The 72089-nt window shown below is 37.8% G+C and overlaps 1 non-coding gene across 1 annotated transcript; it reads right to left on the bottom strand.

Moving 5' to 3' along the window:
* Positions 1-41559: 41559 nt before the first annotated feature.
* On the bottom strand, positions 41560-41666 carry LOC127124597 (small nucleolar RNA R71). The gene has a single exon (XR_007804069.1). It is a non-coding gene; the product is annotated as a small nucleolar RNA R71 (small nucleolar RNA).
* Positions 41667-72089: the final 30423 nt, after the last annotated feature.

The raw sequence follows: 72089 nt of genomic DNA, 5'->3' as shown, positions 1-72089 counted from the left end.
TGATTATTTGATTGTTTTGTTGATTTGGTTACTGTTTTGTTGGACTTCCCCCCCCCCCCCCCCCCCCCCCCCCCCCCCGAGGTTTTCAACGACTCTGTTAAGGTCGTTTGATTCCCCAAATTTTTTATTTCAGGTTTTTCCTACTTTTCAGGCATTTTTGGTGTTGTCCAAGTTTTGGAGTATTCCTTGGAATTTTCGGAGTTCGGGAGCCTTCGTTGGCATTTGGGGGCATCTTTTGGCATTGGAGTCCCTTTGGTGACCTTAGGGATATTTCTAAGCAAATTGAGTAAAGTACTTGTCATTACCCTGTTGGTGGTCTGGCACAAATAATAATAACAAATTTTAAGAGTTTTTAAGAAAATGCGCATTTTGAGAGTTTTTGAGAAAATAATGAAATTTTGATAAATTATGGGTTCTTGAGACTTTTTGAGTATTTTGAGCAGTGTGATGAATTCAGGACAGTTGGTAATAACATAACTTTACCTTTTGTGATAAATAATTAATTTGTTTTTGAAAACACGTTTTGAGTATAGTAATCAAGAGATGAGTGATGGCCTTGAATGGCGTTTTGAGTTGGTAATCTAGATAAGGATTATAGTGATGGCAGAGTATGGAGAATTATAGGTTCAAGAGTGGAACCTTGTGTGAATGGTTGAGACTTGTGTGTTGATTTTGAGATTATGTTGATGTTGTATGTTGTGTTGTTTTGTGATCATGCATTCATGTATTTCGAAGATAGGTAGGGCTTCGGTCCAATGATGGTCTGGTTCATAGAGGGAATATGAAGATCTCACGTCTAGAGAGAGACACGAATCAGACAGGAACCAAAGACATGGGAAGATCAGTAACATACCTCTGATCCCAATGATTTTGGTACCACATGCATATGAGATGGATATAGTGGCATTGCATTGCATTTGCATTATGATCAGTTTGGTTGTGTTTGAAGTGTCTATTGCCAATATATGGTAGGGACTTTGGTGTCAACTTATTTTTCTTACTGTTGAGTCAACTTGATGTTATCTTGGGTATGAACTGGTTAGAGTTCAACCTTATGTATATCAGCTGCTATAACAAGACAATACCGTTTCTTGAGTTTGTAGAAGAAAAAGGTCTGTAGTTTATTTATGCGAGACAGGTTGAAGAATCGATGAAAGATGAAGCTCGGGTGTTTTCGATGTTTTCCTCCTTGCAATTTGAGGGAAAAGAGATGTTGTAAGATCTTCCTATAGTACGTGAATTTCTATATGTATTCCCTGATGATATTACCAATTTACCTCCAAAGAGAGAAGTTGAGTTTTCCATAGATTTAGTACCTGATACTAGACCTGTGTCTATGGTACCTTATGTAATGTCTCCAACAGAACTGAGTGATTTGAAGAGTTAACTTGAAGATATACTTGATAAGAAATTTGTCAGACCAAGTGTATTGCCTTGGGGAGCTCATGTGTTGCTAGTAAAGAAGAAGTGCGACAATATGAGATTATGTGTTTATTACCGTCAACTGAATAAGGTCACCATCAAGAATAAGTATCCTCTTCCCAGGATTGACGACCTTATGGATCAATTAGTGGTTGCCCATGGTTTCAGTAAAATTGACTTGAGGTCGGGCTATCATTAGATTCAGATGAAGGATGAAGATATTCCAAAGACTGCATTTAGGACACAATACAATCACTATGAGTACTTGGTAATGTCACTCGGTGTTTCTAATGCTCTTGGTGTGTTTATGGAGTACATGAATCAGATCTTCCATCCCTATTTGGATTAGTTAGTGTTGATGTTTATTAATGACATTCTTGTATATTCTAAGTCGGATGAAGATCATATTTAACATCTTCGTACTGTACTGCATGTGTTGAAAGAGAAGAAGTTGTATGCCAAGTTATCGGAGTGTGAGTTATGGTTATGAGAAGTTAGTTTTCTGAGCCATGTGATTTCCAATGGCGGTATAGCAGTAGGCCTGACTAAAGTAGATGCAATGCTACAATGGGAGGAGCCAAAGTCATTTATAAGAAGTTTCCTAGGGTTGGCTGATTATTATAGAAGGTTCATTGAAAGTTTTTCCAAGTTAGCGCTTCCTTTGACTTATTTGACTCGAAAGGGTCAAGCCTTTGTGTGGGATATGATGTGTGAGGAGACTTTCTGATAATTGAAGAAGTTGACAATGGTGCTAGTGTTGATATTCCCATATCTGAAGGAACCTTTTGTTGCATATTGTGATGCACCCAAGATGGGATTGGGTTGTGTGACTATGAAAAATGGGTAGGTTGTGGCTTATGTTTCACGGAAGCTGAAGGTTCATGAGAGGAATTACCATACTCATGATTTAGAGTTGCCATCTTTAGTCTTTGTGATGAAGTTATGGAGACATTACTTGTATGGTTCTCGATTTGAGGTATTTAGCGACCACAAGAGTTTGAAATATTTATTTGATCAGAATGAGTTGAATATGAGACAAAGATTATGTTTAGAACTTTTGAAGGATTACAACTTTGGTTTGAACTACCATCCCGATAAAGCCAACGTTGTAGCAGATGCGTTGAGTTTGAAGTCCTTACACATGTCAACTTTAATGGTTAGAGAGTTGGATTTAATCGAACAACTCTGAGATTTGAGTTTGGTATACAAGGTGACTGTGGATAGTGTGAAGTTGAGCATGTTGAAGCTAACTAGTGGTTTCCCTAGAGAGAGTCAGGAGTTAGATGTGGCCTTAGTCGATCGTTTGTCATCAGCTAATAAAGACAAAGATTTTACGGTTGATGAGAATGACATCTTTAAGTTTCAGGATAGAGTTTGTGTACATGATGTACCGAAACTTAAGAAGAATATTTTGGAGGAGAGTCACCGAAGCGGTTTGAGTATTCATCCTACAACTACCAAAGTGCACCAAGACTGTAAGAGAATGTTTTGGTGGCTAGGAATAAAAAGGGACGTTGCATAACTTGTATATGCATGTTTGAATTGTCAAAAGTCAAAGATTGAGCACCAGAAACTGTCTGGACTAATGCAGCCATTGGAAATTCCTGAATGTAAGTGGGATAGTATATCAATGGATTTTATGAATGGGTGTCATACCCCAACTGTAGAGCCTACCCATGGGGTTCCATTGATCAGCGATACCTGTCATTTACCCGTTATTCTGATCCATCTGAGAACACCTTGAACCTATGATCCTGAACCTGACATTACATTCATACACATATCATTACATCTGCATTCATCGTGCGTTGCATATCATCTTTCACAGAAAATATATACCAAAAAAACTCATCCATCCTTTATCCAAAACCCGTAGTTAAATTCCCGACACTCATATCAGACTTGAAATAGCTCTCGAAAGACCATGGATCCATTGGAGCAAAGTCACATTGCATTCAGAGGAGATGTTGACTCGATGAAAAACTAGGTAGACCAACTTCTGGAGGCTATGATAGCTTTAGAAAAGAGGGAGGGCAACATTCAGCAGACTGCAGTCGTAGAGAATGTTATTCTAGCTCCAGTAAATGGTCCTACCCAACCTCAGCTTGTGCGAACCCTAGTTGATAACTCTATTATACAAGAACATCATGTTGTTCAAGATTTCTCACGTTAGGATGTTGTTGAGTATCACAGTTTTGCATTCTCCGTGCCAGATTCCCATGGAACAAGCCTAGTGGTTAATGTTGAACAACCACAAGATGATGAGATTGCTAAAAGATGTTACGTGTTACAGAAAAGACTCAAGGCCATAGAAGGACAAGATACTCTTGAACTGAATGCTTTAGACATGTGTTTGGTACCTGGCCTGGTTATACCCGCAAAATTCAAAGCACCAGAATTTGAGAAGTACAAAGGGGGTGGCTGTCCAAAGCACCATTTGGTGATGTTTTGTCGAAAAATGACCTCTCATGCCCATGATGATAAGTTGATGATTCACTATTTCCAGGACAGTTTGACTGGGGCATCATTAAGTTGGTACATGAAGTTAGAAAGGAATCATGTTCAATCATGGTTGGACCTAGCTAACGACTTCTTGAAGCACTACAAATATAATTTGGACATAGCTCCTAATCGCATGTAGCTGAGAGCCTTATCTAAAGAGAGAAATGAATCCTTCAGAGGGTATGCCCAAAGATGGAGAGAGTTAGCGGCTTGCATTGAGCCACCTCTCTTAGACAAAGAATTGATGGAATTATTCAGGGACACCCTGCAAAGTCCATACTTCGAAAGGATAATTAGCAGTGCAGCATCAGACTTCGCTAACTTAGTGACAATTGGAGAACGCATCGAGAGTGCCCTAAGAAGTGGAAGAATCCAAGGCGCCTCGAGCAACCAAGCTAGCAAGACAGAATCCCTCAGCGATTCCCAAAAGGAAGAAGAGGATGAAACAAATGCAGTCATAGCAGATGTTAGGTATTCTCACGATGCACCAGTCATGCCTTATGGTTCTTCACCTTCTCAGCAATCACCATTTCCAACACCATGTTATCCTTATAGGCAACCGGTAAGGCCTAGAGCACCATTCAAGCAACCATGGACTGTTCCTCATACAAATCAAAGATCTCGTGGTCAAGGATATCAGAATCAACATCTGAACCAACATAGGCCTCGAAACAATCTGGAAAGAAGGAATGCTCCTCTCGATCCAATTCCTATGTCATACAGTCAACTTCTGCCATATCTGATTCAAAGCTCGCTGGTGGAGCCCAAGTCTCTCAGGACATTGTCAGAACCATACCCACCTAGATATGATCCTGATGTGCAATGTGGATATCATGCCGGAACAATAGGGCATTCAACTGAAGACTGCAATGCTTTCAAGGCTAAGGTGCAACAATTGATCGACAAAAGGTACATATCCTTTTCAGAAGGAAGCCTGTTGGTGCACGTTAACCTCTCGTCAGAATGAGTTTAAAGATTTCATAGAGTATCTCCTATTGCCAGTAGTTCAGACAGGAAGACATCCTCAACACTGGCAATCGTTGGATTGATTTGTTTCTATTTTTGCATTTGTAGTTTCTTTGTTGTTAAAAGTTACTTGTGTTTAAACATTGTTGTTTTTAATGGTAATATTGATGAAGTAATGATGCATGTTTTGAATTAATTATCTCGCATTCGCTCATTTTTCTTCTCTTATATCAAAAACAAAAATACATCAGTGTTCCTCCCATTCACTTTTCTTTACCATAAATTTTGTTTTAGCAAAGATTTGAGGGAGGATGACGAAAACAAGATACCCATAATTGCTGACTATATGCTTTCGGATAAAATCCTGTTGATGATGTACATGCATTATTTCAAATTCCCAAACACTGGAGAAATAAGGAGTTAATCCCTAGTCAACCACTTTGAGCCTAGAAGTAGGTGTTTCTTTCGGATGAACAAACCCTTATGTTTAACATGGGGAAGGGTAGTGTTAAGTTAATTTGGCTATGCATTCAAATTTCAAGATGAAACATCCCGTCTAAGGATCAACCACATGATATTCTTCGCACACATCCTAAAGTGTAAAAGGAACCATGCAAAATCTGAAAGTTATGGCATTTGTTCTTCAATGACCATTGACTTGGCAGTCACAACCTATCAAAAATAAAATCAAAGAAAAGCCCGCTAAGTCGAACACCCAAGAGGCGACTTAGGCAAAAATTAGGGCAATCCCGATGGACTAAAAGCTTCAAAAGTAGTTCAGACAAAAGTTAGGGATCAAGAAAAAAAATTAAAGGAGGTCACGAAAAACCCTCAACAAAACAAAACGAGATTCAGTGACTACCATATCCAAATCAAAAGATCACCAACATGCATAAATAGCGAAATAAGTGACTGTCATTTCAAAAAGATCTTACACTGCTGAAATCTCGTAAGAGGAAGTGTGTGTCGAATTAATTGAACGTAGGATTGGAGATCATCATGAAGAATGGGTGGGTTAAAATAAACTTCGAGCCTTATATCCTTTTGTTTCAATAACCATGCACCAAGCCACGTTACAACCCTCAAAAGACCTAATTGAGGTAGGGTTATTTCCGAAAGCATATTACAGCAAAATGGCGTAAACTGACTCCTAAAGATTTGCTAATATTCAACATCAATGTCAGTATTCTCGCTGTGTCTTTCACACTTTAAATTGCTAAATCAGCATTACATTTGGACTCATGGTCCACTCGCCACACACTATCACATCATTTCAATAATAATTCTTTTCAAAACCTGCATGAGTATCGCATTAAAATTACCATTTCTGAATAAACAATTTTAACTGCAAGTCAGTACTTGACGTCAGGGAAATTTCAACAAAGAGCAATCAGAGAAGCTTTACCATTTATCAGAATCAAGACTACCTCTGAAGCTATGAATATGGGGCATGCCACCTAAGCATCAGTTGATCATAGGAAGATTACTCAAAGAATTGGCCAGTCTTAAACAATCTCCAAACATCTGTTAATCAGGGGCAAGTCATTTCAAGAATCATTTGATCTAGAGTAAATCATCTTAGAATTCTATTAAATGGGGAAGATCACCTAAAGGTTAGGTTGGCCAGGGGAAAACCCCTCCAACGTTCAGTCAGGGTGAGTTAAGTCGCTTCAACGCTCATAATGGGGCAAGCTACCTCAAAGGTATAGAAAAGTAAACCACTCTGAGAGTCGGTTAACCAAGGATAAATCCTTTCATGGATCAAAATTCTGGGGCAATCCATCTCCAAATTGTGGTACAATTGCTTTCAAAATCCTTTCGAGGTAAACATTTTGCATAGACCCAACAAACAGGGGCAAGATGAGCCACATAGGAGCAAGTCCTCTCCATGTTTTCAAGCTGGTCAATCAAAAAGTTTGGTCGCACGTCAACAACCATAGAGTTCGAGACAAGTGTCGGGGAATCATGATATCATCCCATAAAACAACCATCTGGCAGACAAAAGCCTTTCTGCAAAGAACCTTCTCTTCCAATACCCACACAGGGGCATTTTGAAAACCTGCAAATCATTACATAAATCATCCTCATGCATTAGTCATGTCACTTTGCTCTAAGATAAAGCCATGCATATCATAAAATTCAACGGGTCTTACCCCATAACATGAACCTGGCATCAAAATGCCTTGAAACACAAAATCTGATACCAAAGCCCAACATCGCTTGACCATTTCAAAGTCCAGTTCTCGTCTGGCAATTTATTTCAAAGTCCAGTTCCCGTCTGGAAACTTATTTCAAAAGCCCAGTTCCTGTCTGGCAACTTATTTCAAAAGCCCAGTTCCCGTCTTGAAAACCTTTTTCAAAAACCAGTTCCCGTCTGACAATTTATTTCAAAGCCCAGTTCCCGTCTGACAATTTATTTCGAAGTCCAGTTCTCGTCTGACAACTTATTCCAAAGTCCATTTCCCGTCTGACAAACTATATCAAAAATCAGTTCTTGTACGACAAATCATTTGCCAAATACCAGTTCTCGTCTGGTAAATTATCTCTTAGTACCAGTTCTCGTCTGGTAAATTATCTCTTAATACCAGTTCTCGTCTGGTAAATTATCTATTAATACCAGTTCTCGTCTGGTAAATTATCCCTTAATACCAGTTCTTGTCTGGTAGGTCACCTATTTCGATACCAGTTCTCGTCTGGTATTCAATTATTTTCACCAGTTCTCGTCTGGTAGCCTAATTTAAAAATCAGTTCCTGTCTGACAAACAAAAACAAATTCAGTCCCGTCTGACATTTCAATTATTTTCACCAGTTCGCGTCTGGTAACATATCCTTCAAGTGTTGTCCTCATTTGGCAGTCCAATCTCCTTCACCAGTTCTCATCTGGCAGTTCCCACTTAAAGTCCAACCTCATTGGCAGTCAAGAATTAAACCCTACAAAAATATCCAATTACGCAGTTGCATTCCCACATGCATCACATGCATCATTTCATGCATCATTTCATGCATCATTTCCTACTAAACAGGAAGATTCATCAAACACAGTCATATCAGTCATCAACATACTCATGCATAATACTCCCACAAAATGGGAATTTCAATAAGATAAAAATCATTCGCATTCCTACATGCACAGCCAAATATCCCAAGCAAAATTGCATACTTGCATGCATCTTATGCATCATCCCATGCATGGAATTCCCACTTAAAGTGGGACATCATACAAAAATCAAATATAAAATATCAGGATCCAAGGTCATTCATGTATATCTTGGACATTCCTCATTCCAAATGAAGTTATTACCCTGCATATGCTCTTGGGATTATATCTCAGTAAATCATTTTTTTTACGATTAATAATGATATTCCCAGCAATTTTCTTTACAATCATTGCTCCCCAAGCAGAGGTTACCCTAAAAAGTCTCTTATGAGCTTTTCCCCTGCAGAGCATTTCTAGTAAATCTCCCTCGAAAAGAGTCTTTTCTTAAAAGTTCCCCCAACAGACGAATATTCGAGATACTGCTTCATTTATCTGAAGAATCTCATCTCTCTGTTTGAGATACTGATTCATCAATATGAAGAGTCTCATTTCAGAGTTTTTAGAGATACTGCTCTAAGTATCCTCGGAGAGTCTTAGATTCAATTAAGGTATCATTCCCTTGTTCGGAATATCTTAATTCTATCATATAAGATGCTGCTTCGACTCGATACAGAGAATCTCATTTTTACTGTTTGAGATACTGCTTCGTCAATATGAAGAGTCTCATTTCAGATTCTTTTAGAGACATTGATCTAAGTATCCTCGGAGAGTCTTAGATTCAATTAAGGTATCATTCCCTTGTTCGGAATATCTTAATTCTATCATATAAGATGCTGCTTCGACTCGATACAGAGAATCTCATTTTTACTATTTGAGATACTGCTTCATCAATATGAAGAGTCTCATTTCAGATTCTTTTAGAGATACTGCTCTAAGTATCCTCGAAGAGTCTTAGATTCAATTAAGGTATCATTCCCTTGTTCGGAATATCCTAATTCTATCATATAAGATGCTGCTTTGGCTCGATACAGAGAATCTCATTTTTACTGTTTGAGATACTACTTCATCAATATGAAGAGTCTCATTTCAGAGTTTTTAGAGATATTGCTCTAAGTATCCTCGGAGAGTCTTAGATTCAATTAAGGTATCATTCCCTTGTTCGGAATATCTTAATTTTATCATATAAGATGCTGCTTCGACTCGATACAGAGAATCTCATTTTTATTGTTTGAGATGCTGCTTCATCAATATGAAGAGTCTCATTTCAGATTCTTTTAGAGATACTGCTCTAATATCCTCGGAGAGTCTTAGATTCGGTTAAGGTATTTTTTCCCATGCTGGAATATCTTAATTCCATCATGTAAGATGCTGCTTCGACTCGATACAGAGAATCTCATTTTTACTGTTGGAGATACTGCTTCATTTATCTGAAGAATCTCATTTATCTGTTTGAGATACTGCTTCATTTGTCCGAAGAATCTCATTTGCCTGTTTGAGATACTACTTCATTTATCTGAAGAATCTCATTTGTCTGTTTGAGATATTGCTTCATTTATCTGAAGAATCTCATTTGCCTGTTTGAAACACTGTTTCATTCATCTGAAGAATCTCATTTGTCTGTTTGAAACACTGTTTCATTCATTTGAAGAATCTCATTTGTTTTCAGGATACTGCTCTAGTATCCTCGGAGAATCTTAGATACGATTGAGGTATCATTCCCTTGTTGGAATATCTCGATTATATCATGTAAGAAACTGCTCTGTTTGATCCCTAGAGAATATCATGTTTTGTGTTCAAGACAATGTTCTGCTAATTTTCAAAAGTCTTAAATACCATTAAGGTATCGTTCTATTGTTGGAATATCTCGATCATGGCATCCAAGATATTGTTCCGATAATTCCCAGAGAGTCTTGCTTGTTTTATTTTACCTTCCGATAACCTTTTCTTACTATATTTCTCACTGCCTTTTGTTTCGGCTTTTTTTTTCTCAAAGGACAAAATTTGGGTATTTTAAGTATTTAATTATCTTCCACCGTGAATGTACGAAGACTGTTGTCATTCGTACTTTCTGATTCAAGGTAATTAAATAGGGGCAGCTGTCATACCCCAAATTTGTCCCTACTCCGATACAATTTTAATTTGATCCATGACCCTACTGCACATGCATACATTCACTATTTCTATAAAAAAAAAGTTGGGTAACCGGTTACCCTAATCAGCGTAACCGGATACACAGACCCAAAATTGAGTTTTTGGCCATTTTTGACTGGGTAACCGGTTACACTAATTAGGGTAACCGATTACACCTGCGCAGGCAGCTGTAATAGGTCTGTTTTTTACACAATGTGTTTTTTTATCACCCCCTCTTTCCACCAACTTTCCCTATAAATAGAGGTATTATTTCCCCTCATTTTTCATGCTTCCTAGCCCCCCAAAGTTATGTCCAAGTACCACTTACTCACCTCTCTAAACCTAAGCCAAAACAAAAAATCTTTCTCTCTTAGAAAAGTCACCCTACCAACTTTTTTGCCCACTTTCATATTTTTTTTTCAAAACTTCTTACTCTATAACACTCATAACTCAGCCCCTTCACTATACTTCCACCATCAACACTTTCATCCCAAACTCCTTGCTCTATATCCAAGCTCAACACCACTTCAACCTACCATCTTTCAACATTTTTGGGTAATGATTTTAGCTTAATCTTTGTTAACTTTTTGGTTCTGTTTTTATGTTGAAAATGCTTGTTGATTCTTGGTTAATCTTTTGAGAGGTTTTAGACTCAAGATTGTAAAAATGATTAACTTTGGTTTACACTCATTTTTGGGATTTCTTGGTCTTGCTACTTTTATCCACTATCTTTAATCAAACTTAGTATTTTGTTTCATTTGCTATTTATTGTTGACTTGTTATTCACATTTATTTGGTTGATGAGATCTATTAGATCATGGCTATGGTTGTTTAGGGTTGATAAAACCTTCAATGTTTCAAACCTATTAATGATTGATCAATAGATCCTTCATGATACTTTGAGGCATTGATAGGTTGCCTCTATTTCAAACATGTTTAGGTCATTTGATACATAGATGAAAACATTTCCTAAACCTTGTTTCTTGTTATCATTTAATGTTTATTGTTGACTTTTTGTTACATTTATTTGGTTCATGAGTTCTATTAGATCATGACCATGGTTGTTTAGAGTTGATTAAATCTTCAATACTTCAAATCTATTAATGGTTGATCAATAGATCATTCATGATACTTTGAGGCATTGATAGATTGCCTCTATTTCAACCATAGTTGGGTCATTTGATACATAGATGAAACCATTCTCTTTACATTAACTTGTTATTCTATTTGCTTATTTTTATTCTACTAACCACTAACCATTAACTACTAACTTCTAACATTTATATTATTGCACTTTACTTCCTTGCAATTTATTTTATTGTCATTTACATTCACTAACCATTATTATAGTGATATTATCTTTCTTTATCTTGTGATTTACTTTTATGTCATTACTTTGTAATTTATATTCAAGTACTCATTATCATCATCATTGTACAAACTCATAATACATGTTTATTTGTTTGTTATTTACTTTATTGTCATCATATATTAAAAATAACCAAAACATGATAAAATGATAAAACCAAAAATATTCACTCAACTCTTAAGCAACTTGGACTTAGAGAATCTCATCTTAGGACCTTTGCTTGGAAACCTTCCTTCACTCTTTGTGATACTTTGTAAACAATTGGATTCTCACCCGTAACTTACATGCATGTTTGTAAGACCATTATCCTTTGTTTAGCTTAGGTCACTTTAGCACACAAAAGGCTTTCTCTTGGGCTATCTTACAATGAGACTCTTTATTTTCTTGTTGGTTATTTTTGCATTCACGTTGCATAAGCTAAAATTTATAAGCAATCTCATTTTGAGACCATTGTCATAATTCGATTCATATGCACATGTAAATACAAACCTCGGTCAATATCGAGTGCGCCTTTCCCAGATCAATTCAAAACACCCTTGTAAGTCGATCGCTTTTAAAGCATCGCCATCAACCTCATATCGCTTACTCTTGGGCTTTCTTACAATGAGACCTATTCGATTTTTATCGAGTAGAAGAGCAATACACTAAATAAATTCATTTCATTCAAAACACAAATCTAAAACCTCGATCCAACGTCGAGTATTTTCTCTCAAACTCAATCGAAATACCCCAATTAAATCAAAACATTTTTTACAATAAATTGAATGAAAAAGGAGTTGACTTTGAGTTTTCAACTTCACTCCTCAATTGGATGAATACGAGTTATCTTACTCGGTCAGTCGAACAATTGTCATTTTCCGTCAAACATACAACTTAATCAAATCATTTCCTTAAGAAAACTATACGAAAAGGGAGATGGTCTTGAGCTTTCAATTCCTCTTCTCAAATTCTTGGATATGAGTTGTTTTACTCAGTCATTCGAGTATTTATCGTTCATGCTAAAATACATCAACCATACGCAAACTTATTTTCGTAATCACTCATATAAAAAAGAAAGCGGTCTAGAGTCTTCTACTCCCTTTCCCGATTATTAGAATACGAGTTGTCTTACTCAATTATCCAAGTATTCTTCTTCCATTTAAAACACCTTAATTATTATCAAATCCTTTCTGCAATTAAGGATGAAAAAGGAGATGGTCTAGAGCATTCGATTCCTCTCCCCGACTATTAGGATACGAGTTGTCTTACTCAAATATCCGAGTAATCATCATCTGACCAAAATATCTCAACACAACCAGTCAAACAAAAAATCCAACATATTAATCCAACTTGTCGCCCCCGTGTGACCAAAAACTCTTTTCAGAAAGAACATTGCTAATCCTTTCTAATACGCACGACAAACTAGCGCTTAAGCCTCCGCCGAGAGTAGACAAGCCAACGGTTAGCCTTTAGGATGCGATCTAAACAATTGTTCATTAAAAAACACCAACCAACCATAGTTCCCCGAACTACGAATGCTCTGATTTCCTTTTTACCATAAGGATACGTAGGCAGTAGATTGTTGTATCTTCGCGAGCACACTAATAAAAAAACTTCCCCTTTCCCTTTCTAAGGTTCTCATCCATTTCTATTTTTAATAACCTAAATATAACAAACAAACATAAATTAACACTCGAAATGCGCATTAGAATTAAAAGGTTCCCGTTGAGTACAACGGACGTCAGGGGTGCTAATACCTTCCCCTTACGTAATCCACTCCCGAACCCGAATATGGTTGCGATGACCATTATTCTATTTCCTAAAGGTTTTATCGATATTATCCTATCCCTTCATTGGGATAAATAAAGTTCGGTGGCGACTCTGTTCGAACATAAATTTTTTCTGTGACCATCGCGAGGAATCGTATTTTTCGAGATGCGACAATGGGTTACCAAGTATTTGAGGGAGTTTGATTCGATTTGGGTGATCGTGGATAGGCTAACTAAATCGGCATACTTCATTCCGATTAAGACCAGTTTTCCATTATAGAAGTTGGCTAAGATTTATATTGTCGTGATTGTGAAGCCTCATGGTATTCCATCTAAAAATCATGTTGGAAAGAGATCTAAGGTTCACCTCCAGATTCTGGGTGAGCTTACAGGGAGCATTGGGTCTGAAGATGAAGTTGAGTTATGCTTATCATCCATAGATTGATGGTCAGATAAGAGGACTATTCAGTCTTTGGAAGATCTTTTAATGGCTTGTGTATTAGAAAAGGAAGGTTTTTGGGATGATTTTCTGCCACTAATTGAGTTTACTTATAATAATAGTTATCATTCGACTATTAGAATGGTATCCTTCGAAGAGTTGTATAGGAGTAGGTGGAGGAATCCTCTTTGTTGGTATGAATCTGGAGAGAGTGTTGTTCTTGGACCAGAGATTGTTCAACAGACTATAGAAAAAATGAAGATGATCCAAGAGAAGATGAAGGCATCTCATAGTAGGAAGAAGAGATATCATGATAAGCGGAGGAAGGCTCACGGATTTTAGGAGGGAGATCATGTGTTTATGAGAGTCATTCATGTGACTGGTGTTAAGAGATCTTTAAAGTCCAAGAAGTTCAACCCTCATTTTATTGGTCCCTACCATATTTCACAAAGGATATGAGTTGTTGCTTATAGGGTGGCCCTACCACGATCACTTTCTATTTACATGACATTTTCCACGTGTCTCAGCTTCGAAAGTATATTGTCGATCTGTCGCATATTATCCAAATGAATGATGTTCAGGTGAGAGAGAACCTGATTGTGGAGGCATTACCTATCGGGATTCAGAATTGAGAAGTGAAGCAACTTAGAGGGAATGAGACCGATTTGATGAAGGTATTCTGGGGATGGGATATCTTCTGCCATTGTGTGAGGTTTTGTTTTGTTTTTGTTGGAGTTGTTGTTGAGACCTTATTTTAGACTTTGTCTAATTTCCGCTGCTTATTTTGTATCACTATTTGGTTTTTGAAGTTTTATGTTTTGGTGACACTCTAATATTTGATATTTGACACTCTAATATTTGATATTTATTCAAACTATTTCATTTAAAAGTCGAGTTAGGGATTATGGTGTTACATAGTGGGATTTGAGGATGACTTGCTGGAGGAAGTTTTACTTGGGAGCTGGAGAGCCGGATGAGGGAATCATATCGGATTTGTTACATACAGGTAATTTTCGAGGACAGAAATTCTTTGAAGTAGGGGAGAATTGTAACGCCCCGACTTATTATTTTAATCATTTTATTTAATTGTGTGATTTAGTGATTATATGAGAATTTTGGTATTTTTGGAATGTAGGGGTAATTTACTAATTTACTAATTACCTAGGTTAAGAGTTGTGAGAGCATACAAATAGTATTATTTTAATTATTATTTAATTTTTCGTAATAAAATAAAATAATAGAAAGTGGAGAATTGTGATTAAATAATTATTTAATTGAATATTTATTTAATTTTAATATTTATTCAATTTAAATAATTATTTAATTGATTAAATAAAAGAAAATGTCAATTTTATGATTAATGGAAATTATAAAAAAGAAAGAGAGAGAATTAGATTTATTTGGGCAAAAACCATAATTTTGTAAAATAAACCCATATAAATACCAAAAGTTGTGACAAAATTATGTTAGAATCCAATTTTGTCAGAACGTGAAAGAGGCAAAGAGTTTTCTGGGAGATTTGGGAGATTTGGGAGAATGTGAAGGTTTGTGAGGAAGGAATTTTTAAGAAATCAACCTTACGGCATATTCGAGGTAATGGGGGAATTATATACACTTAGGTGGTTTCTGTCTTGTAGGATAATGAGAGTTCCTTACCCTAATATCAACGTCGTTATGAATTATTATGGGTTTCCCTAATTTTACTTCCTATGAGTTATGAGCTATAATATTTTCTTGCATATTGAATTATGTTGTGTTGGATTGTTGTTGTTCTGCGTTTGATCATAGACCCGAGTGAGGGGATTTGGGGTAAATCCCCTCAAGGCTCTACACCTTATTCTTGGTGGGGATAACCTTATGATATGGCATGATTACATGATTATTTGGATGTTTTGTTGATTTGGTTACTATTGTGTTGGACTTTGCACCCCAGGGATTCGAACGACTTTATTAAGGTCGTTTACTTCCCAAAATTTGTGATTTTTGGATCTGAATTGTTTTCCCATTTGTTTTCTTCTAAGTCGACTAATTCTTTTGGAATTTTCCCTAAACTAAAAGAATTATTTTTTTAAGCTGTTTTACAAAAAAAAATACTTTTTGCTAGATATTTCAAACTGGAAAATATTTTTTTTTAAATCGGTTTTTTGAAAAAAAATGATAAAAAAAACCAAGTTTTTGATAGAAAATCAAAAAATCGGCCAGGGGGTCAACCATTCGGAGGAGTTGCGGCGGCCGACCGATAAAAAATGACGTGCAACAGAGCCGCTAGAGGCAGACCGCGACAGTGACAGCGACTGGTATTTAAAAATAATTGTCGCGACGGTGGCAAACGGTCGGTAGTGGCCAATCCTGACTTTTCGAGCGATTTTGGGTTTTTCCCGATTTTTCGGGCAATTTTGGGTTTTTCGGGCATTTTTGGTGTTTCCAACATTCCCTAGAATCTTTGGAGTTCGGGAGCCTTCGGTGGCATTTTAGGGCGTCTTATGGCATTGGAGTCCCTTTGGTGACCTTAGGAACATTTTTGAGTAAAATACTTGTCATTACCCTGTTGGTGGTCTGAACGAAATGATAATAGTGAATTTTAAGAGTTTTTTGAAAATGCGGATTTTATGAGTTTTTGATAAAATAATGAACTTTTGAGAAACTATGGATCCTTGGGACTTTTTGAGTATTTTGAGCAGTGTGATGAGTTACGGACAATTGGTAATAACATAACTTTAACGTTTGTGATAAATAACTATTTTTTAAACACATTTAGAGTATCGTAATCAAGAGAGGGATTGCAGTGATGTCCTTGAATGGTGTTTTAAGTTAGTAATCCAGATAAGGATTACAGTGATGGCCAAGTATGGCGAATTATAGGTTCAAGAGTGGAACCTAGTATGAAGATTGAGACTTGTCTATTGTTATGATTTTGAGATTATGTTGATGTTGCATGTTGTGTTGTTATGTGATCATGCATTCATGTATTTTGGAGATAGGTAGGACTTTGGTCTAGTGATGGCCTAGTTCAGAGAGGGACTATGACAGTCTCACGTCTAGAGAGGAATACAATTCCGAGAGGAACTAGAGACATGGAAATATCAATAACATACCTCTGATCCCAATGATTTCGGTACCACATGCATATGATATGGAGATGGTAGCATTGCATTTCATTTGCATTATGATCTATTTGGTTGTGTTTCGAGTGTGATTGAGAATATTGTTATATCTGTTATTACTATTCTATCTTGTTTTTATTCACCTTTAATAAATATTAGATGTACTCTTACCCATGTTTGTCGTTATGGCTTCTGTGCTCCTTAAGATGAAATATATGCCCCCTTTAACTTTTATCATTGGGTCTTAGAGGAGTCGCTCTGATATGTAGCACTGGGGATGGGATGCCTTCCATCTCTGTGTGATGGTTTGTTTTGTTTTTGTTGGAGTTGTTGTTGAAACCTTATTTCAAACTTTGTCTAATTTTCGCTGCTTATTTTGCATGACTAATTGGCTTTTAAAGCTTTATGTTCTGGTGACACTCTGATATTTGATTTTTATTCAAACTGTTTCATTTAAATGTTGAGTCGGGAATTAGGGTGTTACCCGATGCACCACAAATCTATTAGCTATGGAGAAACTCGTGTTTCATGCAAAAATAACTAGAAATAAGTGTAACAGATTACTACACTCAATTCAAAAGTCTTGCTGATGAATTAAGTGAATTGCAAACCCTATGTGAATGCAATTGTGGAGCTGCTAAAATATTGACACAAAGGAAAGAAGAAAAGTGACTCCATCTTTTTCTTAGAGGCTTTGATAGTGAATAATACTCTCATATCAAGGCAACCATACTTAATACCGATCCCCTACCCTCTCTTAGGCGTGTCTTTAATCAAATGCAAAAAGTAGAATATCCTTTTGCAGCAGATAAGGAAAGAGATTCCAATGTGAAAAATGCATCTGCGTTTTATTCAGGTGAAGATAGGAAAAAAGGAAAGGAATATCACTCAATATTAAAGTGTGATCACTGTGAGAAAACTGGACATGTCAAGACAAAATGCTTTGAGATTGTTGGATATCCAGCAAAGTTGGGAACTGTGAAGAACTCAAAGACGAGAAACTAACAAATAGGGAGGGCAACAAGTAGCAAATTTTTCTCAGGCCGCTGAGAGAAAGAATATCCAAAAGAAGCAACATTAGGACACGCCCTGCATGGAGTTTGTGCCAAAAATCATGCAAACGCACATGAAAACATGTCTGGCAAATCGGAATATTGTTTCAATTGAATACTTGATAGTGGTGATTCACATCACATGACTCCTTTGACCTTAATATTGAAGAAACTTAGAAAATTAGATAAACCTTTCTACATAACTACACCAATAGGGATTTCAACCTTAGCTGATAATATGGGACATGTGAATTTATCAAGTTCCCTTACATTAAAAGATGTGTTATTGGTTCCTGACTTTAAATGAAATTTGATTTTAATTCATAAACTAACATATAATTTAAATTGTTATGTGACTTATGATCAAAATTATTGTACAATAGAGGACCAAGCCTCGAAGAGGAAGATTGGATCAGGTGACCTGCATGAAGGGGTTAATGTGTTCACAAAGCAACATCAACAAGGTTTCATAGGTGCAACTAAGAAGGACATGACAACCTTATGGCACATCAGAATGGGACATTCCTCAAATCAAGTCCTTCAACATATTTCACATTTAATCAAATATAATTTTGATAAAGCAAAACATTGTGATGTATACCACAAGGCAAAATAATGTAGAAACCTTTTCCCTTTAAGTATTAATAAAGTTGAATCACCTTTTGAATTGATCCATTGTTTCTTATGGGGGAAATACCATATTCACATAAACATTGGATCACATTACTTTCTAACCATTGTATATGACTACACTCATGGCACACATGTATATTTAATGAAACACAAGATAAAGACTTTACAACATTTTATTAGTTTTACCAATCTAATCAAAAGGAAGTTTAATATGCACATAAATAGGATTATGAGTGACAATGAGACAGAGTTTACTAACTCTGATTTCAAGTGCTTCACTCAAAAAGAAAGGATCATGCATGAAACTTCTTGTGTTTCCACACCACAACATAATGGACGTGTGAAACGCAAGCATATACAAATTTTGAACATAGCATGGGCCTTTCATTTTCAAGAAAATATCCCATTTCATTTTTGGGAGATTGTGTATTAACAACAACATATCTAATCAATGGAACCCTTACAATGGAAAATAAGGGAATCACTCCATACAAGTTACTTTTTAAGAGAGCACCAAACTATGAGAACTTTTGGCTGCTTGTGCTACAAGAAAAATGGCTCAAAGGGAATTAGTAAATTTGATCCCAGAGTTGAAAGATATATTTTTACTGGTTATCCACAAGGAAAAAAAGGATGTAAAGTTTACAATCCAAAGACTCGTGAATGCTGCATATCGAGAGATGTAATGTTTTATGAGCATGTCTTTCCTTACCACGTGTAAGACAATAATGGGTCTACTAATTTTAGAAATAACTCATAAAGTGATGACCTCAATGATGAGTCTTTACTCTATAATGATGCAGAATTGAAAGTACCATGCCTTGGAGAAATTCCTCATAATGACCAAACATTGGGTCCTATATAAAGTTTACCCATTAAGGAGCGTGAATGCACAAGTCAAACTGAGAGTGAGCATATAGAGTAAGAACATGTATCAATAGATGACGTTAATGAGGAATTCATCAATGACGCTAAAAAAGAATCATCGAGTGAAAGTGAATGAGAAGTCTCAAATGAGGGGGAGCCTCAGAATATTCTACATATAAGACGACCTCAAAATTATCTAAAAGACTATGATTGTGGCAAATTAAATATAACCCTTAGTATATGGCATCAATTCCAAAGTCCTCTTCAAGTATCACATACCCCATCTCAAAATTTTAAAATACGATAAGTTTTCACAAAAACATAGAGCTTACCTTGCAACCATCATTAATGAATATGAACCTCAATCATATATCCAAGCAGTCAAGCACACATTTTGGAGGGAGGCCATGACTCAAGAAATCAATGCCTTAGAAGACAATGAGACATGAGAACTATATCATTTACCGTAAGGAAGAAATTGATAGGATGTATATGGGTTTACAAAATCAAATATAAAGTAACAAGTGAGATTGCAAAGTACAGGGCCAGATTAGTTGCTAAAGGTTACACACAAATAGAAAGTGATTACTTCAATGAAACTTTTGCACCAGTGACCCAAATGACCATAGTCAGATGCTTGTTAACAGTTACAATGGGAAAATGATGGAAATTACATCAAATGGATGTTAGCAATGCCTTCTTGCATGGATAATTGACATAAGAAGTATATATTAGTTCTCCACAAGGATATAAAGTTCCAAACAAAGATTTGTTATGCAGATTAAAGAATTCATTCTATGGCTTGAAACAAGCATATAGAAATTGGTATAGAAACCTATCTCAATCTTTGATAAAATATGATTTCTAAGACAATCAGACTAATCGTAAAGTCCATATCAGGTTATGTAATGAAACTTGGCAATGCTCCAATATCATGGGAAACAAAGAAACAAGCCACAATCTCTCGATCCTCATGTCAGGTTAAATATCGTGCAATGGCACATGCCATAAGTGAAATACTATGGCTACGTAATTTATTGGAGACTCTGCAAGTTTCGTGCATGAAAACCACACTTTTGCATTGTGACAATCAAGCATCTCTTCATTTAGTTGAAAACATGATCCTCCATGAAAGAACAAAGCACATTGAAATTGACTGTCATTTTATCAGGGAACACATACAGTCAGGTGGCATAAGCACAACTTACCTGCCCACCAAACAACAAAATGCTGACATTTTTACTAAGTACTTAGGCGTGAAAGTTTTTCAATATCTCATGTTCAAGTTGTGTGTTCATAATCCTCATCCTCCAACTTTATGGGGGAGAATTAGAGATAAATTTAATAGTTTGTTAGGATTTGTTAGGATTGTTATTAGTTTGTTAGGTTTTGTTAGGGTTGATCCTATTTTCAAGCTCTGAAAGATAGGTCATTGGCCTATATATGAAGGTATGTCACATGTCATAAAAAAACAATAATAATAAAACATATTTTTCAAGTTAACTTTCTATTAGTAACCATGTTGGCAAGGCAGTAAAATGCTTTGCTTGTTGACAAATTAAGAATTTTAAAATGAGCTCTTTGATGTCCTTTTCCATAGTAGGCCAAAATAATTGAGAGGCTATGCGAGCTTTGATTTGTGTGACTCCAGCATGATGCCCAACATCAGAAGAGTGAAATTTCAGTCACAATGATGTGAATCAATTCATGCCTCCCAGGTATAACTAATCTATTTTTCCAAAATAGCATGTCATGCTTCACTTGATAATATGCTGTAGAATTGGTTCCCGACAAGAATTGATTTTGAATATCAACTAAAGAAGGATCATCGTTCACAACTACATGTATCATTGAGATGAATTTAGGAGTTTGTATAGACAAAGCCAATTCGAAGGAACGGGATAGACTATCAAATGTTATGTTATCAACACAAGGTTTGTACTCAATAGTAAAATAATAGCCAAGAAATTTGTGATGCCAATGTTGTTGCTATGGGGTTATAGTTGATTGATCGGTGAGGGATTTGAGGTTGTGTTGTTTAGTTTTTATAACAAACTTATGGCTAATGAGATAGTGACAAAATTTCTCCAAAGCTTCGCCGATGGCATACAAGTCTCTCATATAAGCAGATTGTTTATGCATTCGAGGGCACAATTTCTTCGAGAAATAAGCAATAGAATGACAAGCTTGACTGAACATAACTCTAATGCCAGAACTTGATATGTCTGTTTCCAAGGTGAAGGGTAATCAAAAGTCTGGCAATTCCAAAATTAGAGCTTGTGTGGTGACTTGCTTAAGCTTATTAAAAGAATTAGTAGTAGTCAGTGTACAAATAAAAGCATCTTTCTTTAACAATTATGTCAGTGGGGAAACAATAGTACCATAACTGTGAATAAAGCGGTCATAGTAGCCATATAACCCTAAAAATCCACGAAGTTGTTTGAGTGAAGTATGGACTTTCCACTCGAATACAACTTAACTTTTAGATTTATCCATCTTAACATGTTGACTATAGATGGTATGGCATAGATAATTCATTCAGGTGAGACAAAAACAACATTTGGATAAGTTGGAAAATAACTTTTGTTGTTGCAACCGTCTTAATACAACTTCCAAATGTTCAAGGTGGGAAGACCAAGAAGGGATGTACACAAGTAAATCATTAAAAAAACCAGCACAAACTTGCATATTTGGTCACAAAAATAGAGTCCATAAGACTTTGAAACGAAGTTAGGGCATTGTTTCATCCAAAAGGCATGACAAGTCATTCATACAAACCTTGATGCATTCTAAAAGAAATCTTATAGCGAACCGCGAGATGGACTAGGATTTGGTGATACCTAGAGCACAAATCCAACTTAGAAAAATAAGTTGCTCCAACAAAAAACGTCTTTTTGAAATTATCCTTGATTGTAATCGCGTTTAATCACTACAACAAAAAACGTCTTTTACTTCGGTTGAAAAAGAGGTCTTGCCTTGGTTTCACAGGCGAGGCAACGAAGGGCGACATGAAAAGTGCATCACTTTACCTCTCGATTTTAACACAACTAACGAGTCATGTATAAAGGTCATGGGTTCGATTCCCAAGGGGATTCTTTTTGAAATTCTTAAATGGAGAAAACACCTTTCACCTCAGTTTTGCATAAAATCGACGAGTAAAACATGATTGAGTTTATTCAATCTAACAAGAATTGCTTATTTAACTAAACTCTAATTTAACATATAACTTCTCAAAATTTGTTAGGAAAATAATTATATGAACAATTATGTTATATTTGAAGAACAACTTACACTAATCAATAATTTTCGAGCATCCTGTAACTCCTCATTCATATCATGCTCTTTTATAGTTAAAATCTCTTCAATATTTCAAATTATTTATTCAACACTTTATTTTCTACTAATTCATTATTGAAAGAATAATATTTGATACTTTTAAAAATTAAAAAATATGGAAGAAGTTTGAACAAAAACTAGAAGTATTGGAGAGATTTTAACGATAAAAAAGTATGAGATAAATGATGAGTTTCAGAATGCTAGAAAACCATTAATCCGTGTAAGATAAGTTTCAGATACAACATAATTTTTCATATGATTATTTCTAAAATAAATTTAATAGGTTATATATTCAAAGAGGGGTTAGTGAAATAAAAAATCAAAATTAGATATAATAAACTCAACTTGATGGAACAAGATGAGAGTTGCACACAAAATCATAAAAAACATAAACTCAATACCAATATCAATCTAAAACTAAAACTAAATAACAACAACTAAACTACAACATATATTTTTTCATAACTTTGGGTAGTAGAACAACTAAACAACAACAACAACATCAACAACATCAACAACTTACATTAAACAACAACTAAAAAAACAATATATTGACAAGACTACAACAACATCATCAAACCTATAACAATAATATATTTAAACAATAACAAGATTAAATCTATAAGGTTTAGAGTCTTAACAACGAGTCTCAATAATAATGATAACAACAATAGCATCAACAACACTAACGTAAATAAACCTATAACATAAATATGTTTAAACAACAACAATACCAACAATATTAAACCTCTAAGGTTTAAGGTCTCAATAATGAGTCTCAACAACAAAAACATTAATAAACTTATAATATAAATATGTTTAAACATCAACAATAACAAGATATAACCTCTAGGGTTTCAAATCTCAACAACAACAACAATATGAGTAGTGATGTTTGACGTACTAAATCTTCGAAGAAGAAGTGAAAGAAAATGATTTTGATCTCTGAAGAAGAAATGAGAGCCCTAAACACATATCATCTTCGTATTGAATATGATATGTGTTTATGGCTCTCGTTGTTTATGGCTCATTGTCAGGGCTTTGTTTATGTTGTTTAGACAAGTGAAACTGAATGCTACAAGCTAAAACTATATACAAGAGAAACAAATTTACCTCGATTGGAAAAAAAACAGAGGTGAAAAGTGACATATTTTTTAGATTAAAAAATAAAATATTCAGGGAGGCGCCACTTTTAATGAAATAAAGACATAATATGAAGTTGTTGGGATTCAAAGAATGTAGACTTAATAAATTTACCCCTCGAATTAAAAAAAACTAACTAAATAGATTGTACATTTTTTTAAGAAAAAAAACATGGCGTGACCAAGAATTATACCTCAGTTTTTCGATATGCGAGGTGAAATCGTTGACATGAAAATTTGTTTTTCTAGTGGTGAATACATAATAGTCACTGCAAAAGTGTCAGGACCTGTCCTTCTTTTTTACTAACAAATTGTGAGGAAAATGGACTCGTGTTGGGTTGAATAATGCCATGCTTCAACATCTCAGACACCATCTTTTCAATCTCAACCTTATGAATATGTTTATAGAATAGGGTTTGACCATCATGGGGTTACTTCCATTACTAAGAGGAATCAAATGATCCCGATCTTTAGGTGGGTGTAAGCGTGTGGGTTCATCAAGCACAGTTCAATAGTTGTGTAACAGAATGGCCAAGTCAACATGGAGATCATCAAGAATAGTTGTTGATGATGGTTGTGCTATGGAATGTAATTGGAACGTGTATGATAAATCAATATAACGAGTATTCTGAAGATGAGGAATATGATTAAATTGGGATTGTCTTGGTTCTGTGACTTAAGCAGAGTGCGCCTAAGAGGGGATTGGGGGGGGGGGGTGAATTAGGTGTTTAGAAAGTTTAGAGACATGGTGACATATTTTTTATATTGGAAATTTTACTGTTTGCTTTTATTGGTTTTAAAACAACGAGGTGTGTTGAGATTAATCATGCTAACCACTATAGTTTAAGCTAATACAGTTGGTTATTAGTTTGTTAAGCTTACTCAATTGTGATTGGTAGTTATGAGATAAGGTTGCAATATATAAAGCAATACATTGCCACATGTAAAGCTCTCAATCGAATATAACAGTACTTTTCATCTCATCTTCTTTCTTCTTCTTTCTTCTTCTTTCTTCTTCTTCTGTTATTTCCATACCAGTCAACGACGTTGCTCTGTTATGCTTCACCATTGATGAAGCTTGATTAATCATAATATGGTATCATTCGCCAATCAGATCCTCTTTCTGCTGCTATCCAACTGAATTTTTTTCCAACACCATTTCATCTCTCTTTTTCAATTCTTTCGATTTTCATGGCTCCCTCTCGAGCTTCATCCTCATCAACTGACCCTGCTTTGGATCAAACCTCGCCTTATTTCGTTCATCCCAGCGATGGTCCTGGTTCTGTAACAGTTCTTCCCAAACTCACCAGCTCCAATTATCATTCATGGGCTCGCAGCATGAAGAGAGCTCTTGGTGGCAAAATGAAGATTGAATTCATTGTTGGATCTCTCCCTGTTCCATCAGATTCTTTCGATCCATCTCTGCATGCTTGGAACCGCTGCAACATGCTTGTACATTCTTGGATCATGAATTCTGTTTCAGATTCAATCTCGAAGCCCATCGTTTTCATGGAAAATGCGCTTGATGTGTGGAACGATTTGAAAGAAAGGTTTTCCCAGGGCGATCTCATACGAATCTCTGAGCTGCAACAAGAAATTTACAACTTGAAGCAAGAAACCAAATCAGTTAATGATTTTTTCTCTGACCTTAAAATTCTTTGGGAAGAGCTGGATCTTTATCTACCTTTACCAACCTGTACCTGTCGCATAAAGTGTACATGTGAGGCTATGCACAGTGCAAGATCCCATCACCAGCTACTGCAGATCATCAGGTTTTTGACTGGTTTAAATGAACAGTTTGCTGTAGTGAAGTCCCAAATCTTGTTAATAGATCCTTTACCAACTATGAACAAGATATTTTCCATGGTGATTCAACATGAGCGCCAACTCCAGCTTCCTATTCCACATGATGAAGCTCAAACATTGATCAATGTTGCTGATTCCAAGAGGTTTGGAACAAGAAACAATGCTTTCAAACATGGTGTTCGCATTTACACATTTTGTGGAAAGACTAACCATACTGTTGAAAATTGCTTCAAGAAACATGGTGTTCCACCTCATATGCAGAAACAGTTTCAAACTTCAGCTAACAATGTGGAAACAGATGGAAATAATGATGGATCTTCATCTCATAGTGTTCACATTCAAAGTAACAATTCACCTATGACTCAAGGCCAATTCAGTGCATTAATGATTCTACTTCAGAAATCTAGTCTTGGACAATCTTCAGGACATGCTTTTTCCAACCAAGTTACTGTTGGTCATCCATCAACAGATAACACATATCATTGCATGCATAGTAGTAGTAATGGCTCTTGGATCATTGATTCAGGAGCTACTGATCACATATGTAGCTCTGTCAAATGGTTTCATTCACATAAGAAAATTATTCCTATCAATGTTATATTACCAAATGGACAATGTCTTGTTGCTAATCAGTCTGGCACAATTCATTTTTCTCCTGGTTTCATTGTGCATAATGTGCTTTTTCTCCCTGAATTTTCTTTAAATTTATTATCTGTTTCAAAGTTGTGTGAATCCTCTAATTACACTGTCAATTTCCTTAAATCACAATGTGTCATACAGGACAAACTCACCCTGAAGATGATTGGTTTTGCTGAGCAGAAAGATGGATTATACTATCTAACATTGAGAGATAATGATTCACCTGCTACACACACACCTGTTTTAACGTCTGCTTTAGCAACCAATGTCATTTTACTTGATAAAGCCTTATGGCACTTTAGATTAGGACACTGATCTCAAAACAGATTATTGTATCTACATTCTCAATTCCCTTTTATCAAAGTTAATCATAAAGATGTTTGTGATGTTTGTAGTTATGCTAGACAAAGAAAACTCCCTTATACTGTTAGTAATAATAGAGTTGTTCATCCTTATGATCTGGTTCATTTTGACATTTGGGGACCCCTTGCAGTCCAATCTTTACATGGCCATTCATATTTTTTAACTGCTGTTGATGATTGTAGCAGATATACATGGATAACATTAATGAAAACCAAATTTGAAGCTAGACAGCATGTCATTAATTTTGTCAATCTCATAGAAAACCAACACAGTCTCCACGTCAAAATCATCAGAACAGATAATGGCCCTGAGTTTAATATCCCTGAATTTTTTCATCTAAGGGAATCATCCATCAAACCAGCTGTGTTGAATCTCCACAACAAAATGGTCGTGTGGAGAGGAAACACCAACACTTACTAAATGTTGGGAGAGCCCTCCTTTTTCAATCCAAACTTCCAAAAGAATTTTGGTCATATGCTATCCTACATGCCACATTCATTATAAACAAACTCCCTACACAAGTTTTAAACAATCTTTCTCCTCACTTCATACTGCACAATACACATCCAGATATGCATAGTCTTAAAGTGTTTGGCTCTCTTGCTTTTGCATCCACACTGCATATGCACAGAACAAAACTAGAGCCAAGAGGTCGAAAATGTGTTTTCTTAGGATACAAGAATGGTATGAAGGGTGTGATACTCTATGACATTAACAGTCATACAATTCTTGTCTCTAGAAATGTTATACACCATGAACATATTTTCCCTTATTCAAATGTGAATTCCACTAACTGGACTTATAATCCATACAAAGATCCCAATGACTCACCACAAAATGAACCTACCATACATGTTCCATCATAAAACATTGAATCCACAGCTGAGGAACATGAGCCTTATCCTAACACATCCATTGACACACTGCACCCTGAACCTTTAGATAATACTGATGAAAACCATGACACTTAACCTGTCCCTGATACACCAGATATTGACAGCATCCAATCCAGACCTGTTAGAGCTAAACATACACCTCATTATCTCTCAGATTATGTGTGCAATACATCTGATGTATCAGCAGTCAAGTCATCATCAGGTACAACCAAAACTAATTATCCTATTTCAAATTATGATTCCCTGCATTTTCTATCTGCATCTCATCGTGTTTTTGCATCCAATATCACTTCTACACATGAGCCAAAGAACTGCAAAGAAGCATGTTTGTCTGAACATTGGATCAAGGCTATGAAGTCTGAATTAGATGCACTAGACAAGAATAGGACTTGGAACATAGTTGATCTGCCACTACATGTCAAACCTATTGGTAGTAGATGGGTTTTCAAAGTGAAACATTAGATGGCATAATAAAAAGGTATAAAGCTAGACTGGTTGCAAAGGGGTACAACCAAATTGAAGGGCTTGATTTTTTCGACACATTTTCACCTGTAGCAAAGCTTACCACTATCAGAACCCTTCTTGCAACTGCTGCCATCAACAGTTGGTTTTTACATCAACTGGATGTTAACAATGCTTTTCTACATGGGGAATTGCAGGAAGATATGTACATGACCATACCTGAAGGTGTTATATGTCACAAGCCTAACCAAGTATGCAAACTCCAAAAGAGTTTATATGGTCTGAAACAAGCCAGTCACAAATGGTATGAAAAATTAACAGCTTTACTACTGCAACAAGGTTACACTCAGTCTGCTTCTGATTATTCTCTCTTCACTTTGAAAACTAATGATCATTTTACAGCCATTCTAGTATATGTTGATGACATAATTCTAGCTGGAACATTTATGCCTGAATTTGATCGCATTAAGCTCATCCTGGATGAAAATTTCAGCATCAAAAACTTGGCCATACTCAAGTATTTTCTTGGCCTCGAAGTTGCTCATTCACAAGCAGGGATTTCACTATCACAAAGAAAATATTATCTTGATCTTTTGCAAGAATCTGGTATGCTTGGATCCAAACCAGCTCCCACACCTACTGATCCATCTGTTAAATTACATGCTGATAGTGGCAAGGCTTTTGAAGACATTGGAGCATACAGACGATTGATAGGACGTCTGCTGTATCTTAACACCACACGCCCAGACATCACTTATGCCATGCAACAACTTAGTCAATTTCTGCACAATCCAACAATGGCTCATTATCATGCTGCCTGTAGAGTTATTCGATACCTAAAAAACAGCCCTGGCAGAGGAATAATATTTCGAAGAAATGCTGAACTGCAACTACTTGGTTTCTCAGATTCTGATTGGGCAGGCTGCATTGATTCAAGGAGATCCATTTCAGGATACTGTTTCTTTCTTGGCACTTCTCTTATATCGTGGCGTACAAAGAAACAGGACACCATTTCCAAATCATCATCAGAGGCAGAGTATCGAGCACTGTCATTCGCCACATGTGAACTGCTTTGGTTGATAGTTCTCATGAAGGAACTGCACATCAAGTGTGCCAAATTTCCTGTTCTTTATTGCGACAGTCAAAGCGCAATGCATATTGCGTCCAATCCGGTATTCCATGAACGAACTAAACATCTCAAAATTGATTGTCATTTGGTCCGTGAGAAGCTTCAACAAGGATTACTTTGACTCCTACCTATCTCTACTCATGAGCAGCTTGCTGATTTTTTAACCGAGGCATTACCAACTTCAACCTTCAACAATTTTATTTCCAAGCTTGGCATGATCAACATTCACCATGCTTAGCTTGAGAGGGGCTGTTGAGATTAATCATGCTAACCACTATAATTTAAGCTAATACAGTTGGTTATTAGTTTGTTAAGCTTACTCAATTGTGATTGGTAGTTATGAGATAAGGTTGCAATATATAAAGCAATACATTGCCACATGTAAAGCTCTCAATCGAATATAATAGTATTTTTTATCTCATCTTCTTTCTTCTTCTTTCTTCTTCTTTCTTCTTCTTCTGTTATTTCCATACTAGTCCACAACACGGCTCTGTTATGCTTCACCATTGATGAAGCTTGATTAATCATAATATGGTATCATTCACCAATGTGATCCTCTTTCCGCTGCTATCTAACTGAATTTTTTTCCAACACCATTTCATCTCTCTTTTTCAATTCTTTCAATTTTCATGGCTCCCTCTCGAGCTTCATCCTCATCAACTGACCCTGCTTTGGATCAAACCTCACCTTATTTCGTTCATCCCAGCGATGTCCCTGGTTCTGTAACAGTTCTTCCCAAACTCACCGGCTCTAATTATCATTCATGGGCTCGAAGCATGAAGAGAGCTCTTGGTGTCAAAATGAAGATTGAATTCATTGATGGATCTCTCCCTGTTCCATCAGATTCTTTCGATCCATCTCTGCATGCTTGGAACCGCTGCAACATGCTTGTACATTCTTGGATCATGAATTCTGTTTCAGATTCAATCTCACAGTCCATCGTTTTCATGGAAAATGCGCTTGATGTGTGGAACGATTTGAAAGAAAGGTCTTCCCAGGGCGATCTCATACGAATCTCTGAGCTGCAACAAGAAATTTACAACTTGAAGCAAGAAACCAAATTAGTTAATGATTTTTTCTCTGACCTTAAAATTCTTTGGGAAAAACTGGATCTTTATCTACCTTTACCAACCTATACCTGTCGCATAAAGTGTACATGTGAGGTTATGCGCGGTGCAAGATCCCATCACCAGCTACTGCAGATCATCAGGTTTTTGACTGGTTTAAATGAACAGTTTGTTGTAGTGAAGTCCCAAATCTTGTTAATAGATCCTTTACCAACTATGAACAAGATATTTTCCATGGTGATTCAACATGAGCGCCAACTCCAGCTTCCTATTCCACATGATGAAGCTCAAACATTGATCAATGTTGCTGATTCCAAGAGGTTTGGAACAAGAAACAATGCTTTCAAACATGGTGTTCGCATTTGCACATTTTGTGGCAAGACTAACCATACTGTTGAAAATTGCTTCAAGAAACATGGTGTTCCACCTCATATGCAGAAACAGTTTCAAACTTCAGCTAACAATGTGGCAACAGATGGAAATAATGGTGGATCTTCATCTCATAGTGTTGACATTCAAAGTGACAATTCACCTATGACTCAAGGCCAATTCAGTGCCTTAATGGATCTACTTCAGAAATCTAGTCTTGGACAATCTTCAGGACATGCTTTTTCCAACCAAGTTGCTGTTGGTCATCCATAAACAGGTAACACATATCATTGCATGCATAGTAGTAGTAATGGCTCTTGGATCATTGATTCAGGAGCTACTTATCATATATGTAGCTCTGTCAAATGGTTTCATTCACATAAGAAAATTATTCCTATCAATGTTATATTACCTAATGGACAATGTCTTGTTGCTAATCACTCTGGCACAATTCATTTTTCTCCTGATTTCATTGTGCATAATGTGCTTTTGCTCCCTGAATTTTCTTTAAATTTATTATCTATTTCAAAGTTGTGTGAATCCTCTAATTACACTGTCAATTTACTTAAATCACAATGTGTCATATAGGACAAACTCACCCAGAAGATGACTGGTTTTGCTGAGCAGAAAGATGAATTGTACTATCTAACATTGAGAGATAATGATTCACCTGCTACACACACACCTATTTTAACCTCTGCTTTAGCAGCCAATGTCATTTTACCTGATAAAGCCTTATGGCACTTTAGATTATGACACTTATCTCAAAACAGATTATTGTATCTACATTCTCAATTCCCTTTTATCAAAGTTAATTATAAAGATGTTTGTGATGTTTGTAGTTATGCTAGACAAAGAAAGCTCCCTTATACTGTTAGTAATAATAGAGTTGTTCATCCTTATGATCTGGTTCATTTTGACATTTGGGGACCCCTTGCAGTCCAATCTTTACATGGCCATTCATATTTTTTAACTGCTGTTGATGATTGTAGCAGATATACATGGATAACATTAATGAAAACAAAATCTGAAGTTAGACAGCATGCCATTAATTTTGTCAATCTCATAGAAAACCAACACAGTCTCCATGTCAAAATCATCAGAACAGATAATGGCCCTGAGTTTAATATCCCTGAATTTTTTTCATCTAAGGGAATCATCCATCAAACCAGTTGTGTTGAATCTCCACAACAAAATGGTCGTGTGGAGAGGAAACACCAACATTTACTAAATGTTGGGAGAGCCCTCCTTTTTCAATCCAAACTTCCAAAAGAATTCTGGTCATATGCTATCCTACATGCCACATTCATTATAAACAAACTCCCTACACAAGTTTTAAACAATCTTTCTCCTCACTTCATACTGCACAATACACATCCAGATATGCATAGTCTTAAAGTGTTTTGCTCTCTTGCTTTTGCATCCACACTGCATATGCATAGAACAAAACTAGAGCCAAGAGGTCAAAAATGTGTTTTCTTCGGATACAAGAATGGTATGAAGGGTGTGATACTCTATGACATTAACAGTCATATAATTCTTGTCTCTAGAAATGTTATACACCATGAACATATTTTCCCTTATTCAAATGTGAATTCCACTAACTGGACTTATAATCCATACAAAGATCCCAATGACTCACCACAAAATGAACCTACCATACATGTTCCATCATAAAACATTGAATCCACAGCTGAGGAACATGAGCCTTATCCTAACACAACCATTGACACACTGCACCCTGAACCTTTAGATAATACTGATGAAAATAATGACACTTAACCTATCCCTGATACACCAGATATTGACCGCATCCAATCCAGACCTGTTAGAGCTAAACATACATCTAATGTATCATGGTTCCTATTTCCAAACAAGATTACTTCAATCCCCTCACACCCCGTGAAATATTTTTGTTGTCGTTAGATCTTTGTATAAGCTTACCACTATGACTTCTCTTACATTCTTCTAATAATAACAAAGAAGCACACCACTTCTTTGATTTCCAAATACCAACAACTATGGTGGACTTTGAATCACCCAAATTCAAATAAATTTTCCAACAAATAAAAAAATAAACTTTCCTATTTGCAACAACGTATAATAAATACATCACTTTCTTATAGATAAAGAATCACTACACACTATGTGAAAAATTACCGATAAACAAATAATTTGTAACAAATAGACTTTGCAGCAAACTTTAATAATTTGATGTTTTTATGATATATTGAAATTTTCAATCTTCTCCTTTAATTAACAAATCAATAGAATATAAACATTTAAATGCTCAAAATGTTTTCACATATGATTTGGAAATTATGCAAAAAAAGTTTCTCTGTCAAAATAGTTACTGATACTTAAAACAAACAAAATTGTTCATGAAGAAGGTAATTCTGAATTTGAAAAATAATCCCTTTTATAATGAACCATGTACCTCTTGAATTTTCTGAAACAATGTTTGGAAAATGTTTATGATCATTTGCTATGTTTTGAAAGGGTTTTATGATTATTATAGATGAAAAGTTGTTGCATTGCTTCAGAGTTTTTCAGCTTTAAACATAGGTTAATCGATTTTAACATGGTTAGGGTAATTAATTAGACATTCCATAACAGTAAGAAATTTTGAGAAAAATAACATGGTTAATCGATTGACCAAGGAGGGCAGTCAATTACCCTTAATGAAAAATCAAATTTCACTTCAAATAGAGACATGGTTAATCGATTGACAAGGTATGGTTAATTGACTAACAAATATTGGTTACTTGATTAACACATGATGATTAATTGATTAACCAATCTTATACTTAGAAAATTTTCTAAGTGTAAAATGCCCATTTTCGCCATTTTAAAAATAATGCATAAAACGATTTTTAAACTTTTCCTTGAGAATTTAAGTTCTATAATTATTTAATTGAACATTGTACTTTGGTATATGGTCCAATATGCTTGATTCAAACTTTTTCTTCTTTGATCTTTCTTCTTAAGATAGTCTTTTGCCATCATCAAAATCAAGATTAGAATGATGGACATATCTTATTCACAATCTTCCCCTTTTTGATGATGACAAAACACATTGATAGAAATTTTGTGCTTGAGATTTTATTTCTCTCCCTATCTTGTATATCTCCCTTTTTTTTTTGCAATTCATGTCTATCTTGTCTTTAGTATCCTGAAAATAACAAAAATAGTCATCTCTCTTCTCCCCCTTTTTGACATTATCAAAAAGAAAATAATAGAATCTAAAGGAGTATAATAATATAAGGGAAATGATACATTTAGATATAAATATAGTTATCTTCTTCACAAAGATTGAATATCAAAGTTTATATCAATCTTGATGCTTTTTTAAAACATCTTTGAATCAATGAAACTTTTAAAATTCCTATATCATATGGTCTTGTATCTTGAAATATTAATATTGAATTGACAATGTTATCATATGATCTTCAAGAACCTATACAACAATTAATAGTACTTAAGTACCCAATTTCCTTTGGATCCTCTATGGTTAGATCCATTTCTCACTCATACATACTCACCATAATGAATACCATAATTTCTTATATGGACAACATTTGACGTATGACCTTTTGTATTACAATATAAACAAGTATGTCTAAAAACATGATTATTTTATTAACATAAAAGTTATTTCTATCATAAGGTCTTTTATGATGATTTATAACATGTATTTTCTTTGATTTCTTATTGTTGAATTTGCTAGTAGCCATTACAAAGATAGTTTTCTTGTACTAGGTTTATCAAAATTAGAAAAGCCAAGTCCACATTTATTACATGAATATATTTAACTACTTAACACATTTTCTAAACCAATTTGATATTTTCCATATTTCTTGATCACTTGTTTAATTCAACAAGTTTAGATTCATAATCTTGACATTTATTCCATGAAGAATTTGTTACTTCTTCTAAATCCACTTTTGTGTCATTATCCACTTTCTAGTTTTAAAATAGTTTTCTTTTGATTTTAACATTGTCTCGAAAGTTTCAAAAATTATTCATGTAATAATGAAAATTATTTTGTATTTAACCATATGAACGACCATCATCAATTTCAGAATACCTAACCTCATGTTCTTCATCACTTGAATAATGTGATGCCATCAATGTCTTGCTTGCATGGTCTTCATTTGAAGATGGACTTATTTCATTGTCATCCCTTTCTACATATGATTTCTTTGACCTTTTGTCCTTATTTCTTTTGAAGTATTTATTATTCTTTTCAAGTGTAGCCTATTCACCATTGACATGTCATATTTTCCACATTAAAAGCATGCAACCTTCCTTATTGGTGCTTGTTTATGAATGATCGCATTTTTCCTTTATTTTCTTAAGAACTTTTCAAACTTTTTGATAAGATCATCATCTTCATCATAAGTGGACTCACCCTGTTGACTATTATCATGGTTTTTTTCTCTAGTTTCCAAGGCAATATTTTTAGAATTATTTTCTTGATCTTCATGTTTCTCCAATCTTTCAAATTATATCTCATGCTCTTGGAATATTACGAACAATGTTGTGGAAGTCATTTTGGATAAACTTTTCTTTTCTGATATCTCCTCATCTTCATCATAAGTGGATTAATCCTCTTGTCTATTATCATGATTCTTCACTCTAGTTTTCAAGGAAATATTTTTAGAATTCTTTTCCTGAACTTCACGTTTCTCCAATCTTTTAAGTTCTATCTTATGCTCTTGGAATTTTCAAAACAATATTGTAGAAGTCATTTTGGATAGAATTATCTTTTTTTAATATCGCTGTCACTTTCAATTGCCATGGTTAATATCCTGAGTATTTTGATATTTAATTCATCATTAGTAAAAGTATTACTGATTGTCATTAAGTGGTTTGTCAAGTGTGTGAATCATTTTTACAAGTCAAGAATTGATTCTTTGGGTTGAATCCTTAACATTTCGTATTCTTGAGATAATGTGTTCAATTTTTACCTTTTCACTTACATTTTTCCTTCATTAGTGACTTCTATTCTATCTCATATCTCTCTTGTTGTTTTACAATGAGAGGTACGAAAGAACTCGTCCATACCAAATCCTGATTGAAGTGTGTTCTTTGCCTTCTTGTCAAATAAAACTTTGTTTTTGTCATCATCATTCCAAGAACTTTTGATCTTGGATGTACCAACACCATTAATAACACTCATGGAAATGAAAGGTCCATCTTTAACAACACTCCAAATATCTTCGCCTTGTGCCTCAAGATCAAAAGCATATAAGTTTATTGCCACTACCACCATCTATAAAAACCTTATTAGAGGAAGAAATATTTACCCGAACCTCGGAGCCAATTACCTTAACCATCTCTGATACCAATTATAAGATCAGAGTGCACCTACGAGGATGGGTGTATTAGGTGCTTAAAAATTTTAGAGAGTTCATAACAAATTTTTGAAATTGGAAATTTTAATGGTTTACTTTTAGTGGTTTTATAATAACAAGGTTATGGTTTATTTTTCTAGTTAAAAGAATGAAGTGATTTGCAAAAGAAAACGCAGTAAAGTAAATTGCACAATGATATATCTTGGTTCCACTTTCCAAACAAGATTACTTCAGTACCCTCACACTCCGTGAAATCTTGCACTATTTTCAAATCATTGTACAAACCTGCCACTAAGACTTCTCTTACAATCTTCTAACAATAACAAAGAAGCACGCATCTTCCTTGATTTCCAAACACTAACAACTATGATGAACTTTGAATCTCCCCGATTCAAAGGACTTTTCTAACAAAAAGAAAAACAACCTTTCCTATTTTAATCAACCTATAATAAGTGCAACACTTTCTTACATATAAAGAATTTCCACACATTTGGTGAAAAATTATAGATAAACAAATTTTTTGTAACAAACAGACTTTGCAACAGGCTTTGATAATTTGATAGCTTTGCTGCTTTCCTAATATATTAACATTTTCAATCTTCTCCTTCAATGAAAAAATCAATATAATATAAACATCTAAATGCTCAAAACTTTTTCACATATGATTTGAAAAATTATGCAGAAAAATTTTCTCTATCAAAATATTTATTAATACTTAAAACAAAAAAAATTGTTCACGAAGAAGGTTATTTTGAATTTGAAAAATTCTCCTATTTATAATAAACCATATACCTCTTGAATTTTTAGAAACAATATTTGAAAAATGTTTATGATCATTTGCAATATTTTGAAAGGATTCTAAGATCATTAGAGATGAAGAGGTGTTGCATTGGTTCAGAATTTTTCAGCTTTAAACATAGGTTAATCAATTAACATGGTTAGGGTAATCGATTAGACATTCCATAACTTTAAACTTTTTTGAAAAAAATAACATGGTTAATCGATTATCCTTAATGAAAAATCAAATTTCACTTTAGACATAGACATGGTTAATCGATTGCCAAAATATGGTTAATTGATTAACCTAAAGGTTAATTTATTGACACATATAGGTTAATTGATTAACCTGTGTTATACTTAGAAAAGTTTCTAAGTTAAAAATGATTTTTTTTATATTTTTGAAAACAATGCATAGAATAATTTTAAAACTTTTTCTTGAGCATTCAAGGTATATAATAATTGAATTGAACATTGTAGATTGGTATATGATCCAATATGCTTGAAATCTAAAACTTTATACTTGATTCAAACTTTTTATTCTTTGATCTTTATTTTTAAGATAACATTTTATCATCATCAAAATCAAGTTAATAATGATGAACGTATCTTCTTCACATAATTTAATAGATAACACATCATAATCCGCAGTGTGAGGACCCAATGTCTTGATCCAAGGTGCACCTATAAGAAAATAAGTCCTAGTAATTATTAGAAAATACACTAGAAGGTAGAGTATGACCTTATTGGTAAGTCTTGAGTCAACCTATAAGTTGTCTATGTGCTACCATTGTCTACGAGAACTTGAAACTTAAGAGCTTTGTGGATTGTTAATTTCAAGCATTGAGCACTACATGGTCGGATAAAGTTATCAAAGCTACCATTATCAAGTAAAAAAAAATTATTTTGGCACCTTAAATTTGACCAGGAAATATATTATGCCAACATTATACACCCCTTTGAGAGCATTGAATGAGAGACGGTGCTCTAACTCAAAGACGGTGAGTCATAGATTATAATCTAAAGAATTTGGCTCTGGTGAATTTGAATCATCAAATTGCAACAAGTGGTAGTGTATGTTTGGACAACAGTGGTTAGGTGAAAACTTTTCATCATAATAGAAACATTGTCCTTTATCTCGCTGGAGTTGAATGATACTCCAAATGGGAGGAGGTCGGGAAGTTGGAAGATGGAATTAGAGACGGGTTCAAGGAGTAGGTAATAACGTGTTTGTGGATAGGGTCAGGGAGTTTGTTATGGGGTTGGAGAAGGATTTTGTGGGTTGGGGGTGAGCTTATTAAGTGGGGTGTATTTTTCCTCAAAGATTTTGGCGAGGGATATGTCTTTGGATAATGAGATGCAATTTTGGGCTATAATGTCATGGCGAAGGTGAGGCTTAAAACCACTAACAAAAAAAATCCAAAATTGCATCTGGCGAGAGACCCTGGGTGCGATTAGCAAGTGTGGTGAAAGTGGAATAATATTCAGAAACAATGGTGGTTCGGGTTAAGCGTGGGTCTAGGAGATTCATACGACGAAGGTCCATATTCCAATTCGAAAGCACAGATCAGAGCTACCAAATATCTAAAAGAGTTGTTGTAACACCCCGATTTTTAAATCGAATATTTTATTTAATTATTGACGTGTTTTATTCGTTATATTTGAACTTTGGTGATTTTTGGCATGTAGGGGTATTTTGGTAATTTAATAATTATCGGGGTTATAGAATTGGAGAGAAAAAAAATAAAATAGAATGATTGAAGTTATTATGAATAATTGATAAATTTAGTTATTTTATAATAAATTGAGAGAGTAGAAAATTAAGAAATTTTGATTAAATTTTTCTTTTTTAAATTAAATATTTATTTATAGGATTAATTAGTATGTAGAGAGGGGGACATTTGTATCAAATTTTGCACAACAATCATTCCTTCATTCCTTCAATTTGTACTGACAAGAGCAATGTTTTCTGTTAGGATCTCTCTCTCTCATGTAAGAATCATTTGCCACGTGTCCTTGATTAATATTTATATATTCTAGAAACTGTTTATTAATTAGTAGTGTATGAAATATAAAATAATTATAAAAAAGTTTGAAAGAAAATTAGGCTAATAATAATCCAAAATTAGGCTAATAACAGTCGACCAAGTATAACTAACCACACACATAAATTGCATGAATTATCCAAAATCGACATCAAATATCATTAATTATTTGAAAGAATTAGGCTAATAATGAAGTTTAACTAAGAAAATTGTTATATTAGTCTTATATTAAATAAAGCATTCGATTTACGCCAACTTTCAATAAGTACACAACGTAATGGCTGATGCATATATTTTATGAGTTGTTAAGCTAGTGAGGTCCATCTATTGATGTGTGTAGAAATAAGCCTTGGCATCTTGCCTCTAAATATCATGCATGTATTAAATGAATAAATATGGCATGTATTGAAATCTTGTTACACCTCAATTCATAGTTTAGACAATACTGCACTGCACATGTGGTGATTATTACTCCAACCATTATTTAGTTGCTGAAATAATTGTACCTTGAGTTTTATCATCAGACGAAATAATTGTACCTTGAGTTTTATATAATTTGACAAAAAAAAATTATAATTAAATGCGAGTTGAACGGAAAATGATTTATATTTAACATAATTGTACCTTGAGTTTTTTAAGTTCTCCAATATTTCTTTTGTTTCTATGGATGTGTTTTTATTTAACATATGTTGTATGACAAACTCAGCCTGACGTAGAAATAAAACATTAGAAATATTCTGTTTTTCTACCGGTTTTATTTAAACTTTTGCAGGAAATAAGTTTGCTACGGTTTTTTCTGCCGTTTTAGTTTTTAGCTAAAACTTTGTGGATAATGATTTTCAGCAGGAAAATTTACAGGTATAAATTCGCAGAAAACAATCGCAGGTAGATTTACAGGAAACATCCACAGGTAAATTCACAGCAAATTTTGAATCTGAAAGTGCTTTCTATCTCAAATTGAGTTTTGTTTTAATTCTAACAAACTTTTAAATATTAAAATATTAATTTTATTGTGGTTATTTTAATAATAAATTTAATTTAAAATAGTTTTAATTTAAATAAGACAAATTCAAATTCAAAGAATTAAAAACTACTATAAAATTAATAACAAGTACTTACACAGTCACATTATTAAAAAAGCTTTAAATAATTATTTATCCAATCAAATTAAAAAAATAAAATAATCCAAATTACAATTAAGTCAAAAAAAAAAAGTACAAAATCAAATTTCACTATTAAGAAATGGAAAAGGAACTAATAATGAACTAGTCTTTCCACTCTACAATTTTCTCAATCAACTTCAGATTTTTGGGGCCAAGTTTTTAATATTGTTTAGACAGAAAAAACACTTAATTTCAAAATCAATTATTTGCTCATATCGAGTAATAAATACAACTTAACAGAGATTTTAGGAAATTTTGTATGCGCTTGGATTGTTCGTGATACAATCTTATTGAAATAATTTTTTCGGAATTTAATTCAAATATTTCTACCGTTTCAGTTTTAATTGCAGATTCAATTTATTTACCAGTTTTAGCTTTTGTTTTCGTTTAACTCATATTAACATACTGGTATTAAATATTGATATGAAAATATAAAACATAATAATTATATATATATATATATATATATATATATATATATATATATATATATATATATATATATATATATATATATATATAATTATTATGTTTTATATTTTCATATCATTATTTAATACCAGTATGTTAATTTCATTTTATATATTTGGTTAAATTAGTAGAGTCTGAGATATGAGGACCATTGATAAAATTATCGATAATGGTTTTTTTTATTACAATTTAATTTTTTGGTTTTGAATTTTGTTTCAAAAAATTGAAACTTTACCATGATAGCGAAAACACAGTGATACCGATTTCAGTGTGAAAGTGTGAAAGCAGTATCCGACCGTTAAAATTCAGTTATTTAATTTTAAAAACAGTGGCATCGTTTTATTAATTAATTAAGGACTATTAGTTTTCAAAAGAAAAATTAGAATTGTAATTTGTAACGTGCGACAGCAGGCGATTACAGTTCTGAAATCTTATACGGACTGCGCGAAAGTGAGCAGTATTTTTAAATTAACATACTGAAGGTACCCAAAAATTATATCCTAGTTTTCAATAGCCTTAGATTTATGAGTCCCAAAGGTACCAGAAAATATATCCTGGTTTTCGATAGCCTTAGATTTATAAAGTGACAATAGATAATGGTAGGTTGACATTGGTCTCTGTGGGTTCAACATTTTTTATACTATAACTGATATTTTTGTGCACTTGCGGAGAGAGACATCAAGTATTTGGTTCCGTTGTCGGGGATCAACAATCAATATCGTGATTCCGTTGTAGCACCGTATAGACTAAGGGAAATTTTCTTTTCTCTCAGTTGTATGCCCAACACTCGCTCAACCGGAGACGAGTTAGAACAACTGATTAATAAAATCAAGTGTTTCCTTCATATCACATGCCGATTACAAGAACTTTGAGCCATATTTACCCCTACAGTTGAACCAGATAACCGTCCTCTAAAGGACTACGATGTTCCATCAGAGGATGAGCCATACTCGAGCTTCGTTCCACCTGCAATCCAGACAAACACTTTCGAGTTGAAACCTTCTCTGTTGCAGATGGTGCAATAGAACCAGCTCTCAGGAAATTCCACTGAGGACCCCAATCTTCATTTGTTAGTGTTTGTACAGTATTTAGACACGTTAAAGAGTGATGAAGTCGATCAAAAGACCATTCACTTATGTCTTTTTCCTTTTTCCCTAAGAGATAGAGCCAGAGCGTGGTTACAGTCTCTACCTGCAAATTCCATCACTACTTGGAACAAACTCAAGAATACATTCTTAGCCAGATACTTCCCGCCAAGCAAAATAGAAGTGTTGAGAAATCACATAACTATGTTTAGACAAACCGAAGGAGAATCACTCTTTGAAGCATGGGGACGATATAAGGGCATGATGAGACTATGTCCCTATCACGGTCTAGAGAAATGGCTTATCATCCGTACCTTCTATAATGATCTTCTTTACAACACAAGAATGACCATAGACGTTGTAGCTGATAGAGACTTAATGGATAAACCCTTCAATGAAGCTTACCAGCTTATTAAAAACATGGCTCAAAACCATTATCAACAAGGAACCGAGCGTGCTCAAGTAGAGAAAGCACAACAAAAAGGAGGCATGTTCAAAGTCAATGGCCTATATCATGTAAGTGAAGGTGAGAAAAACAAGAAAGGGGGGTTTGAATTGTTTTGGAAAATAAGCGCTTTTTCAAAATAAAAACTACACAAGGAATTTATACTGGTTCGCTTATAACACAAAGCTACTCCAGTCCACCCGGCCAAGGTGATTTCGCCTTCAACAAGGACTTAATCCACTAATCTTGAAAGATTGTTTACAACCAACGTCTAAGAGAAAGATCTCTTAGTCCTCTCAAGTATACAGACTGCGCAGAGTCACTTGAGGAAATAAAACAACTTAGATAAAATAGAGTTTGTAATCTAGAGTGCTTCTAGGATAAAGCAAATATTACAATGGTGATAGCAAAAAGAATGTTTCACGTATGAGCAAAAACTCGTGAAAGATTTAGAGAGAGAGAGATTGATAATTTCAGTGTACTTACGTGTCTCTCAATGATGATTGCTGTCCTTTATATAGAGGTGAAAGGACCGTTGAAATTGATGGCTGATAATATGTCTTGAAAAAGAATTAATGCCATAACTTCTGTTGTTTCTTGCCAAAACAACTTTGTCTCCCTGAGTAACTTCTTTCCAAATATAATTCCTTTCCATTTGAATTTGAAGTTAACGTTACTTTTTCTGAATTAGGAAACCCACTATCAGAGTCTGCGTGACTCTGGGAATCTTGGATTCTTGCTGTGTTGATTCGGAGCTTCTGATGATGTCTTCAGATGACGCTGAGAGCTTCTGGAGTGATATACCGTTGTTCAGAGTCAGAACTTCTAGAGTGCACTTCTTCTTTAGATGCTTCTGATATTCTACTGATTTGCTCAGAGTTAGAACTTCTTGAGCGTGTTTCTACTTCAGATGCTTCTGATCTTCTGATAATTTGTATCTGATATGGTTCTGTATCTGATAACGTCATCAGATGTCTTCCTTCTTTCCTTAGAACCCTGCACACTTAGAAACTTTTCGTTAGGGTGCCATTTTTGGTTTCATCCTTTGTTATCATCAAAATCATGGAATCTGATGAAGAACAATTTTTGTTCTTACAATCTCCCCCTTTTTGATGATGACAAAACAAAACTCAAATAGCAGATGAAACAAAAAAAATATCAGATCAGATAGAAGTGAGCTCCCCCTGAGATAGGTTAGGGAGTTCAGAAGTTCTTACCAGAGCCTCTAAGCAATGAAGTTACGATACCTTCTGCAATTTCAATGTTAGATGAATTTATTTTTAAGAAAAGCATGTTGCAGAGTGCTTAGGGTATTAGGCAATTTTCATCAGAGCTATATTGATTTCTCCCCCTTTTTGTCAGAATCAAAAAGACTTAAAATAAACAAAAAGATATTATATTCAGATAATAGAGCAACAGAGACAATGGCAAGAAAGCAAACAAGCAAACATCAGAAACAAAGAAGGCAGAGCAACAAGCAAATAATCCTAAGTGTCTAAGAGTTGGGAGGCGAAGGCATTCTCTGAAGCAGTTGAGCCAGCATGTTCTGAATTTTGTCGTTGACAGTGTCTTGTTTATCCATTCTGGCACGGAGTTCCTTCTGGTCGTTCTTGAGTTCTTCAAGCGTCTGGAGAACCATAGGGATAACTGTAGAGGACTCCCCCTGAGTCAGAGCACTCTGTGCTTCAGCAGCGGCCTTTGCTTCAGCTTCAGCGGCAGCTTGTGCTTCAGCTTCAGCAGCGGCAGCAGCATCAGCCAGAGCTTTGGCTTCAGCTTCCTTTGCCCTTTGGATTTCTTCTTGTCTGGCTCTCTCTTCTTCTTTTCTTCTTGCTTCTTCTTCAGCTTCTCTGGCAAGTCTTTCCTGTAGTCTTGCCTCAGCATCTCTGATGAAGTCGTTTCTGACTTGCTCAGAGATGTGCTTCAGCTTGAAAGCCTCAGAAGTCATCCAGCCAATGACTCTGTTCCAGTGTGTCCTTACAGAGTCAGGATCATCACTGATGCCAGAGTTAATGGTCAGAGACTTGACCTTCTGTACTGAAGCCCCTGCGAACAACATTATGGCTTCCTCAAGGGTAGGAATGGAATGTTCAGGTTCAGGTTCAGATGTTTGGGGTGGAGAGTTTGGAGGGTTTAAGTTTAATGTTAGAGGTTCAGGTTCAGCGGAAGTGGTTTGGGGGGTGATGTCAGAGGGTTGAGCTTCAGAGGGGTCGTTGGTTGTTTGTTTTGGGGGTGGTGAAGTGACTTCAGTTTCAGGTGGAGGTTGTTGTGAGTGTTGGTTTAGAGAGTAAAGGTGGGCTAGCGTGGGAGAAGCGGGGTCAGAAGGTTCTGGGTCAGAGGAGAGGATAAGGTAGGGGGTGATTCTGGATTTGAAGATGAAGAGGTGGTTTGATTGAGTTCTTCAGCTTCGGATAGAGGTAGTGATGTATGGGCAACATTAAATTTAGGTAGAGGTTGTGAGGTTCTGGTTGTAGAAGGTGAGGTTTTAGAGGTGGTGTATATAGGTGTTGGGAGAGAAGTAGAGGAAGCCACAGGAGGTTCAGAGGGAATAGAGGGAGTAGACTTACCAGTAGTTACTTGCAGAGGCGCTGGAGATCTTGTTTCAGAAGTTTCTCCTAGCCTTGCTCTCTTTGCCTTTGAAGACTTCTTTCTAGAGGGACCTCTTTTGAACTTGACGAAGTCTTCTTCTGAATCTAGACAATCGTTCAGTCTGAAGTCAGAGATGTCAACTCCTTCATCCTTCAGACGCTGCATATAGTGAAGGATTGCTTCTCTGGGTTCATTCTTGTAGAACCTTGCAAGACCATGTGGTAGCTTCCTCTGATCTTTTGAAGCATCCCAGGAGGTGTCCAGCGTAGGCTTGACTCGAATCTCCTTCAGAATTCCCATACTTTTTAGATTTCTGGAGTTAAGAGGCTTTCCAGTATCTATCGCCAGATCTTCCATAAGCTTGTTCTTCTCCAGATGATCTACAAGCCCATTTTCGATGAAAACATCAGACAGAAGTCTTCCCAGAGGGATGTAGGATCTGGGTTTCATGTTGTTTCTGGTCTCCCTTACAGAGTCTCTGAGATACTTGAATAGTAGTGCTGGGAGGCAGAGCTTCAAACCCTTGTGAATGCAATACAGAATGCACTTCTGATATGTATTGATGTAGTCAGAGGAGTTTGATGCTGGGCGGTGATGAATGGTTCCCAGAATGATCTTGAGCCATACTCTGAGGTTCTGATGAAGTTCTTTGTTCTTTGATGGATTGCCTTCAGTGTTGTGTTTGAAAATGGTGGGATTGATTACTTGAGCAATGTACCTTGATCTAGGGTTGATGTCGTAGATCCTTCTTCCTCCAGTTTTCTCCATATTCAGTAATGAAGCAATTGATTTTTCAGTGATCACTATCTTGACCCCCAACACGTAGGAGACGATGAAATGATCATCAGCGTCAGCAAATCTCAAGAATTCTTTGATGAGATTTGGGTAAATAGGGCCATAGAGCCGTTGGAAGTAGTTTTCCCACCCTTGTTGACGGAGTTCTTCAGTAAGATCTACTCCATTTCTCTTCATGTTGTTGAAGTCTACCAAAGATTCACATAAAACATCCAGTCCCTCAAAGGGAGTAGCAAGGTTGATATGAGGTTCACGATCAAGAACATGGGGTTCCTTGTACACTGGAGTAATGGATACGCCTGTAACTGTTGGAGTGGGAATGCTAGAACTTTAGGCAGTAGCGCTGGATTCCATTTGTTGAGAAAAGTTGAAAACTTGTTGTTGTTGAGCATCCATAGTTGATGAAGATGAGTTGAAGATGAACTGCTTGCAGAAATGCTTCAGAGAAAGTTGGGAGTGAGTGAGAGTGATAAGTGTGTGAAATGTGAGAGGAGTGTTTAAATACCCTAATCAAAAACACATGCAAAACGACACACAATTCAGCGTTAGCACAAAGATCAAGTTAGCACGCTTGGGGAGAAATGATTAAGGCTCATTAATGAATGTCTAATCCCAACAGTATGCACACTGCTCGAGGAGATTTTAAACGTTTGCCCTTTGATTTTCTTCTGGACAGCTGTCTAGAAGTTCTAGGGTTAGACGCTAAGTGCTCCACGTGGTTTGATGTATCTGATCTTCAGGAATACCAAAGGATTGGTTCCTGGAGATTTCTAACTCAGATATCTTCTTAACTTGGTAGAAGTATCAGAGTCAGAGGCAGAGGTACATTTGTTTATGTCAGAGTCTCATTTTACATTCTCAGAGGCATAATTTATTCAGGGCAATTTTGAATGTTCAGATTTTCTAAGATAAAAAGAAATCTATCTTCAGCCAAGGGCTTAGTAAAGATATCTGCCCATTGATGATCTGTATCAATGAACTTCAATGTTACTATCCCTTTCTGAACATAGTCTCTGATAAAATGATGTTTTATTTCAATGTGCTTAGCTCTGGAGTGTAGAATGGGATTCTTACTTAAACAAATGGCAGCAGTATTATCACAGAAGATAGGAATGTTACTCTCGAAGATTTGCAGATCTTCTAACTGATTCTTCATCTAGAGCATCTGAGTTGTGCACAGTGATGCTAAGATGTATTCTGCTTCTGCAGTAGATAGAGCGATAGTTGACTGTCTCTTGCTGGCCCAGGATATCAGATTGTTTCCTAGGAGCTGGCAATTTCCAGATGTGCTTTTTCGTTCCAGTCTATCTCCTGCATAATCTGCATCACAGTAACCCGAAAGTCTATACTCTGATGTTTTCTCATACATCAGGCCCAGGTTAGGAGTTCCTTTCAGATATTTGAGAATTCTCTTAACTGCTGTTAAGTGAGTTTCTCTAGGATCTGATTGGAATCTAGCACAGAGACAGACACTAAAGAGAATATCAGGTCGAGTAGCAATCAGATAGAGAAGAGAGCCTATCATACCTCGATAGAGCTTCTGACAAACCTTTTTGCTTACTTCTTCCTTTTCAAGAATGCATGTTGGATGCATGGGAGTTTTTGCAGAGTTGCAGTCAGCCATGTCAAATTTCTTCAGAACATCTTTAATGTATTTGCTTTGATGAACGTACGTGACTTCTGAAGTTTGGTTAATTTGGATTCCCAGAAAGAACTTTAGTTCTTGCATTAAGCTCATTTCAAATTCTGCCTGCATTAACTCAGAGAATTCTTGACAAACAGAGGCGTTAGTTGAACCAAAAATAATATCATCAACGTATATCTGGCATATCATGAGATCATTGTTAAGGTTCTTACAGAAGAGTGTGGAGTCAACTTTTCCTCTGATAAAATTGTGTTCCAGAAGGAAATTGCTTAAACGTTCATACCAAGCTCTGGGAGCTTGTTTAAGTCCATATAAGGATTTTTTAAGTTTAAAAACATGTTCTGGAAAATTTGGATTTTCAAAACCTGGAGGTTGGTTAACATACACTTCTTCTGACATATAACCATTAAGGAATGCGCTCTTGACATCCATTTGATATAATTTAATAGAATGATTAATGGCAAAAGATACAAGAAGACGAATAGATTCTAACCTTGCGACTGGAGCAAAGGTTTCATTATAGTCAATACCTTCTTGTTGACTGTAACCTTGAGCTACCAGTCGAGCTTTGTTTCTGACGACTTCTCCTTTCTCATTCAGCTTGTTTCTGAATACCCATCTGGTTCCAATGATGTGAGTGCCTCTGGGCTTGGGAACAAGATCCCAGACATCATTCTTTGTGAATTGATCTAATTCTTCTTGCATGGCTGAAACCCAGTCGTTATCTTGAAGTGCTTCATCACAGGACGTAGGTTCGATCAGAGACACTAGTCCCAGAGGAGTATCTTCAGAGGTTCTGAAGGTAGATCTGGTTCTGACAGGTTCGTCCTTGTTGCCCAGAATCAATTCTTCAGATACGTTGATACGACTTTTAGCTTTCTTTGGGATTGCTGGGGAAATAATTTCCTCAGAGTTCTGAGTTGTAGTTGCTTCTGGAGCTTTATCAGATCCTGCAAGAGTAATTTCTAAATCTGCAAAATTCTCAACTAGCTTTGACTTTTCAGGGTCAAGCTTATCGTCAAATCTGACATGAATTGATTCTTCCACGATTTTGGTTTCTGTGTTGTATACTCTGTAGCCTTTAGAGCGTTCTGAGTATCCTAACATAATACCTTTCTGTGCTTTGGAATCAAACTTGTTCAGATGTTCTTTAGTGTTTAAAATAAAGCAAGAACATCCAAATGGATGAAAGTATGAAATGTTTGGTTTCCTTCCTTTACACAGTTCATAGGGAGTCTTTTCCAGAATAGGTCTTATTGAGATTCTATTCTGAATGTAACACGCTGTATTTACAACTTCTGCCCAAAAGTGCTTTGCCACATTAGTTTCATTGATCATAGTTCTGGCCATCTCTTGGAGTGTCCTATTCTTCCTCTCTACAACTCCATTTTGTTGTGGAGTTCTAGGGCAGGAGAAATCATGGGATATTCCATTAGAGTCAAATAATTCCTCAAAGGATTTATTTTCAAATTCCCCACCATGATCACTTCTGACTCTGATAATCTTAGAGTCAAATTCTTTTTGCACTTTGGAGCAGAAACTAGTGAATACAGAGTGAGACTCACTCTTGTGCTTTAGGAATTTCACCCATGTCCAGCGACTGTAATCATCAACAATGACTAGTCCATACTTCTTTCCATTGACTGATGCTGTTTTCACAGGACCAAATAAGTCAATGTGGAGAAGTTCCAAAGGCTTAGAGGTAGAAACAACATTTTTCTTTTTAAAAGATGTTTTTGAAAATTTTCCTTTCTGACATGCTTCACACAGAGCATCTGAAGAAAACTTCAGTTTAGGTAGGCCTCTGACTAACTCGAGTTTATTTAGCTGAGAAAGTTTCCTCATGCTAATGTGGCCCAAGCGTCTATGCCATACCCATTTCTCTTCGTGAACCGACATCAGACATTTAACATTTTGTTCTTTTAAATCAGAAAGATTAATTTTATAAATGTTGTTTTTCCTTTTGCCTGTGAATAGGACTGAACCATTGTTTTGATTTATGGCTTTACATGTTTTTTTATTAAAGATCACGTCATAACCGTTATCACTTAATTGACTTATGGATAACAAGTTATGCATTAATCCTTCTACATAAAGAACATCAGATATAGAGGGAAGATTACTGTTACCAATAGTTCCGGAGCCTCTGATCCTTCCTTTCTGATCTCCTCCGAAGCCTACGAACCCAGCGTCTTTAAGTTCCAAGCTTTGGAACATAGACTTTCTTCCCGTCATGTGTCGCGAGCATCCAGAGTCCAGGTACCATGACTGGTGTCTAAACTTTGCTGCATAAGATATCTGCAACATAAACAATCTTATCTTTTGGTACCCAGAGTCTCTTGGGTCCTCTTTGATTAGTTTTCCCAGAGTTTCTTATAACTTTGGGTTTTCTAGCATTTTCAAATTTTTGTTCTTGTGTGTGTGTATAGTGATATGAAAACGGAGATTTAAGTTGGTCACCAGTAGAAGTTTTGTCTTCCTTAGGATCATACCCAATTCCCTTTTTATTGTTCTGACTGACTCCATAAATCATGGATGCCATGACACTCCTACCTATCCCATTTTTCAGAAATTCTTGAAAGGCTTCTTCGTATTTATAAATTATTGTATTTGAAGTCTGTGGAGCTTGAGATAACGCTTCTTCCAATTCTAAACATTTTCTTTTTGCTCCATCTCTTTCTAATGTTAAAGATCTGATTTTATCTTCACGTGCTAGAATTGTCATCTCAAGTTTGCCACATTCTTCAAATTTTGCTTCAAGACAGCCTTTTATATTTTTAAACTTTTGTTTTAATTTCTGATATGAGCTAAGAGTTTCTGACAAGCATGATTCTAGATCAGACCGAGAGAGTTCAGAAAATACCTCTTCAGATTCTTCATCTGAGCTGCTTCTGGATGTGGTAGCCATAAATGCCACATTGGCCTGTTCATCAGAGTCAGATTCTAATGAACCAGATTCACTATCATCCCAGGTAGCCATTAGTCCTTTCTTTGTCCTGAAGGTATTTTTCTTGAAACTTTCTTTTCTGGGATTGTCTTTCTTTAGCTTGGGGCATTCATTCCTGTAGTGACCTGTTTCTTTACATTCATAACAAGTAATGTCTTTGTTAGTTTTACCTTTTGAGGTTGATTCTAATCGATCCCCTCTGGGTCTTGGTCTTCTGAAGTTGTTGTTCCTCTTTTTCCAGAGTTGTTTAACTCTTCTGGTCAGGAGGGACAATTCTTCTTCGTCATCAGAATCTTCTGGTTCAGAGTCATCAGCATCTTCAGTTTCTGCCTGGAAAGCTTTGGTTCTGTCAGATTTGCGTCTTTCAGATCTGGACTTTAATGCTACAGATTTGTTCTTCTTCTGAGGTTCATCTTCCTCTAGTTCTATCTCATGGCTTATGAGAGAACTGACAAGCTCTTCAAGACTGATATTGTTCAGATCCTTAGACAGCTTCAGAGCAGTGACCATGGGTCTCCACTTCTTTGGCAAGCTTCTGACTATCTTTTTGACGTGGTCTGCAGTTGTGTACCCTTTGTCTAGAACTTTAAGACCTGCAACAAGAGTTTGGAATCTAGAGAACATTACCTCTATGGCTTCGTCATCCTCCATTTTGAAGGCTTCATATTTCTGGATAAGCGCCAGAGCCTTTGTCTCTTTGACCTGAGAGTTTCCTTCATGAGTCATCCTCAGAGAGTCAAGTATGTCTTTGGCTGTTTCTCTGTTGGTGATCTTTTCATACTCGTTGTAAGATATAGCATTGAGGAGTATGGTTCTGGCCTTGTGTCGCATCACGCGAAAAACCGGCGGGAAAACAAGAACAACAGAGCCGCCACCGTGCGTTATTTATCCCAAAAGAGGGAAAGGAAACGCTCAGAGTAAACCTGGGAAACACATGGTCTCGCGACCAAAGAGAAAGGGTACGGGAGTCGGTTATGCGAAGGGAAGGTATTAGCACCCCTACGCATCCGTCGTACTCGACGGGATCCACGCTCTAAGAAAGAAAAGGTTGCTAAAACACCACACACACACACACTGGCTGAAAGAGACACAAGAAAACAAACCAGACTGAAACTGACTCGGCAGGATATCGCATCCTGGGCCTACTTAGTCTATCAGGCATAGACATCAGAGTCAAAGTAGTTCGAACTGGGGAAACGGCACGTGCTCGCTAGGATGTCGCATCCTATGCATACGTATCTCCTTTGGACGAAGGAGAATCAGAGCATTCGTAGCTCGGCTGACACGCACACAAACAAACACAGGCAAAGGCAAACATGGAGCCCGAATGCCAATCACTGGACTTACATCAGCATCCAAACCAACACACGCACACTGGAACCCAGATGCCACTCGATGGACTTATACCGGCTTCCAAGCACACAACAAGAACAAACAGACAACAAATTGCTAAGGAGTCGGGAACTCGAGCCTAGCAATCGTCAAACAACACACACAAAAAGAAAAAAAGGTGCCCGGAGAGACCTCGCACGGTCTCCTGCCTACATACCTCGTCTGGAACGAGGATCAGGGCGATGTAGTTCCCCTACAGAGGGGAGAAAGACTAGCCTAACCAGATAACAGAGGGAGACACAACTAGGGAGACTACGACTCGAGCCTAGATGTTATCATGCAAATCATCCCTAAGTTAAGGTTTCTAGCTAACTTGCACAGGAAGCAAGCCTATCCTAACCCTGACTTGCACAAGAAGCAAGCCAAACTAAACCTAACTTGCACAGGAAGCAAGCTAAATTAAACCTAACTTGCACAGGAAGCAAGTCAAACAAACATACAAGCACAAGTAGCACACACTATATGCAAACAATGGGCTCAATCAAGGTTAGGTTTTAGTCGAGGGGTCATATCAACCTCAACAAACAAACCACTGGAACTGGGTAATGTTAGCTCTTAACCTTGCCATTGAGGGGCTAAGGTGAAGCAGATGAAAGGTGAGTGAAGATAGGACTTCACAGCTCTTATCCCTGGCCTGGGAGAGCTTAAGACAAGAATGTGTGGGTTCAGAAAGTGGGAACCCTTCTACACATTTAAAACTGACTCAACTGTACAATTGTACAAGATCTTGGGTTTGTATCTGCAATGCATCAACACAGTGGTGTGAGCAAAACAGATGACACACAGAATAGCAGGGGATAGGTTGCATATCCCTTGGGTTCTGCCAATTGCCTCTTCACTTAGGAGGTCTTTGACTCTATACAAGGACAAATGTAAACAGTCACAAGCATTGCCTCTTAAGGAGGACTTCAGACAGTTGCCTGGCCAAGTAACAGGCCAGGTCTTCCAGACTACATGAAGATTTAGAAGTATACCTCAATGCAAATTGCTTATACAAGCAAAGCAAAGCAAAAGTTCACAAGGAACTGAGCAACTAAAAGCACCTGAAATAGTCAAGCAGACATTAGTATACAACTTCAAGATTGAAGCAAAAGGAAACAGATCAACAGTCAATCATAAGCAAGTGAATGTGCAAGGCACAAGGCTCAAGTCATGTGAGCCAAGCAACCTACAAAAAATTACATGTTAGTCATGATAAACAAGCAAGTTCAATCAAAAAGAATTGGTCTCATTGGCCATTTGTTGGTCAACCTGAAAACATGAACTCAAATGTGAGTAACAGGACCACTAGGGCAAGCCTAGGGTCAAAAGTGAATGAGAAAGTTAAAACAGCAAAGGGCAAGTATCCAAAATCATGTTCAAACAATCAAGAAACAAAACCAATTGGGTTCACATTCATATCAATCATCATCATCATTTCATGAACAATTTAAGTCAAGGCATGGCATTTAGAAGCTCATAGAAGTCAACAGCAAGACTTGAATCAAAAGCAAACTCAAACATTTCCAAAAATCACCAAATAAATCATGGTCAATCACAACCCACAGCATGGTAAGCATGTCAAATTTCATCTCATTTGGACAAGTGGAAGGCAGTCAATAAAAATCAGAAAGTCAAAGCAATTTTGATCATGCTCATAGAAGTCAACCAAACATGCATCAACTTAGAAAAATCATAAATCAGGGATGGCATAAGATAAATGAATGGGACTAAAACCATGGCAAAGCTTAAGATGTCTAGTAATCTCATGTAAAATTTCATGTCCATCTAATAAAGTATGAGCATTTCACAAAACAAATGGGCACATGCATCACATAAGGTCAACATTTTGGTCAAACAGGGGAGAAAATCTCAAACAAATGGAAAATGCCATGAACAATTCCACAAAAAATCACATACAAGCTAGACATATTCAAGCTCAATCATACAAAAAATCAATCCATTTGGAGGTCAATAGGCATGGCTATAAAAATCAACAAGTTGCACATCAATGGTGTGACACAAATTGTCACACCCTACTTCAAAAATTCACAACTCACAATCCAGATAAGATAAATTCACAAACTCTACATCAAAATAAACATGAATGTGTCTAGTTTGTGCTCAAAAAGTTTCAGGGCCATTGGATAAAGCATCACTATTTCACAATGGATTTGGCAAAGGGTACAAAATATGGACACATAAACAAAACCCTAGCACCAATTAAAATTCAACCATCCAAAAATTCAGGAAAAATCATGATAAAATACTAGAGATCAAGCAGAGCATAATGCAAAAATTCCCATGAAATTTGGATTAAAATCGAAGATTCTATGATTTTTGTAAGTTGTGTAACCAAGATGAAATAAATATTGCATGGCAAAATGATTTAATTAAAATAATTGGACTCGATGGCAATTTGGTAATTCTGGGGATCTTTTAATGAAACGGTGCGTATGGCTTAGATGCGTGGCAAGCGGCTACTGGCTACACGCGAATGCAACAGGACTCCCATGCAAGACAAAAAATGCAACGACCAAAACAGACAAAATTCTGGGCAAATGGGATTAGGGTTTGCAGCAACAGTAACTTCATCTTCCTCAAGAAATCGTGCCAAAAAAATTGTTCCAGAAAATGCAATTAAACATACCAATCGACTCAAATGAACATGAATAACACGAATCCGACCGCCATTTACATTAAAACTAACCAAACCTCATGAATCGAGTAAAAACAAGAATGAACAACAATCTTTAAATCAGCATAACTCCATAAATATCCAACCATTTCATGTGATGTAAAGCTCATTAGAATCAGCATAACAAGAGCTATCTAAGACATAGCATAGTTTAGTAAATGGTTAAGGTCGAGTTCTTACTTGATTTTGAAGAAATCAATGAAACAATTGTTGTTTTGATGATACAAGCTCAAACAGATGTCCAGCCAAGCTAGTAATGATGGATACTTGAAGAAGTTTAGCTCAGTTGCCTTCCCTTTTGCTCAAATTGAAAATCACCATTGATGGAGCTTGGAGAAAACAGAACTCGAAAGGAGCTTCCAGTTGATGTTTGATGCTTGCAAAGGCCTCCAAATGGTTAATGGATGATGGAACAAGCAAGCAGAAATCGTGTGCTTTGGCAATTTTCAGAGAAAAAGTTCCATGAGCAAAATGAGAAAGTGAGAGAACAAGGGTTTTTCTCTTTCTAATTGTGGCTGCTAGGGTTGCAATGAGCAGAAAAATGAGTATTTGTATGCTGTTTAGTATTGGCTAAGTAAGTGTTAATCACCATTATCTCAAATGAATCATTTTGGTCATTTTGCTAAATTTCACCAACTTGGCAAATGGGGTGTGTACTGCACGAATTGGGCTTGCAAACAAGTCATAAACAACATTTCTGAACTATTCCAAATGGCCAAAAATGTTAGAAATGCTTAATTCAAAAACTCAAATTTTCACTACACTTGAAATTAATTCAAGCAAGTCCAAAAAGGCCATCTTGAATGGTGATGTTTTGATGAATGATGATGACATTTTTGGAAAGAGGGGATCAAATATGACTTGTTGGAAAAAACCTCACCAAATTTGGCCAAATGGTTTGAGAGATATGGCCTTTTGAAGTTCAAGAATTTTTGAAAATGAAATGATCATATCTTGCCAACCATACATGGGAATTGAGAGTTCTTGGACTTTTTGGAAATGGGAGAACAATATCTTCAACTTTCATGTTGGGAAAAAATTCATTTGAAGCTTGTATCATGATGTAAGTTTGGGATCAAGAAGTTTCCATTTTTGGCAAGTTTCAATTACAGGTCCAGTTTCTATTTTTGGAAATTTCTGATTTGGCTTCAAATTCTTCAATGATGATGATTACCCTGATATATGAGGCCTATATGGACATGAATAAGCTCTCTCAAACCAAATCCATCCATCAAAACCATAAAATCAGTCACAGTTGACCAAGTTTGACTTTTTAGGGTTTCTGATTGATTGTGCATTGAATGATGACCTCTGAACATCCAATCTTTGACCTAAACACTTCAAATGGATCCCCAAGTCATATGAACATGTTGGACCAACCCTAGGGCCTTGGCTCAATGAAAAACACACTTGCTTGCTTGATTGGCTGATCTCCTGACCAGTTTGACCTAAATCTTCTGAATGACCTTGCACTTGGGCAAAAGGGACAATGCAATGTTATGCAGTGGACCATGTTATGCTATGACCTAATATGAGAATGTATGTACAATGATAGGTGCAAATTTGAGGTGCTACAGCTGCCCCTATTCAATCAGTTGGGAACCCGAATGGATGAGAGCAACGGCTGTCAGACTTTCAGGGTACACAGGGATTGAATACCAAAGAACCGTAGAAATTTGCACTCTACTGGGAAAATAATTAACAACGCCTGTCATAATCGGCAAAGGAACAGTCTTGAAACAAGAATCCGTCTGGAACGGAAAAAGTCGGCCTGATCACCGAAATAGTAACGTCGACCTGGATACCAAAATAAATGGTAACGCAGGGATAACCATGGCCTGAACACCACACGTCCGCTGGGGATTATTATCTCTCCTTTTCATGCTTTTCTTGAACCCCTAGATTTTTCTTTTGCGCAAATGATCCCCGATCGCTGCAGTTGAACCCCAACATCTTGTTTTGCCCAAAATAATGAACCCCATTCTCCAATTTGAACCCCAGTCACCTGACGATAACTCGCGATCGCCATTGTGAACCCCATTCTCCAGAAAATGCCGCAACATCTCCCTTTCTCCATTTGAACCCCGCTCTCCAGAAAATGCCTCAACATTTCCCTTTCTCCATTTGAACCCCGTTCTCCAATTTCTCGTGATAATTCCGCTGGCAACGTCGGAAATAACACCAACACCACTCTGAGGGCGACATATCAGAGGGTATACCTTCACAAAAGGAAGGTAACATGTGTGTCTCTTCCCCGGAAGACACCTATAACGACCTCCATTGGCCTCAGCCAAAGTCTAAGGTGACACATGAACAGAAGATAATCCTGAGGACCTCATCCCGGATATAATCTTCAACTCCAATCTCCATTTGAACCCCAGAAAATGCCGCAACATCTCCTTTTCTCCAGTTGAACCTCGATCTCCAAAAAAAAATGTCTCAACATTTCCTTTTCTCCAGTTAAACCCCGTAATCACGCTGATTGCGTAACGTCCTTTGATTCCATTTCCTTCTCCGCTTGACAGAAAAATTTCCTCCAATATCGCACTACTGGGGAACATTGCTGATCTGACGTCATGATGCTAGACTCCTCAGAGTAACATCTTCCAATCGCTGTCTCGCACGACAGAAAACTCCTCCAGTATCGCACTACTGAGGAACACCTTTGATTCAAAATCAAGATACTAAACTCCGCGGAGCAACACCTTCACTTCTGATAAAACCACCTCTCAAACGGTAACCACGGCTTCAGCCTAGCTTATGCGTGCAATATGATGCATGATTGACTTTTCTGCGTAATGCTCCATGATTATGGAAATGCTACGCGATTTATTATGCAATATGCTATGCTTATTCTTCATGATGAATGCATAAAAAATGTCCCCCTCAAGGGACTCTCCTGGGGAACTCGAGACACTCTGCTGAGGAACTCGTCAATACTCCGATTCCACCCTACTGGGGAATGACGCTGCTGTCGGGAAAAGGTAACCCCTGCTGGGGAAAGCCTCCTTTGCACCCAATCCGCTTGGGGAATTGCTGAGGGATAGGAACCACCAACACTCGGTGGGGATACCTCGATCTTTGACTTGCGGGGGATATACATCCCGACTCTGCCTCGAGAAACCCTCACAGATACCTGACGACTTCACCGGGGAAATGCTCACAGATACTCCGCTAGGAAACAGCAACCTCCAGGCCTGGCAACTGGGGAAGCATCGATCTAAAACCTGCTGGGGATAACCATCCTGACCCTGCCAGGGGAAACGAATGCTACTCCGCTGGGGACAACCCATGCAATCCACAGGTGGAATCAACTCAGCTGGGGACGCAGATATCAGTCTGCTACGGAAACTCGTCCAATCCACTGGTAGGATGAGCACTGCTGGAGATATATTTCGTTGAAACCCGCTCCACTCGGGGATAGCAACCTTCGGGCCTGCTGCTGAGGAAACATCGTTTTAAACCTGCCTGGGATAACCATCCTGACTCTGCTAGGGGACCCACAGACCTTGGATCCGCTGGGGAGTTAGTTCTCACGATTCTGTTTGGAGACTACGCTGAGGAAATGAGAAAAGTTGGTACAGAACATCCGTCGACTTGTCGAACCATAGTATCCGCCTCCTAATCTCGTATCAGCTTTCCACTTTTGAGAATTCCCAGACTCGTCTGGACCTTTTCTGCTCCATCATCTTGTATTCCCCAATCGCTCCGCCCTCGACGAAGATCGAACTCCTGGGACTTTATACAGAAATTTCAATTTTCCGACTTTGAAGAGTCTTCTTGATTAATTTCAAAGGCCCTCGGACGTCCTTCGCCGTCTCTTCACCGTTCCTCCAACTCGCCTGTCCCTGATTGGACTCTGCGGGGAATTTCCACAGACTTTCCAGTCTTCCGACTTTGAAGAGTCTTCTTGATTATCATTCAAGGATCGTCGCACGTCTCAACGTCTCTTCGTCATCCTTTCATACATTCGTCCCTGATCGGACTCCATGGGGATTTGTCTTGTCAAAAGCTTCCACATCATAACCTGCAAGTGAGCGAAAATATCTAACAGCACCTGCAAAAGGAGATCGTCAGATAAAACCGTGCCCCAGGCGTGTCAAGATTTCAACACTTGGGTCCCTCAACCTTCCGAATAAGATTTCAAGCTCTCAATCTTATAAACATGCATTGGAAGGGACCTGTATGTCTCAAAATGCAAGATTCTTTATCAAAAATAATTGGATGTTTTTGCAATCAAAGCGGTAATGAAAAACAAAAACAAAATTATTTGACTGAATATGCATTTTATTGATTGAAAAAAGTGTGGCTCAAATGAGCAATACAAAGGAAGCAATTCCTGAAAAGAGGTAATTGCGCACAAAAGGAAAAATCTATCCTAATGGCAATGTGAAACCCGTGATCTCATCGAGTTCCAACTCAGTTACACCCCATATATCCTCAGACTCTCCATGCTTTCTGCCTTCTGAACAAGACGTTTCTGATTGATCCCCACCGGGTATTATCCATGATGCCTTAACCCAAAACGCAAACGATCATGCTGGACGCAGTTGTTCGTTTCAATCCCTCTTTTGCCTGGACCGCCCTTTCGGGTTTTCAGTCCACCGGGATACCCTTTTTTGCCCAAGCCGCCTTTCCAGGTTTTCGACTTGCCGGGTGTACAATTTTTCATTTTATCCCTAATTTTTGCCCGAACCTTTCTTTCTGTTTTTGGTTCGCCGGGATGCCCATTTTTGCCTGAACTGTTTTATTCTTTTCGTCCAGCGGGTCTCTTTACACGAAGTATTTTTTAACTGCGTCCGCATTCACAGGGGATGGAAAATCCTCGCCATCCATGGTCGTTAGCAACAAGGCTCCGCCAGAGAAGACCTTCTTGACCACGAATGGACCTTCATAATTCGGTGTCCATTTGCCCCTTCGATCGTTTTGAGGAGGAAGGATCCTTTTCAGCACCATATCACCTACGTGATATACCCGAGGTCGCACCTTTTTGTCAAAAGCACGCTTCATTCTTTGCTGGTATAACTGCCCATGACAGATGGCCGCCAACCTTTTTTCCTCAATTAGGCTCAACTCCTCGTATCGGTTTCTTACCCATTCAGCCTCTTGCAATTTCACGTCCATCAGGACTCTCAAAGAGGGAATCTGAACCTCAATAGGTAATACAGCCTCCATTCCATACACCAATGAGAAAGGAGTTGCCCCAGTAGATGTACGCACCGACGTTCGATACCCGTGCAATGCAAACGGCAACATCTCATGCCAGTCTTTATAGGTTACCACCATTTTCTGCACAATCTTCTTGATATTCTTGTTGGCTGCCTCAACCGCCCCATTCATCTTCGGACGATAAGGAGAAGAATTATGATGCTCGATCTTGAATTCCCGGCACAGTTCTGCCATCATCTTATTGTTCAAATTAGAACCATTATCAGTAATGATTCTCTCGGGAACCCCATATCTGCAAATGATGTCTCTCTTGAGAAACCTGGCCACAACCTGCTTCGTCACGTTCGTATAAGAGGCTGCTTCAACCCACTTGGTGAAGTAATCAATAGCCACTAATATGAACCGATGCCCATTCGAAGCTGTAGGCTCAATCTTTTCGATCATATCAATGCCCCACATAGCAAACGGCCATGGAGACGACATTAAGCTCAAAGGATTTGGAGACACGTGCACCTTATCAGCATAAATCTGGCATTTATGACACTTCCGCACGAAATTAAAACATTGGGCCTCCATTGTCATCCAATAATAACCTGCCCTCAGCAGCTTCCTTACCATTGCATTCCCACTGGCATGGGTACCGAACGATCCTTCATGAACCTCTTTCATCAATTGGCTTGCTTCTTTATCATCAACACATCTTAGCAAGACCCAATCAAAGTTCCTCTTATACAAAACCCCATCCTTATTCAGGTAGAACACCATGGCCAACCTCCGTAGAGTCTTTCGGTCCTTTTTAGATGCTCCCTCGGGATACTCTTGAGTCTCTAGATAGCGCTTGATATCGTAATACCACGGCTTCTCATCATCAGGCGCTGTATCAACAGCAAACACATAAGCCGGTCTATCCAGACGTCCAACCTCAACACTAGGGAACTGATTCCACCACTGCACCTTAATCAAGGCAGCTAGAGTAGCCAAAGCATCTGCCAAAGGATTCTCCTCTCTAGGCACATGATGCATCTTCACCTTGGTGAAAAACGTCAACAATCTCCTCGTATAATCTCGGTACGGCACTAAATGAGATTGATGCGTATACCACTTTCCGTTAACCTGATTTATCACCAGAGCTGAATCTCCATATATGACAAGGTTCTTGATCCTCAAGTCAATCGCCTCCTCAATTCCCAATATACAAGCTTCATATTCAGCCACGTTGTTGGTGCACTCAAATGTTAGCCGGGCAGCAAAAGGAATGTGGGATCCTTTCGGCGTAACCAAAACAGCACCAACACCGCTTCCATTCACGTTAACGGCCCCATCAAACATCAAAATCCATTCGGATTCAGGGTCAGGCCCCTCCTCCGGGATTGGTTCCTCGCAATCTTTCGATTTGAGAAACATGATGTCCTCATCAGGGAATTCAAACTTCATCGGTTGATAATCATCAATGGGTTGCTGAGCGAGGTAATCAGACAATACACTCCCCTTGATAGCCTTCTGAGAGGTATACTGTATATCATATTCAGTCAAAATCATTTGCCATCTCGCAACCCGTCCGGTCAATGTTGGCTTTTCGAAAATGTACTTGATTGGATCCATCTTGGAAATCAATAAAGTGGTATGAACCAGCATGTACTGCCTTAGTCGGCGAGCAGCCCAGACCAAAGCACAAGAAGTTTTCTCGAGCAGTGAATATCTTGTTTCACAGTCGGTAAACTTTTTGCTAAGGTAGTATATGGCATGCTCTTTTCGACCAGACTCGTCATGCTGCCCCAATACACACCCCATAGACCCCTCAAGGACCGTCAAGTACAGAATTAACGGTCTTCCCTCCACAGGAGGCATCAGAATCGGAGGCTCCTGCAAATATTCTTTTATTTTTTCAAATTCCGCTTGACAATCATCATTCCACCTGACCGTTTGATCCTTTTTCAACAACTTGAATATCGGTTCGCACGTGGCTGTTAGATGAGATATGAACCGTGAAATGTAGTTCAATCTACCTAAGAAACCACGAACCTCCTTCTCCGTTCTCGGTTCAGGCATTTCTCTTATTGCTTTTACCTTTGCAGGATCAACCTCGATTCCTTTCTCACTTACAATAAACCCCAGCAATTTACCGGACCGCACTCCGAACGTGCACTTGTTCGGATTCAACCTCAGTCTAAACTGTCTCAGCCGGTCGAACAACTTGGCCAAATCTACCAAATGCCCCTCTTCTGTCTGGGACTTTGCTATCATATCATCAACATAGCATTCGATTTCATGATGAATCATATCATGAAACAAAGTCACCATGGCCCTCTGATAAGTAGCACCGGCGTTTTTGAGACCGAATGGCATCACCTTGTAACAAAAGGTACCCCACGGTGTGATGAACGTTGTTTTCTCCATATCATCTGGCGACATTTTAATTTGATTATAGCCAGAAAAGCCATCCATGAAGGAAAACACCGAGAATTGAGCTGTATTATCTACCAACACATCGATGTGAGGTAGTGGAAAATCATCCTTCGGACTAGCTCGGTTCAGATCTCGGTAGTCCACACACATTCTCACCTTCCCATCCTTCTTCGGAACTGGCACGATATTTGCAACCCACGGCGGATAATTAGTGACAGCAAGGAAACCAGCATCCCACTGCTTCTGCACTTCTTCTTTGATTTTCATCGCCATGTCAGGTCGAGTTTTGCGCAATTTCTGCTTCACTGGAGGACAATCTGCTCTCAACGGTAGCTTGTGCACAACAATATCGGTATCCAACCCTGGCATATCTTGATAAGACCAGGCAAAGATGTCGACATACTCTTTCAACAGTGCTACCATTCTGCTCTTGACACTTTCCTCCAAAGCAGCCCCGATTTTCACTTCTTTTTTGACCTCGTCGGTACCCAAGTTCACAACCTCAGTCTGCTCTTCATGCGGCTGAATCACCTTCTCCTCTTGTTTCAACAACCTGGCTAATTCCCCTGGCAGTTCACAATCTTCTTCGCCTTCTTCTTCAGCATGATAGATTGGATTGTCGAAGTCATACGAGGGTGTAACAGGATTGTTATCAATGAGATCCGGAGAAGAATCACATCTGCATGAATGTTGATTCATGCATTGCTTTAGAACCGGTGTGTGACAAATTGAAAAAGAAAAATGAAAACATTGCCATTTTTATTTTATTTTTATTTTTAAACTGCAAAAATAAATGAAAAACAGGGAACACCGCTTTTAATTGAAAAACATCCTTTTATTAATGATGCGAACTTGCAAATTTAAACATGAGGTGGCCCTTACAATGGACCATTACGTGTCGGGCAACACGTATGGCTTTCATGCACATAAAATCAAAACAAGAAAAATATTACTCTTCCAGCAGAGTGACCCGGATGATCTTTTCAGCCTTCCAGTTTTGGATTCCCATCCCTGGTGTGCACGGCTTTATCCACCGGTCAATGTCGCAGTCGCTATCAACTTCCTCACTCATCATGCAGATGTGGTCCGGATCCAGCATTCCGGCGCTTGTGAATGTTACTGACGTACGGCGTCCTCTGCCTTGTCCTGAGCCTCGGCCCGGCTGGTAACCCACTCCGAAGCGATCTTTCTTTGCGGAGATATCCATCATCCTGCCCCAACCAGGAGCCTCTCCATTCTTTACCACCTCGGCGGCCTGTTTGTACGAAGCAATGGACGGTTTCTCCTCCTCTTTGGCAAACAGAGCATTCTCCACCTTAACGGTTTCGAAAGCTTGACTTGGCGTCTCCCAGATTTCGCCATCCATCTCCACATATTTGAATGAGGACAGGTGGCTGACAAAGATATCCTCCTCTCCGCAGACAGTGACGACCTGTCCCTCCCAGATGTATTTCAACTTTTGGTGTAAAGTCGAGGTTACTGCGCCAGCAGCATGGATCCATGGTCGACCCAACAGGCAACTATATGCCGGCTGGATATCCATGACGTAAAAAGTCGACTTGAACACCTCTGGGCCTATCTTCACAGGAAGCTCAACCTCTCCAAACACGGCCCGCTTCGACCCATCGAATGCCCGCACTATTAAATCAGTCGGAGTCAGAATCAGCCCATCACAATTCAACTTTGCCAGAGCCTTCTTCGGCAACACATTCAAAGAGGAGCCGGTATCAACCAGCACATGCGAAAGCACGGCTCCTTTACATTCCATCGCTATGTGTAACGCCCGATTATGATTTCTCCCATCCACAGTCAAGTCCATGTCTGTAAAACCCAACCCATGGCTGGCATGCATGTTAGACACGACCGTCTCCAACTGGTTAATGGTAATCTCTTGAGGAACATAGGCTTTCCTCAAAATCTTCAACAAAGCCTCCCTGTGACCCTCAGAGCTTAACAGCAAGGACAAAATGGATATTTTGGAAGGAGTCTGCTGCAGATGGTCAACCAATTTGTACTCAGACTTCTTGATGATTCTCAAGAATTCCTCTGCATCATCATCAAGTTTTTCTTCCGACCCAAGCGGCGCCGGTGTCACCACTGGAGTACTATCACTCACCACTGCTTTCCCTTTTGCCCTGGCTAAAGCCTCGGCCTTTTCTTTTTTCTCTTTTTCTCCTTCTTCTCTCCTTAAGGCATCCGGAGCAAACAGTCTGCCACTGCGAGTGAAACCGCTAGGACCGGCATTATCCACCTTCGAAACGGTGGTTTCATCCGCAGTCTGATCCTCTACCCTCTCACCATTGCAGTATACCTCTCCACCATAATGCCATGGTACGGCATCCTCTTTGTCATACGGAATGGGTCCAGGTACCGTGATGGTAACTGGAGCCGCCTCCGCCAGGGTAGACAAATCTACCGGTTCAAAATAAATTGTTATGGTGGAGACCTCTTCTTTTCCCATATCAACCTTCTCAATCAAAATACTCCCATCGTCCATCAAACTCTGGACAGTCTTCCTTAAGAGTTCACACCCATCAGGGGCACCAACGCACTCAGCACATTGCTCATCACAGCCTGGATAAACCCCATTCTTCAACAACTGCCTCTTGACCTCAGCCAGAGGAGTCTTCAACTGATTAACACTTGACAACCCAACTCTGCCCTCCTCAGAGATAGCATTCACCCCCCTTTGACCATGCACGGGCATGGGATTAGCATTCACGTTGGGAGATGGTGCAAAGTTGATAGCTTTCGAATCCACCAAGTCTTGAACTGTGTGCTTAAAAGCTTTACAGTTCTCTATATTATGTCCAGGAGCACCCGAATGGAATTCACACTTTGCATTTTCATCATAGTTGGCTGGCCTTTGATCAGGTCTCAAAGGTGCCAGAGTCCTCGTCTGTACCAACCCCAGATCCATCAGCTTTTTGAACAGGAACGAATAAGTCACAGGCGGCCTGTCAAACTGCCTATCAACTGCTCTCCCCCACACCTGATAACCAGCCCTCTGAGGCCTCTGCTGAAATGGTTGTCTTTGCTGTTGAGGTTGTTGTTGTTGCTGTACAGGCTGATGCTCAGCAGGAATGGTTACCGCAGTAGTATGCTGGAAGTAACGATCCCTACTGGGTCCTCTTTGTGCGTATACTGCACTGGTATCACCCTCCTTCTTCCTCTGTCCATTCCCAAAGGGCTTCTTTGACCCAGACGACGAAGCTACACCCTGAATCTTCCCGAGCTTCAACCAGCTCTCAATTCTCTCCCCAGCCACAACTATATCTGAAAAGTTGGTCACCGGACAACCAACCATCCTCTCAGCATACGCCCCCTGCAAAGTCCCCATAAAGAGATCAGACATCTCTCTGTCAACTAGTGGAGGTTGCACTCTGGCAGCCAACTCCCTCCACCTCTGAGCGTATTCTTTAAACCCTTCGTTATTCTTTTGAGACATACCCTGCAGCTGGGTACGACTCGGGGCCATATCAGCATTGAACTGATACTTCTTAAAGAATGCGTCCCCCAGATCTTGCCAATTCTTGATATCAGAGGACTTGAGCTTGGTGTACCACTCCAGTGAGCCTCCGGACAGACTGTCCTGGAAGAAGTACATCCACAGCTTTTGGTCCATGGTGTAAGCTGAGATCTTGCGGACAAAAGCCTGCAAATGAGTCTCGGGGCAAGAACTCCCATTGTAGCGATCAAACGCGGGCGCTTTAAACTTTTGCGGGATCACAATCCCCTCCACTAGCCCCATGTTTGACATGTTTACCACCCCAGGAGTGGCATAGCTCTCCAGAGCTCTGATCTTTTCAGCCAGCAGCTGAATCTCTTTGTTCTGTGGCGGAGCACTGTACTGACCAAAAGGTTCATTATGCATCGAGAACTGGTCTGCTTCCCTGTCTTCCTCTCTGTCATCCTCAACCCCGAAGAATGGAGGAAACAGACTATCCTTCAAATTCTGTCCCGGTTGACCACCAGCAGTAGCACCAAAACCAGCAGCGTTGTTCACCATACCTACAGTTGCTCTTTTTTCACCGTCTCTAGAACCACCCAGCCCCTGGTTGGAGACACCATCCAAGTTTATACCACTGTTTGCTGCTGAAGCCCACTCGAGCTTCTCAACTTTGTCTGCTAGAGCTTTCTGACCAACTGCAAAGCCTTGCATGATGTTGATCAGCTCAGTCATCTTGTCTTTTAGCTCGAGGATATCTGTGTTTGGAAGATCCATCAGTCGAGGAGTGTTGCGCCTCATGAAGTATCTGTGAGGTCGGGTTGAGCGCAAAGGTACAACTCTGCGAGCACGAGCAATGATTCCTGAAACAATCACGCACGTTAGAACTGATACCTGCAAAACAGCAAACAGGTTAATATGCATGAATGCAACGTCTGTCCATATGAGGAAGATTCTGTCCTTTGATTCTGGTTTCATCGAGACAGATAATATTTCACCAATAACATTTTGACATTCAGATGTCTCTCAACCAGATTCTCAATAATATTCCCCATATGGCTAGACGTAGGTTTGATGCAGATGAATGCAAAGTGGGAATGATGCAGATGAATGAATGCAATGCATTGCCATCCTCCAAGCCATCTAATCATCTGTTGCTCTGAGTCACAACCCTGATCTCTGAACCAATCACAACCATCTGAAGTCTGATTAACCATAAATCCGACTCAAGGGTTCTGAAATAAACGGAACTGAAAGATACACCATCATCATCATCACCAACCAATCTCTGATCAGATACCCATAACCTCTGAATCGGCCCGGGGAATCCTGAAATAAACGGATCCCCACTGATAACTCGGACAGCACTCCGGCGTCTCGGCAATAAATGACCATAAATCCGACTTATAAATATGACTCTGATCCACGGAACAAAAAATCACCATCTGAGTCACCATCTGAACATACCTCTGTAAGAATCACCCTCCCCTCACAGGTAAATTCTAATCAGGTCATCCTAAGGCGGATAATAGTCTCGACAATCGGGCAGAGATACTCAATGGGTTTGCCCTTTCGGGTATGCCATTGTAGCTCTCCTGAGATCGTCTAAACCAAAGATCCGGGAAATGATCGGTCACCAGAGTCAATAGCCCAAAAGAGATAATCCAACCTAAGCGGAATAACTCCACCCGGCAAGACTCTCTCAAATGAACCTCGTCCAGCTGTGGTGACATGTCTCCGCATCATGTCGTACAACATGTGAAGAGACATGAGACCACGCTAATCCTAGGTGTGTACTCAAGCCTGGGTATTGGGCCTCACTCAGAACACCCACCCCAAAACAGAGGAACCACCTGCACAGAGGACGGCAACATGATAGTATGATGCATGCCAATATTTATGCAAATATATACACAGTCAGAATAATAAATGCAATAAATAAAGCAAACAACAACCTAAACTAATCCTAGAACGCTAGGAAAAACTCGCCTAGGGAAGATGGACCAGCACAGGTCTACATCCGCAGTCCCCAGCAGAGTCGCCAGCTGTCGCATCACGCGAAAAACCGGCGGGAAAACAAGAACAACAGAGCCGCCACCGTGCGTTATTTATCCCAAAAGAGGGAAAGGAAACGCTCAGAGTAAACCTGGGAAACACATGGTCTCGCGACCAAAGAGAAAGGGTACGGGAGTCGGTTATGCGAAGGGAAGGTATTAGCACCCCTACGCATCCGTCGTACTCGACGGGATCCACGCTCTAAGAAAGAAAAGGTTGCTAAAACACCACACACACACACACACTGGCTGAAAGAGACACAAGAAAACAAACCAGACTGAAACTGACTCGGCAGGATATCGCATCCTGGGCCTACTTAGTCTATCAGGCATAGACATCAGAGTCAAAGTAGTTCGAACTGGGGAAACGGCACGTGCTCGCTAGGATGTCGCATCCTATGCATACGTATCTCCTTTGGACGAAGGAGAATCAGAGTATTCGTAGCTCGGCTGACACGCACACAAACAAACACAGGCAAAGGCAAACATGAAGCCCGAATGCCAATCACTGGACTTACATCAGCATCCAAACCAACACACGCACACTGGAACCCAGATGCCACTCGATGGACTTATACCGGCTTCCAAGCACACAACAAGAACAAACAGACAACAAATTGCTAAGGAGTCGAGAACTCGAGCCTAGCAATCGTCAAACAACACACACAAAAAGAAAAAAAGGTGCCCGGAGAGACCTCGCACGGTCTCCTGCCTACATACCTCGTCTGGAACGAGGATCAGGGCGATGTAGTTCCCCTACAGAGGGGAGAAAGACTAGCCTAACCAGATAACAGAGGGAGATACAACTAGGGAGACTACGACTCGAGCCTAGATGTTATCATGCAAATCATCCCTAAGTTAAGGTTTCTAGCTAACTTGCACAGGAAACAAGCCTATCCTAACCCTGACTTGCACAGGAAGCAAGCCAAACTAAACCTAACTTGCACAGGAAGCAAGCTAAATTAAACCTAACTTGCACAGGAAGCAAGTCAAACAAACATACAAGCAGAAGTAGCACACACTATATGCAAACAATGGGCTCAAACAAAGGTTAGGTTTTAGTCGAGGGGTCATATCAACCTCAACAAACAAACCACTGGAACTGGGTAATGTTAGCTCTTAACCTTGCCATTGAGGGGCTAAGGTGAAGCAGATGAAAGGTGAGTGAAGATAGGACTTCACAGCTCTTATCCCTGGCCTGGGAGAGCTTAAGACAAGAATGTGTGGGTTCAGAAAGTGGGAACCCTTCTACACATTTAAAACTGACTCAACTGTACAATTGTACAAGATCTTGGGTTTGTATCTGCAATGCATCAACACAGTGGTGTGAGCAAAACAGATGACACACAGAATAGCAGGGGATAGGTTGCATATCCCTTGGGTTCTGCCAATTGCCTCTTCACTTAGGAGGTCTTTGACTCTATACAAGGACAAATGTAAACAGTCACAAGCATTGCCTCTTAAGGAGGACTTCAGACAGTTGCCTGGCCAAGTAACAGGCCAGGTCTTCCAGACTACATGAAGATTTAGAAGTATACCTCAATGCAAATTGCTTATACAAGCAAAGCAAAGCAAAAGTTCACATGGAACTGAGCAACTAAAAGCACCTGAAATAGTCAAGCAGACATTAGTATACAACTTCAAGATTGAAGCAGATCAACAGTCAATCATAAGCAAGTGAATGTGCAAGGCACAAGGCTCAAGGCATGTGAGCCAAGCAACCTACAAAAAATTACATGTTAGTCATGATAAACAAGCAAGTTCAATCAAAAAGAATTGGTCTCATTGGCCATTTGTTGGTCAACCTGAAAACATGAACTCAAATGTGAGTAACAGGACCACTAGGGCAAGCCTAGGGTCAAAAGTGAATGAGAAAGTTAAAACAGCAAAGGGCAAGTATCCAAAATCATGTTCAAACAATCAAGAAACAAAACCAATTGGGTTCACATTCATATCAATCATCATCATCATTTCATGAACAATTTAAGTCAAGGCATGGCATTTAGAAGCTTATAGAAGTCAACAGCAAGACTTGAATCAAAAGCAAACTCAAACATTTCCAAAAATCACCAAATAAATCATGGTCAATCACAACCCACAGCATGGTAAGCATGTCAAATTTCATCTCATTTGGACAAGTGGAAGGCAGTCAATAAAAATCAGAAAGTCAAAGCAATTTTGAACATGCTCAAAGAAGTCAACCAAACATGCATCAACTTAGAAAAATCATAAATCAGGGATGGCATAAGATAAATGAATGGGACTAAAACCATGGCAAAGCTTAAGATGTCTAGTAATCTCATGTAAAATTTCATGTCCATCTAATAAAGTATGAGCATTTCACAAAACAAATGGGCACATGCATCACATAAGGTCAACATTTTGGTCAAACAGGGGAGAAAATCTCAAACAAATGGAAAATGCCATGAACAATTCCACAAAAAATCACATACAAACTAGACATATTCAAGCTCAATCATACAAAAAATCAATCCATTTGGAGGTCAATAGGCATGGCTATAAAAATCAACAAGTTGCACATCAATGGTGTGACACAAATTGTCACACCCTACTTCAAAAATTCACAACTCACAATCCAGATAAGATAAATTCACAAACTCTACATCAAAATAAACATGAATGTGTCTAGTTTGTGCTCAAAACGTTTCAGGGCCATTGGATAAAGCATCACTATTTCACAATGGATTTGGCAAAGGGTACAAAATATGGACACATAAACAAAACCCTAGCACCAATTAAAATTCAACCATCCAAAAATTCAGGAAAAATCATGATAAAATACTAGAGATCAAGCAGAGCATAATGCAAAAATTCCCATGAAATTTGGATTAAAATCGAAGATTCTATGATTTTTGTAAGTTGTGTAACCAAGATGAAATAAATATTGCATGGCAAAATGATTTAATTAAAATAATTGGACTCGATGGCAATTTGGTAATTCTGGGGATCTTTTAATGAAACGGTGCGTATGGTTTAGATGCGTGGCAAGCGGCTACTGGCTACATGCGAATGCAACAGGACTCCCATGCAAGACAAAAAATGCAACGACCAAAACAGACAAAATTCTGGGCAAATGGGATTAGGGTTTGCAGCAACAGTAACTTCATCTTCCTCAAGAAATCGTGCCAAAAAAATTGTTCCAGAAAATGCAATTAAACATACCAATCGACTCAAATGAACATGAATAACACGAATCCGACCGCCATTTACATTAAAACTAACCAAACCTCATGAATCGAGTAAAAACAAGAATGAACAACAATCTTTAAATCAGCATAACTCCATAAATATCCAACCATTTCATGTGATGTAAAGCTCATTAGAATCAGCATAACAAGAGCTATCTAAGACATAGCATAGTTTAGTAAATGGTTAAGGTCGAGTTCTTACTTGATTTTGAAGAAATCAATGAAACAGTTGTTGTTTTGATGATACAAGCTCAAACAGATGTCCAGCCAAGCTAGTAATGATGGATACTTGAAGAAGTTTAGCTCAGTTGCCTTCCCTTTTGCTCAAATTGAAAATCACCATTGATGGAGCTTGGAGAAAACAGAACTCGAAAGGAGCTTCCAGTTGATGTTTGATGCTTGCAAAGGCCTCCAAATGGTTAATGGATGATGGAACAAGCAAGCAGAAATCGTGTGCTTTGGCAATTTTCAGAGAAAAAGTTCCATGAGCAAAATGAGAAAGTGAGAGAACAAAGGGTTTTTTCTCTTTCTAATTGTGGCTGCTAGGGTTGCAATGAGCAGAAAAATGAGTATTTGTATGCTGTTTAGTATTGGCTAAGTAAGTGTTAATCACCATTATCTCAAATGAATCATTTTGGTCATTTTGCTAAATTTCACCAACTTGGCAAATGGGGTGTGTACTGCACGAATTGGGCTTGCAAACAAGTCATAAACAACATTTCTGAACTATTCCAAATGGCCAAAAATGTTAGAAATGCTTAATTCAAAAACTCAAATTTTCACTACACTTGAAATTAATTCAAGCAAGTCCAAAAAGGCCATTTTGAATGGTGATGTTTTGATGAATGATGATGACATTTTTGGAAAGAGGGGATCAAATATGACTTGTTGGAAAAAACCTCACCAAATTTGGCCAAATGGTTTGAGAGATATGGCCTTTTGAAGTTCAAGAATTTTTGAAAATGAAATGATCATATCTTGCCAACCATACATGGGAATTGAGAGTTCTTGGACTTTTTGGAAATGGGAGAACAATATCTTCAACTTTCATGTTGGGCAAAAATTCATTTAAAGCTTGTATCATGATGTAAGTTTGGGATCAAGAAGTTTCCATTTTTGGCAAGTTTCAATTACAGGTCCAGTTTCTATTTTTGGAAATTTCTGATTTGGCTTCAAATTCTTCAATGATGATGATTACCCTGATATATGAGGCCTATATGGACATGAATAAGCTCTCTCAAACCAAATCCATCCATCAAAACCATAAAATCAGTCACAGTTGACCAAGTTTGACTTTTTAGGGTTTCTGACTGATTGTGCATTGAATGATGACCTCTGAACATCCAATCTTTGACCTAAACACTTCAAATGGATCCCCAAGTCATGTGAACATGTTGGACCAACCCTAGGGCCTTGGCTCAATGAAAAACACACTTGCTTGCTTGATTGGCTGATCTCCTGACCAGTTTGACCTAAATCTTCTGAATGACCTTGCACTTGGGCAAAAGGGACAATGCAATGTTATGCAGTGGACCATGTTATGCTATGACCTAATATGAGAATGTATGTACAATTATAGGTGCAAATTTGAGGTGCTACACCTTGTGATGATTTTTGAAAACTCGCTTCTGATCATCTGACATCTTACTTCTGGGAACTTCAGCTCCATCCTCTGTGACAGGAGGTTTGTATCCATCTGTGACAATGTCCCAGAGATCAGCATCATAGCCTAGAAAGAAACTTTCAATTCTATCTTTCCAGTAATCGAATTTCTCTCCATCAAAGACAGGAGGCTTAGCATTGTAACTATCTCTTTCATTTGTGTGGGCCATAGTTTTTCTCGTTCTGGATCTCTCTACACTGTTAAGTGTTTGATTAGAAAATCAATAACAGAGCCGAAGCTCTGATACCAATTGAAGGTGAGAAAAACAAGAAAGGGG

The sequence above is a fragment of the Lathyrus oleraceus genome, chromosome 2 (genome assembly GCF_024323335.1).
Source record: "Lathyrus oleraceus cultivar Zhongwan6 chromosome 2, CAAS_Psat_ZW6_1.0, whole genome shotgun sequence".
Taxonomy (NCBI): domain Eukaryota; kingdom Viridiplantae; phylum Streptophyta; class Magnoliopsida; order Fabales; family Fabaceae; genus Lathyrus; species Lathyrus oleraceus.
This window is presented reverse-complemented; position numbering and strand designations above follow the sequence as displayed.